The 72,089-nt window shown below is 38.8% G+C and overlaps 1 protein-coding gene and 1 long non-coding RNA gene across 2 annotated transcripts in view; one reads left to right on the forward strand and one right to left on the reverse strand.

Annotated features, from left to right (window-relative positions):
• Positions 1-12,201: 12,201 nt before the first annotated feature.
• LOC122999362 (uncharacterized protein C14orf132-like) lies at positions 12,202-55,570 on the reverse strand. Its single transcript, XM_044376220.1, has 2 exons — positions 55,319-55,570; positions 12,202-12,936 (listed from the first exon to the last, which is right to left on the reverse strand). Exons 1-2 carry the CDS (start codon positions 55,343-55,345, stop codon positions 12,706-12,708), a joined length of 258 nt encoding a protein of 85 aa, XP_044232155.1. The 5' UTR covers positions 55,346-55,570; the 3' UTR covers positions 12,202-12,705.
• A 14,121-nt stretch (positions 55,571-69,691) lies between these two features.
• Positions 69,692-72,089, forward strand: part of LOC123000063 — a 4,124-nt gene continuing 1,726 nt past the window's right edge. Inside the window, exons 1-2 of the long non-coding RNA XR_006407887.1 lie at positions 69,692-70,840; positions 71,019-72,089. The exon at positions 71,019-72,089 is cut by the window's right edge and continues 310 nt beyond it. This is a non-coding gene — a long non-coding RNA (uncharacterized LOC123000063). The remainder of the gene's footprint in view (positions 70,841-71,018) is intronic.

Genomic DNA, 72,089 nt, shown 5'->3' on the forward strand with positions numbered 1-72,089 from the left:
ACCCCACTAGAACACTGCACTCCCAGAATGCAGGCTTACTGGTGGTTCCTACAGTCTTTAAAAGTAGAATGGGAGGCAGAGCCTTCAGCTATCAGGCTCCTCTCCTGTAGAACCATCTTCCAGATTTGGTCTGGGGGGCAGACACCCTCTCTACATTTAGACCAGTCGAGGCAGATGGCCGCCCACCCAGAGCCCAGTTCTACTTGAGGTTTCTTCCTGTTAAAGGGGAGTTTTTCCTTACTGCTGTCGCCAAGTGCTGCTCATGGGGGAATGTTGGGTATAATAAAGAGTTTGGTCTAGACCTATTCTATGTGAAAAGTGCCCCACAATACTTCTGTACTGATTTGGCACTATATGAATAAAAATTGAATTGAATTGAAAAATTGAATTAAAAGTTTTTCTGTCTTTTTGATAAAGCGTATAGATAGGTCAGGCCAGGCTTGCCTTGGACCAGTGCAATGAGCTTTCTTTCTCCTCCTCCTCCTCCTCTCCATCAGTATGCATTCATATACCATTAATGCATGTTTCTAACTTGGCTTCTTCCCCACAATTTTTGTGCTTTCTCGTCTCACAGGTTCCTTTAGATAAGGGTAATGGACTCCCTTGTTACGGGGAACCCGTGCTGACATGGTCCTGCTTGTCACCCACGCCTGCTATTATTATTATTAGTCATATTTCTATTATTACTATTGTTGTTATTGTTCTTCAACTGAATATGAAGTGACAGACTAAACAGTTGTATTCAGTCTGTCATATGTTCAGCTGAACTGAAACATTTACCATTCAGCTTGGAACTGACTATTCTCCCTCCAAAATCACTCAATTGTATCTGTGTTTTGTGTTTTTTAGTCTGAGACGTTTAGTCATTTTAAAACTATTTTGCGCATTGTCAATGTCAAATATTTTGCCATGTTTTGTTGTTCAACAGCTCAACATCTCATTAACAGAGTATGGTTTTGAATCACTGGCTTCTGGGTTATGGGCCCAGCACACTTCCCCTGCACCACTCTGCTCTCAGTCACCAGTATTAGGTCTGGCATCTGCACTCCGTGATTTCAAACCAATATGTTATCTCACCTTGGGAGTAAATGTTAAATCAAGTTGAATGTCAAAAAGGAGGAACCCCTTGGCAAGTGCTCTTCCTGCACTTCCTGCCTGTACATGACTTGTAGCTACAGCAGTTTGTTTACTTTGTCTCTCATCCTGTACGATGTAACACCAGTACTCTGGCAGCCCGCCAGCTGCTGTCAATCAGACACTAACATGTACGTCCAGCCGGCTCAGGCAAAAAGGAACATTTCTGATATTTTCCCAAAGACCCTTTTTCTTCATTTTAATTATGCAAAACTTTTACAAATATGTTTTGCTTTTAATACGATATCCATTGAACTGTAAATACAGTGCATGCAAGGAAAGAGAAAAGGTGGAATAACTGAAGCAATTTCATTAAAATAAAAGTGTAATGAAGGCCTGCTGTAGCACTAGTTGCATCACCTGTTTACAGTGTCCACTACAGCAGCAAGGAAAAGCCATCTGATGTGGCAATCAGTGCCAATTTGTCTGAAAACCAGACAATGTAGGTATTGTTAGATAAGGTGGAGACAGCACGTACCCATTGATTTCTGAGTTATGGGCCCAGCACACTCCTGCTGCGCCACTCTGCTCTCAGTGACCAGTACTAGTGCTTGCACCTGCTTTCTATAATTTCAACAGAACATCTTATCTGGATGACATCGACTAACTACTGTTTTGTTCAAGAGACTTGAACAAAACAGTGCTAGATTTTTTGCTAAATAACCAGGAATGGGTTTTCAAATATAATGACCTCAGGTGTCACTTTGGAGGCAGACACATACAGCTGATTATATGTTGTTTATATAGATATTTATACTCTGTTTTTATAAGCAGTATGTTCCATCAAGTGCAGGTTAGACTGTTCTTATTTCAGACCCTGCCATTCCTCATCTGACCAGCAGTGGTCCTCAGTCATTCCCACCATTGCCCAGGCACCTGACCCTCAGCTGCTTGTCATTACTTCATCAGACAGTTTTTAAGTAACTGTTTATCCCTCCCTCACAGAATGTCTATTATGCTTCAGCCTTTGTGTTCACCTTTGCTTCTCTGCCTGCCTGACTGTTATGACCCCTGCCTTTCCTCTGTTTGCTCTTAGCTGCCTGCTCCACTTTTGTGTTACAAGACACCTGCTTTTACCTCCAGTTGCATCAGGTGCCACCAAATCAACCAGGACTGAATTTTTTCAGTTCACTTCAGTTGGATGTTTGAGCTTCACTGTGCAGAATGATGTATGTGCAGTTTGACTAGAAAGCTGTTTTCACATTCATCTGCTGAGCCCACCTTATTACTCAATTTAAGGTGTGTACCTACAAGCATGATTGATGACATCATAACTAGTTTGGAGCCAATCCTATGTCCTGCAGGAAAACTTTAGAAATGAACAATATTTGTATATTCATAGATTCTGGATTTTTCAAAGAGGAAGAAGGAGGAAATCTTGTTTTAAAGATTATTAAGGAGATATTTGAACTTTTTGATAGACTAAACAGAGTATTTTTTAAATGTATTAAAACATGTCTTATGGGGAATATTTAAGGATTATAACTTGAAAACAGTGGGGGAAAAAAACTCAGCATGTAACATTTAGTTACAACAGTTTAATAATAACTACAGTTAATACAAAATACATAATTACAGTGCTAGTGAAGTACAGTAGGTGTCCAGCTCTCTATAATACAACAGTTGTCAGTTTGACAGTTGTTGCAGTGTTACAACTTTCAAACTGACGGCTCAGGATATGCACAGCCTGTCACTGCAGTTGAGTAAAAAACACTGATTTGCAAAATGAAATTTTTTTTCAGGAATGAAGAAAAGCTATTTTCTCACTGACATCTATAAGTTTTTGGAAAAATACACTAATAACATTTTATAAATAATGTACAATAACAGATCTCAAGAGCGCAAGAGTTTTGAGCTTCACTCAAAGTATGTATATGACAATGTAAACTTTCAAGTCCAGTGAAGGAGAAACAGCAAAATTGCAACAGTGCTACAATACATACAAACTGTCAGAGGCCTGTAACAACAGAGTCCTGCAACCTTGTCTACTACAAGTTATGCTCATTTTCAAGGTGGCAACAAAAGTATGGTTAAAGGGGCACTCCACATACTTTATACGTTAAGATCAGTCACTAGTCAAGAGGACAACTACTCAGCCTGTGAAAACAGTTGTATAATGTCTTTTGCTGCTCTGGAGGAGCTTTATCAAGTCTGAAAAAATAACCCTGATGTCACAGGGATGTCATCAGTTAGCTCTGCTTTGGCTTGGGGACTGCAGGTACCGCATATTACAGAAAGCCTATGTTATATATGACAGCATATCTCTGCCATAATCCATGAGCGTAAACTCAAACAGCTGTGCATGCATATTATTTTTGCAAGCACTTTCACAGCATTTGCGTGCAGAATATCTTGCGCAAGCAATATTGTAGCCTGCGAGGAGAAAATCAGGTGCTGAATGCACGTGGAATCCAAAGGAGCACGTGAATGTTTCACCTGATTGCACGCGACTGGTTTTTCTTTTTGGCAGTAATTGGGCAGACCTGGTCACCATTGTATCCCTAAATATAATTGGTTGAGTGGGTGCGCCATCTTGGACAGGTAGGTACAGCAACACCACTTGGACAAACCACATAGAACAATTCTATATGAAAAGTGCCCTGAGATAACTTCAGTTGTGATTTGGTGCTATATAAATAAATTGACTTGACTTGACTGTATGCAAAATCTTACATAGAGCAATGTACTTGAATGTGTTTGTCTGAGCTGTCTTTTGTTTGTCTGTTTTTTTTTCTTTTTACTTAGATCCTGTAGTTATTTTTATATTAGTGGTGTGGATAACCATAACAATTATGCATTTTGTGATAAGCATATAATTTAGTACACCTATAGCCAAAGGCATTCCAAAAAGTTTTGGATATTGTCGCCCATGGCAGTCATTTTTCAGAATGGCCTCCAGTGACTGTTTTCAGATCAATTTTCTTATCAGCGATGGATATAATATGATATTGAGGACATAATAAGTTGAATTTATTAACCATACATAGTTCTTTGGAACTGCCATTTGGATAAAACACACAAGTCATTGCTGCTATTTTTCAAGAATGCAGCCATGACTGATATGAAAATTGTAATTGCAATAAAGTTGCATAGAATAGTCTGATATGGATGATCTTGGCATCAAATCATACATTTTTTGATGTAGAATTCAAATGAGGAACTTTAGAATTGCCCAGAAGCTTCCTTCTTACAATTCATGGTTCAAAATAAGTGACATCTGTTCAAAACCTAGGGTCTATTGTGGGAAAGTCTTTTCAGAACTCCCCTTCCCATTCCCCACAGTAACAGAGGGCTGTGGAGCTGTTTTGCACTCGCATTGCTTAACACATCCCTTCTAACATTTGCAGGAGACAAGCTGGACTGGCCTGTATCTGATAGGAATGTCCAGAAGGGTTCATAGTACCCCTCATATGTGTTTGACCAGCTCGATTTACACCGTGAAGGGAGTTCTGGTGTGGACACCAGCATCTGACCCCACACATGGCCTCCTTGGTACACTGCTCTCTTAACATGTTCCTCTAGGCCAGATTTTCTGATGGCCATTTCTTGCTGTATGGGCCACGTGTAATAGCATGTGACTATTGTCTTCCTCATGGAGCAATTGAAGATAGATCTGGAAGTGATGGCTTGCTGAGGACTTCCACATCATCAGTGACAACAAGCTGTTTATCCTCCTGCACAAACCATCTGAGCAGAGCATCTGAGAGGAAGGTGGAACAACTCAGTCTTATTGCTGTCAACTCTGAGAAAGTTATGCCTGTTCCTGGGAATGGCTGCAGCACCTACCACATGTCTCTGCACCCCCTTCACACACTTTGCTCTTGTAGCAGCTTTCAAAAACTCAGACAAGTAGTGGTCCCACACCAGATCAAGTCTGGACACACTTTCAAGTTTTCTGGTCAGATATGGAAAGAAGATCTCATGGGCATACTCATTGAAGGTCTTTACAGAAGTTGGTTTCAGCATCTGGATGATGGCTGCCCCATCTAGAATAGTGAAGGTAACCTTGGGATTGTCAGAGTTGTCACTATGAACATCTTCCAGGCATAAAAGAAGATCAGCCCACTCTTCAGCCCCAGGTGGCACTGGGGGACATGACTGGTTCTCGTGTCGAAAGAACTCATGAAGGTTTCCATCTCTGGTCCAGCAGGCAATGTACAACTTTGAAAAGAGCTCCATGTCTTGTTTGAGAGAGACCAATTGCTGTTTTTTGATATTCTCCTCACAGTTGATATACCGAACACTGCCAGCTTATCTCTTGGTATGGTATCATCCAGTTTTGTTCTTTCAACAAGCCATTCTCTAGTGAAAGCTTCAAACTTGTGCTCTCCTATCTGCTTTGCCTTTCTGACTGCCTCAACAGCTGAGGGCCAAGCAATTTCTTTTGAGTGGAGTACAATCAGATCCTTGCTTTCCTCTTCAAAGGGGTTTCCAAGGTGTTCCATTGCATTGACCAGAGAGCAGACATCCTTAATGAACGAGACCTGAGAATGTTAAGGTGTGTCCTTGGGAGTTCAGCCATGTCTTTCAGATGAAGGGTGATCCATCTGACATAATGAGTATGGTCCATTGCATGAAACCATTTGGCTAGTTCTGTTAGGAAATCAAGGTACATGGAGAAAGATGCCTCTCACAATGACCGTATAAAGACCAGCATGAGCAGCTCTAGCTCAAGTTCAATAGACCAGCACTGAAACTGCGGGATGTTTGCTCTCTGGCTGCACCAAGCTTCAAACTCTAGCGGAACTTCATCTGTTTGTGTTTGACAATAGTTGTCATAAGTCCAGTGCTGCAGAACATTCAGAGCTGCTGCTATGATTTGATGGACTCTTCTCGTGGTGCGAGATACATGTGCTGCTTCTGGGCAATTCTGAAGTTCCAAATTTGAATTCTGCACTATAAAAATGTATGATTTGACATAGAGATAATTTATATTAGACTAGTCTATGCAACTTTATTGCAGTTACAATTTTCACACCAGTCATGGCTGCCATCTTGAAAAATTATGGCCTTCTTGAATTTTCAATGACTTACATGTATAAGTACAATTCCCAAGAACTATGTATGGTTAATAAATTCAACTAATTATGTCCTCAATATCATATTATATCCATCACTGATAAGAAAATTGATCTAAAAACAGTTGTTGGCTGGCGGCCATTTTGAAAAATGGCTGCCATGGGCGACATATTGAAAATTCATGACGGCCCAATATCCGGATTTTTTTTAATGCCTTTGGCTATAAGTGTACCAAATGACATGTTTTTATCACAAAATGTTGCAAAAGTTGCACAATGGGAAATGGAGGATTCAGCATTTTTGGAGCTTGATCCATAGTAGGGATTAAAAGTAAGGATATCTCCGCCTCTGCAGGATGGAATTGGACTTTTTTTTTTTTTTTAAAGTATCTCTCTTATGAGTCCCCTCACCTACATGGAAGTGCAATACTAAATCCCTGGAGCACACCATAATGGTTTAGTTATGTTTAGGAAACTTAAACTGTTCAGTTGATCAGTAAAGTTCATTCTTGACCACGTGAGTGCTAGTCTGACAGAATTATCTTAACTCAACATCTCTTTATTTTAATTTGAAGTTTAACCAGCACTTACAACATCAGAGATCAGATCAGATTATCCTACACAGAACATAACATGGAGGATAGAGAGAGGGAGGTCTGGGTCCAAGGGTGCCTCAGGGCCAACAGGTACAAGCAGTGGATGCTGAGACTCCCACCCTGACATATGACCAGGACAACTCTGCTAAATCAACAGACACCACCAGAGGCATCCCAGCTTGGCTGTCAGAACATTTAGCCAGAGTCTTCCGCCAGACTCTCATGGGTCCAAAGGCTGCAGGTTCACTGTGTGGCAATCAATTTGTGGGAATATACTGTACACACCACTAAAGCCCATGGTAAACTGAAATGATAAGGGCCTTAAGGCAACTCCTGCATTATTACCTAATTATAAAGAGGCCCTTAAGGGCACTGAAACTAGTTTTAAGGCCTTTATTATTTCATTGTATACTATGCCTACATGGTGCATTTTACTAAACAACTCTTTACTAGATTCACTTACTACATACTATTTACGAATACATAAACAATGCACTGAAAGTGCAATGTTAAACTAAGCTACCTTCATATTGTTGCATTTTAATACACTGTGAGTTGTATTGTAAGAGGAGATCCTCTAATCAGCATATCATTAGCCCCATTTCTATGAGTCATCCATCTCCCAGTTGAACAGCAATTCATCAAAGTCCCTGCTGAACCATCTGATAACACAAAGGATGATAAGGTGCAGTTAGGGTGAACTGCATCACGTGTTCCTCTGAAAGGACACTGCAATGTGTGACTTCATTTTGTGGTTGTGACAGCACACTACTGGCTGCTCAGGAAACACTCAGTGTATTAATGCACTGTCTGTGACCCCCAGGCTCCTGCTGGGCCATGTCACACAGATGCATCAGGGCTCTAGTGACATTTCATTAGCCTCTCTAACCCAACATTACACCTAATGGGCAGGCTAGCTGTCTGCTGCTGTTTGGTAAATGGTAAATGGTAAATGGCTGCTTATATAGCGCTTTTATACAAAGCGCTTTACAATGTTTCTGCTGCTCACCCACCCATTCACACAAACACTCACACACCAATGACAGAAAGCTACCATACATCGGGATTCAGTATTGATCAGGGTTTGGTGTCTTGCCCAAGGACACTTCAACACTGGAAGTGTCGGGGATCAAACCACCAACCTTCTGATTAGTGGATGACCCACTCTACCTCCCGGGCCTAAGCTGACCTGCAGTGCTGTTTAAGGAGTGACTTTGAGTGTTCTGTCTGCAGGGTGGGAGGGGAGGAGGACACTGTCTGGGCTGTGTGCTGTGGGTCGGCAGCCTCTAAAGTATTCATCAAAATCTACCTGACTGTCTGGAGGATCCTCGGTGTTCAGATAAATCATGAGGCTCCAAAATTTGATATCGACCACAGGAGAAGGGCAGCTATTTTTACAAAAAGATATGTGGAAACAGATTAGAAGGTCACTTATAGAGAAAACATATTGTGTGTTGTACTGCCACATAGCACAACATGAACCATTATATATGAGGGTTGAATTCAATTTTCTGCTCATTACTGGTCACTTACAGAGGTCAGTGACAGTCTTAACATCCTCAAACCCTTTTAAGTTCTTTATTAAAGACATAGTTCAACATTTTGTGAAATGTACTTATTTGCTTTCTTTCTGAGACTGAGATGTTCTGATCGATATCAATCTCATGAAAACGGGGAAACAGCTAGCTTGGCTCTTTCCAAGGTTCAAAAATATACCCCTTAAGCAACAATTCTAAAGCTCACCAATTAACATGTTTTATCCCATTTGTTGAATTCATACAGAAACATACATTTATGATTTTAGGGGGAGTCTGGACTATTTCTTGGCAAACAACAAAAAACAAAGCAACAACAACAAAACAGTATTTGCACTGCATTAGGTTACACAGTGGTATCTGTGCAATTAACTGTTAACTGCCAGCTGGCCAATATTGCTTTAATAACATTCAATGTAGTAATAATATAAAAAGACTATAGAGGGGACAAAGATATTGAATGTGATAACTTAATTATATTAATATGAAATAATGAATCAAACAAGCTCTCCTGGAGTGGATACAACTGAAATAGACACTTCAGTTCTTACTGCAGCACAAACATGACAGTAATTTGAGAGTACTCAAAGAATTCAGTTCAAGAATTTGTACTCTCAAAAAACCAAAACAACATACACACACGTGCACATACATACTCCTGGCCCCTGCATGATCTCTGATGATCAATGAAAGTTAAAGAATGACATAACAATAACTGGATAATACATAATAAATGCTAATATATTGATATTAATATAATTTAAATGTTTTTCAGTGTTTTCTTAAAAAACAGTACACTTCAGGAAAAGCATTTGAAGGCAGCTAGCTAAGTAACTCATTACATCTAAAAATCAGTTATGCTAGAAATTCAATTAAAACTTGGCTACACATGAACATCAACTTTAAAAGTCAAAAAGACAAAGGAAATGTCAAAAGAAAACATCAGAGAGTTACATGTAGAAACTATTACTATAACAACAGCCGGGAGCAGTGACTATACAATATCCTGAATTCTTGTCATCACAGTGAGGCTGCCAGGTTTGCCTGACACCAAAGCTAGCTGTTTATCCCAGTTTTTCCAGTCTTTATGCTAAGCTAGGCTAACCACATCCTGACTCAAGCTCTGTATTTAACTCACAGACATGAGATTGATATCCACCTCTCATCTTATTCTCAGAGAGAAAGACAATAACGTATTTCCAAAAAAAACTTTTAAAGCTCATTTAAGTCTTCAGTATATCCTCTGTTAGGCCATGCATTGTTTCTGTAACTTCAATATTTTTGCACACTGAATTGTCTGAAAATAGCCTGTTGATTGTTGCCTGTGAGGGGCAGCTGTGTGTGTGTGTGTGTGTGTTGTGGTGTTATTAGCTGTGTGTGTAGTATGTGTTCCAGTAGCCAGGTGGGCTGGAAGACATAAAGCAGGTGTGCCGCTGTGGGAGCATGAGGATCAGAGTGGGGAGATGCATCACTATGGCAACAGGCAACTTTCACCCCAGAGCTCATTACAGCTTATTCAGCTTGGAAAGCAATTCGGCTGCTGCCAGTGAGCAGAGCAAGGACAGGTATTATGGAAAAGCCAGGCTGAGGACACAATCCAGATTGTTTTCATTATCGTAGTTATGGTTATACTCAAGTGTAGTTTTGGGGATGGGGAGGTAGGCAAATGTGCCAGTCAGAGGCCACCACAGTGTAAACAAACAAGCACAAACAAACCAGAATTTGGACATAACTATGTTTTCGACTTTACAATTCATATAGAAGCACAAAAAACTACAGCCCAAAAAATTAATCAAGACCATATTCACTTTGTTGATATCAAGCTTAAAGATCAGGTCTGATGGGCAGATAAGGATATTTAAGGAGGTTTATTCAGTAATTTGAAGCTTAGAAAAGATTGTCTGTTTGACAGAGAAAAGGCTCATTAGTGCAATTATCAGATACAGGAAGCCTGTGTTTGTCATCTGACTAATCCCTCACCACAGGTATGGGTCCAATATTGTGGCAAAATTATTGTAACCATGACTGGCAAGTTGTGAAACTGTATCTCAATACATATGTGTTTACTCAGATTCTTTAATCTGTACAAGGATCTGTACAATGTAGAAGATTTGTAAAACAATCAAAAAAAATGTGAAAACTATCTTTCTGTAGCTTAGGGTTTTCTTTGCCCTGAACTAGGACTCACAGGCTCTTAATACTGGAAATTCTCAAAGGACCGTGTGGGCTGTGTGTGGGAGCTACAAATATAATGTAATCATATATAGATATTAGCTGTGTATTTTACAAAGTCATTCCAGGAGTTTCCATTAAAAATGTTAAAATGGGTACATCTTACAGTGAAATGATTACTGAAAAGGACAAGTTATCTTCTTTTTGTTGTCTTCTTTTTTAACTTAAATGTTAAGGCTTCATTCATGGAATGATAGAAGCATCATGTGCATATGATATTTTGGAGGGAGGTTGGTTTGCTATATGCATTAGCCCTAATTTGTTTTTCTCTGATCGTTATTTTTATATTTTAAATGTGTGCATTGCAGTGTTGTAGTCAAGTCACTAAATCTTGAGTCTCAGACGAGTCTTGAGTCTCCAGTGTACGAGTCTGAGTCCAGGTCTGAGTCACCAAAGAAGAGTCCGAGTCATGTCCGAGTCAAGATTGAGTCTGAGTCCAAGTCCAAGAGGCTCCAGTGCTCCACTCTGGCACGGTCAAAGAGCTGACATACAAATAAAAAAGGTCTACATTAAACAAAAATGATACAGCTGTCACCATTTCATATTAATATTAATGATGCACCGATTGCTATTTTTTCTTGGCCAATTCTGATTGCCAATTTTTTAAATTTCTGACCTACTGATTCCAATTTTTGCTGATTCAGATTTTCTTTCTTTATAAGAATTAAATAAGATTTTTGGGGATTTTTGGACTTAAAGGTTTTAAAAATTGAAAGCTTTGTGTCTTCTTCACTCATGCTAAAGAACTTCCACACCAACAACATGTGTGTCTGTGGCTGTCTTTGCACTGTGTGCGCAACATGCATGCATTTGTGTGTGTGTGTGTGTGTCAATACTTGAGCCCAAGTCCGAGTCCAAGTCAGCAGTGCTCAAGTCCGAGTTGAGTCACAAGTCCTGAAAATCAGGACTCGAGTTGGACTTGAGTCCGAGTCCTGGACTCAAGTACTACAACACCAGTGCATTGATTATTACATTTGTATTATGGCAATAAGGTTCTCCTTTGTCAAAACCAAAACAGTAAATAAGTGTCACAGATTTCTAACTCTCAAGGAAATGTGTTGTATATTGATCCACCAGTACCTTACAGTAAAAGCATTACAATAGGCATCAGTAAGTTACTGAGAAGAAGCCTATTGATTATGATATTATTTATGTTTAAAGATTCTTGTACATATTGCAAATCTGACTACACACATACAGATTAAGACACAGGCTTACATCTTCCCTTTCCTTAGAAAAGTGTCTCCCATTGTCCCCTTTTTATGTAAGATATGTAGGCCATGCATTTGGTTTACAATGACTGTGAAAGTATTTTACCACTCAAGAAAGGCATTTTCTAAATTTTCTGTAAGAACAGAAGGATGCCGACATAGAGAGGATAAAGTCATCTGGCTCATACTACAGTAAGAAAGCATGGCTGAGAGTGATTTATGAAGACTGTCAATACAGTTATGAACTCTCTTTGACCGTTCATTTATCAGTGTATTGTTGTGTTTGGGGTTAATAGTGAAAACTTTAAATAATTTATTTAAAGATCCCATGAGGTGTCTGACAAGTTAAAATGTCAAATGTCTGTCCTTGAATCGGTTGTTTCAGAATCAAGGATTTTCCAATGAAATGAAAGGAGCCTTCTGCTGGACACTGTGCCAAACACACACACACACACACACACACACACACACACACACACACACACACACACACACACACACACACACACACACACACATACACACACACATACAAACACACTGACTGCAGTCTTGCCCCTGCAAGAAACAATACGCTGTAAGCTAACATTTTTCATATATACATATATATAGGCCATTACGGGAAACAAAACATACTTTGAAGCACATAAACACACTGAAGAAAAGAGACATTTCTACATTATGTCCGCTATTACCACCTCTATTTCCACAGAGAGGACATTTTTTGTGCAATTTATACTTCTTTTCACTCTTCCACCCTTTGCTGGCAGATGTTCATTATGACTAAAGTGCTTTGCAACTGATGACTGCTGGGTAATTTTGCTGATGTATCCCTCAGTGACTAGACAAAATTCCATTTGATGAGTCATCCGCTCCACCGAGAGGATTAAATTGTGCACTCATAGGCCGTTACTGTTCACAGCCAGTCATAAACTATATCCCAGGTTCTTTCAAACATCCTGGCTCAGAGCAGTTACTTTCAGAATGTGAACGCATACACAACGCCCACAACCACTATGTTCCCAATGGTGGCAGTGATGGCGATCCAGAGCCAAATGGCATCCCGGGACATGGACTGAGGCTCCTCAGGTGGGCCTTGAGCTGCCATGGATGCAGCGTGGACGCTGGCAGACGAGTTGAACAGAGAGTGGTCAGTGCTGTAGTCATCGTTGGGCGATGAGTCCATGAAGGCGCCTGTCATCACCGGAATCTGTGGACACAAAGGATAACGCAGTTAAAACCACTGCTGTTCCTATTAACATACTGTAAATGATTAACTTTTCATGGATGACGGAACATATCACCCAGTGCAGCGGTGTGGCTCATTGATGTGTTTAATAGTTTTTGGACAACAACGGCACAGAGGAATAAGATATATCAGGCTTTGAAAACACACACAATACTTGTTAGTAGATGAGATTTGTTGACAATAACAAAAATATAGAAAATCCTTTGAACTACTCTCAATGAAACTAAACACTTCCTGCAAATGTTTCACCCTATTACCCTTCCAGGGAAAGATTGAATTGTGCCAAATGATTTGATTATAAAGTAATTACAATTCTTTTCATCACTATAATTATGTGTCTTTTTCATGCATTGGCACTTTTTGGAGTGCATTCTAAATTTAGAATGCCTACTTAAACATGCATAGAAATATAATGTGATAAGGTTTTACACTAAACTACACAATAAGTGAGTAACCTGGATTATTATCATAATGCAAAACCAGAAGAGGTTTTTCCTATTTGTTCTGGGCCTCTTGCCCCTCATCATTATCAGGGGCAGGAAGTGCTGTTGCTGAGTGACAGGGCCAGCATTTCCTAGTCCTGCTACTACTCCTGCTGTTGAAATAGAAAATGCAACTGAAGTACAACTTCTACTAAAACTGCTACTACTTACACTATTGTTACTGCCATCTCTCCGCTGCTACTTATGGCACTCCTGCTACAACAGTTTGGTTGTAGTACATAACTTTGTGAGGAACATAACTTTGTGATGTTACAATGTTCAATTAAAGAAACTATTTTACTAGAAAACTCAGGTTGGTCCTGCCAGCTCAATTACAAAGTAACTTACTACAGTTTACACAGAAAATTTCATTATATTCACTATACTGGACTTAGAAGAAACAAAGTAACAAAATGAACCTATTGTAGCATACGCAGAAAAAGGGAAACAGAAAGTCAATATGACAGGATTATGTAGAGTATACACCCCATGTGTATGAATGTGATTGCTTTTTAAGGTCACACATCAAAATAAGCTCTATTCGTGAAGAAGTGTGTTTATTCCAGACAATAGTTGAGACAGACTAGTAAAAAAGAAGGTGCTGTCATGTAACTATACTTAATGCTTAATAACATCCCAAATACCTTTCTAAAGACAAAGCTTTGTCTTTCTTCTGACTGCCTCTTATTAAATACATTGATATGTTTTATAAAATGCTCACCAGTTGTTCATATTCATCCATTGTAAAGCTATTATCTATAAAGCAGGTCTAGTTTAAAATCAGGAGTGTCAGGAGAGAGCTCATCTGAATCTAATCTACAATGAACCACTGGATGAACAACAGTGAACACGCACAATTAGGTAGGAAATAGGAGAAGTCAGAACAGGAGGAGAGAATCTGGAGGTTTTGGTGTGTGGTTCAAGTCAATTTGTGTTTTACAACTGAAAGCAATGAAATAAGCTGTGGATGTCTTGTTTAAGTTGACAACATAACGTGAGGGTGGTGCTACAGGAATGTAAGTCCAGTTCATCCTCTGTGGAACATGAGCAAGGAACATGTGCTCAGTAGATTTTACATCAATCTACCCATTTGATTTTTAATTTTTTGTGAGCAGGTGGAAATTTTGTTCCAATGTTGGCACTTAAAAAAGGTCACCAAAACCATTAGGAATCATCTTCTCAGGATCATCAGTATCTGCTTCAGTATCTAGTTTCAGCATTAAAATGCATTTTGATAACACAAAGATTTTTTCAGGTTTCTAATGTTTTTTATGGTGGTTGCTATGGACACTATCTCTGAAACCACAATGTTGCATATTGTTTGAATTATTGTCTTTGTGTTGTGCAGTTATATGTGTATTTTATGTAACTCTTTGATGATGTTCTTTCAATAAATAACATACATTTTAGTGTGCCCCAGGGATGAACTGAATCTGAAATCCAGAATTTGAAGCTTTTTGATTGGCTGACAGAGGACCCACCCAGAAGTATTTTCCTCACTGTCAACATGTTAAGGTTTTCTTTTAATGATGTCTTTAACATTTCTCAACACAAAAACACAAAAGTGTCCTCAACAATATGATAGGTTAATGTTGAGACCATCAGCTTTAATTATTTCTCTTTGATACTGAGAAACAGTTTTTTGTGTGTGTGTTTGTGTGTGTGTGTGTGTGTGTGTGTGTGTGTGTGTGTGTGTGTGTGTGTGTGTGTGCGTCAAATCTTGTACCATGGCCATATAAACAGGATGAAGATGGGGTTATCAGACTGAACTTTACATTTCACATCCCTCATTATATCCCTGCACTTGCACTTTCATATATTTCATGAAAATGGACTTTACATTCTGCATTGCCTTCAACCTCCACTGTTACATATTTAATTTATGCACATGACACATTTAATTGTTGCTCTTGTCACCTTCATATATTTCATACACTTCATTTCTTTGTCCATAGTACAGTCCATATTTCCTTTGTACAGTCAATACATTGCAAGTTTTATATCCCATTTCAAAACTATTACTATTCCATTCTGTAAATAGATTTTCAAATTTAATTTTAATGTTGCTTTGTTTTCATTATTTAATTATTACCATTATTACCCTACTTTTACCTATTTTTATTCTTCTGTGTTTTGGCAGCAAACACCAAGACATATTCTTTGTATACTTATATTGGCTAATAAAACAGGTTCTGACTGAATGTGCTACTGTATGTCAAACTGACATAAAATCCCAAAACAAAGAATCATGAAGACACAAAAAATTTCCAGGGCTGTGTAAATAGTAGCCTACGCATGAATGACAACGGGTTGGTCTTTTCAGCCCTAACCTTAACACCATGTCCTAACTGAATGGGACACCAGCGAGCGTCAGTGACAAAATCAGTTTCACTGCTTTATTTTCTATTGGAATGTCCTAACTGTCTGTGAATGTCCTGGGCAGCATGATTCAGCACACTATTTTGAGTTGAACTTTTGTTGGACATCCTGTTTCTATTTACTACCTGTCACTCGCACTGAAAGTGAGTCATGGAAAAAAAAGCAAAAAAAAAAGAAAGTGAGTCATGGACGAGGAGTTATCTCTATGATACCTCATTACAAAAACCTGAATTAGGGAGCAGCTGGCTGGAGGAAGATCACCAGGGAGCTTGAAGTTTCTGTTTAAGTTGCTGTTGGTTATATCGTTTGTCATTTCCAGTTAAGAAACATCTAAATGTCACAATATAAAATGTGTGTTTTCTGTATAAAAAGTACAAATGTAGGATAGCAAGTATTCACCCATCTTTTACTTGGGTGGTTACAACTCCAGTCTGATCTTGAGCACACAGCTGATAGGTATGTGGTTTGTTTACAAGACATAACAGAAGTGCATATTTAAAGGATTCAGTGTGGACAGAGATTGGAGAGTTGGACACTTGCTTGCTGTTAACCCAAACACTTCTTTCCTCCTAGCCTGTAGTAAAGCCCTAGATTGTCAGCAGTATTGTAATCTCTGAAGGTGACGTATTTTGGTCACTATTTCCACTAAAAAAGAAAAAACAAAGAAACAAACCAAAAGCTTTGTTTTATATATTAGGCCTTCAAAGTGCTCTCTGAAACTAGGCCTGGGATGTCTTGTTTCCATGAAATGAGAAAATTAAAACTTTGTCGTAGAGTTTAACCAAATACATCGTTGGAAAGACCTCAACCTGGAGAGTAACACATGTCAGTATGAAGATTCTACATGGCTCCTGCTTTGAAATACTGACCTTTGAACCTTGACCTTGGTGTATGTTTGAAGGCTTATAATTAGTAACAAAAGGGGCTGCAGACTAGAAAACTATCATAACTAAACTACAAAATATTTTTTAAAAACTATAGTTCCCTAGCTTGATGCAAATCAGCATCACAGTTGTAGTTCTTCCAGTTTACAAAGTAGGGTTGTAAATAAGGTCATGAAATGATGTATCTATTGAATGTATCAAATATCTAGTAAAGCCAAACTAATAATTACACTGCATCTAGATGATCTATGTTAAGAAAAAGTAAAGATGTTGGTTTATTTCAGATATTTTTGCTAGTATTCTAGAAATGGGGATTTGGGTTGGTGTTCAGTGTTGGCGGGAGTTATTTAGCACTTCAAACTGTGTTTAAGGAGCTTGTTTGTTATGGATTCAAAATATTTGTTCAGCCACTGCCTCCTGAATGCTCACCAATGTGTTAACAATTGCAGTAGATTAACAACTAATTTTCCTGCACTTAGAGCTAATCTCAGAGCAGTTTCTATGGTAACACACTTTGAAAGGTCTAAGTTAACCACAGAGGAAACTGATCTGGTGCCAGGAGCAACACTATTTCTGACCATAACATTAACCTATCATATTTCAGAGGTATCAAGAACACTTTTGTGTTTTTGCGTTGAGAAATGTTTAAGATATCAGTAAATGAAAACCTTAACACAGTGATAGAGAGGAAAATACTTCTGGATGTGTCCTCAGGCCAACCAGTCACAAAGCTTCAAATTCTGGAGTTCAAATTCAATTCATCCCTGTGATGATCTACATTTTTTTTTATTGAAAGAACATCATCAAACAGTTACATAAAATAACACAAATAACATAACAGCTCAGATAACCACACAACACAAAGACAATGATTCAAACAACATGCAACTTCGTGGTTTCAGCAACAGCAGCATCCATAGCAACCACCATAGCAACAATTGAAAGCCTGCCAGAATCTTCTCAATAACTGACAAACATCAAACATTCACTGAACGAAGACAATGAAAATAAAATGCACATTTCTTGCTAGAACTGTTATCAAAACACATTTTAATGCACAAATTATTATTATTATTATTATTATTATTATTATTATTATTATTATTATTATTATTATTATCATGTGCAGTTAACCTTCTTTGCAGTTAAGATGCATAATATGCAACTGCAACATCCCTGGTTCAATTCCAGCCGGGGACAATATTGGCATATCAAACCCCTTCTCACTCTTCCCATCTTACCAGTCACTAAGGTAAAAACACCAACCAAAAAATAATAACAGAAAATAATGATTTTAAAAAGTCTGATGATTTGTGGACACATTAAACACCACCTGACCTTCTCCACACAAGGTTTTGACACTCTGTAACAATGCTACTTTCTCCCTTGCTTCAGTCAGACGAGTCAAAATGCATGCAGCTGCCAGTTAAACATAGACTTTCAGTCTTCTTTGTGTGGTATATATATGTGGTATAAGTGATATATTTGTGATATATAGATGAAATGATGATGAAATAAAGATAATATAGACTGTGATACCAAAGGATAACACACTGTCTGAGTGAGCAGTGGGCTGCATGATGCTCATTCACTTGCATCACAGAACACACATGTTGCTCCAACTGGCTGTTTAAACACCATGTTGGGTAATAGACATGTCTGTCACAGACATAAAGGCTTTGTGAAATGGCTTTCTGGGCACAACACATGAATCCATATATTGGCTCCCTGGTGGGCAGCTTTCTAACTCACAACTCAGTCAATAATTAAGGAAACTATATGCACAGATATAATGGTCTGATTTATCTAACCAGACAAACTATTTTCAAAAACTGTAAGAAACAAAAGCACTGTTAGGTTAGGAACACTTGCTGAAGGTCAACTAAGGTAAAACATTAGCTTATAAAGCAACTATTAGATTAACAGACTTCCAAACTGACTTCAAACAGGTGTATATGTTTGTCATTGCCAATTGCATTTCCATCCTGCATCAGTGAAAGGCATTTTCCATCTAAAAAATGTTAAATGTTAAGTACTGATTTCTCCAGGCTATCACTAGATTTTATTGTTTACAATAAAATGCATACATGTTTACATCCACTTCACATGCAACAGGAGGTATATGTATCGTTATTGTAAAGCCTGAAGACAACTGAGACAGGACTGGTTGATCAGAATTTAATGTTTTGAACATTATTTCCTATACCTGTTTTTGTTCTTTTGCAGCATCCATGCGTCAGGCTTAATGTGCTGTACATTCTCTGTAAGATTGAACAATTGTTCTTCCCCTGCATGTTTTATTACATCTAGAAATAGATAATAATTTGTATCTGATAAAAAAAAGTAGAAATATCTGCTGAAAAATCCTTAATCCTCCTTCACAGTCGTATAAAAATACAGAATCTCTGAATATGTAAATATTGTTCATTTCAGAAGTTGAACTGCTGGACACAAGATGTCTCCTACTTCACTGTAAAGTCCATTCTTAGTGTTTGCGTAAGGTGCATACTGGACAATTAGCTCCAAGCTAGTTGTGATGTCACAAATCATGCTGGTAGGTACATGTGTTAACCTGAGATTGCAGAGAAACTTTCCTCCTTCTACAGATGAACGTGAGAACAAACTCTGCATATACATCATTCTGCACAGTGAAGAAAACAACATCCAAGTGAAGGGACGAAAAGCAAAACATATGTTTTCCTAAAAAGAAAGCTAGACTGTCAAACATAAAACATAAGTTGTATCAGGAATTTGAACAAACAAACATTCATGTTTTTCTAGTCGGTAAATTAAAATACGTTCTGCACAGTTAGTCTCCTCTCTCAGCGCTTTATAGTTATGTATAAACCTACAGTATGTCTCCAGCATTTACACTTTATGTATCAAATAAAATGAAGAATGACTTTATCACCTGAATTCCCCTGTGCAGAGTTTCTATCCTCGGTTTGCATATCACTGTCTATCTTGCATATCACTGGTGGTGTGATGCTTATGGACCAAGAGAGCACTTTGCAAAGCAGCTGTTGCACAGGCTGAACATCTTGGAGTTGCTATGGGCAACAAATAAGCCTTCTGTTGGATGACAGTCATGGGGGGTTTAAATGCTCTCTGTGGTTTAAATGCTCCTTTCTATTGCCTGCAGGGCCAGCACACGAGGAAATGATGCACTGTCTACTACAACAGAGTCAGAGAGCCTGTAGCATCTGTTTGCTCACTGGGAGCAGCCTGAGCACTCACTTTAGGTTTTTGTTATTCTGAAAACAGAATGTACAGTGCAGTGTAAGTATCTGGATAGTATTAGATGTTTTGTTATGTTGGTTCTGTACTTCAACACAATGGACTTGCAATAGGTGTCATTCACAGATATTTTCTCATTTTTCTTCTTAAATTTGCTTGTAAAAATCGATCAGAGAATGGATTGTGCAGTCATTAAGATGAGGAAATACCACAACAATCATATGGCAGCAATCCTTAGTGTCGTGTGCTGGAGGAGGATGCTGGGGGAAAAGGTTGTACACTGGTACAAAGGTGCTGCACTGCTGGTACAACTACTAAAACCTGACCACAACAAGCAAAAAGCTACTGTCTGTATCTGTTTTTGTCACATACATATACACACACACACAAAAGATGTAAGGTTTTAATATAGGATCATGAGGTAAAGAATCATGGAAAGTCCTGCTGCTTTGTCTGCTGGTACTTCCTGTACAGAAAACGAGTACCTGGATTACTTTGATACAGAGGAAAAAGACTGTATCCGATGATTAGAAGTTTTTTTTTTCTTTCCTATACCCAGCTGATGTCAGTCACAGCAGCTGACTTTCTGCAAAATGAGTTTACTTTTAATACTTTAAGTATATTTAGCTGATAATACTTCTGTACATTTACTTAAGTAGGATCTTAAATGCAGAGATTTTACTTGTAATTGAGTAATTTTAAATTGTGCTATTGCTCCTTTTACTTAAGTTAAGGATCTGAGTACAAAGTCAAAAATATGAGTTAATTTTTGCTAAACCAAATCTCAGTCATTACCTAATAATTTTGACTTACTATCTCATAAGTTGGAAGTCAAAATTTTAGCCACACTAGTGGTCGACAATGTTAGTCGGTCCACTGCCGTACTTCAACAGCTATAAGATGAATTGCCGCAAAACTTTGTACAGACATCTATGGTCACCACATGATGACTTGAAATCATTTTGTTGACCTCTTAATTTTCAATGCAGCGCCATTACCCGGTTAAAATTGTCCAAAGAGCCTACTTTGGACAATTAAATATGTCCAAAACCAATGACATTCCCACCAGCTTCAGCTCTACTTTGTTGTAGTTCTGTTTAGTGCTAATTAGCAAATGTTAGCATATGAACACACTCAAATTAGATGGTGGACATGGTAAATGGTAAATGGACTGTACTTGTATAGCGTCTTTCTGGTCTTCTGACCACACTTTTACACTATGTGTCACATTCACCCATTCACACACTGAAAGGGTACAGGGGCTACCATGTAAAGTCCCAACCTGTCCATCAGAGGAACTAACCATTCACACACTGATGGCACAGCCATTAGGAGCAATTGGGGTTCAGTATCTTGCCCAAGGACACTTCGACATGCAGACTGGAAGAGCTGGTGGGAATCGAACCCCCAATCTTCCAATTAGTGGATGACCCGCTCTACCTCCTGAGGCACAGCTGCAGGTAGATGTTATACCTGCTGACCATCTATAGAGCCAGGACAGTGACAGTTACATTTTGGAATCAAAAATAAAATTTGGCATTGAAAACAAAACCTTAACTGAAAAAGAAAACATTGCCATTGAAACACTTGTAAAAGTTGTATTGGAAATGAAAAAAAGTTCCACAGAAAAATAAAACACAGACACTAAAAAATTACAATCTTCAAATCTTATCTTATTTTATTTAGATTTTTTTGCATTACAGTTTGTTTTCCTTTTTCAGTTCAGGTTTTGTTTTCAATGCCAAATTTTATTTCTGATGACAAAATGTAACTGTCGCTGTTCTGGCTCTATAAACATAAGCATCTTAGTGTTGTCATTGTGAGCATGCTGATGTTAGCATTTAGCTCAAAGCACCACTTTGCAATACTACAGCCTCAAAGAGCCACTAGCATGACTGTAAACTCTCAGTCTTACTTATACCTCATTATTTTTGGCTTACCAGGAGCATTTCTTTTGTTGTTCCTTATTTTTCATTGGTGCTTGTTTCTTTTCCTGGCAGAAATGAGCTTCTATAGCCAAACCTGTAGCCAGCTTCATGTCTTGCTTGTTTTGTGGGCGTTTTTCTTTACCCCCAAACACCAGTGATGAGTCCTTGTGCTTTAGCGTCCAGATACTGTTGATTTTAGTTTATCATTAAAAAACAAAAAATGCATAATGACAGTATAATGACCAGCTGTTTTGTGTTTTCTCCACCTTTTCTCTGAGTGGAAGCTAATAAACGACTTTCTAATTTATAGGAAGATAAAACCAATGTGGCAGTTGCATAGATACAGTATGTAACCTGATCTGTACTCCATGGCTTCCTTAAAATGATAAAAAAAACCTTGAATAACTGCATTATCTCAGTCCCTCAGTCCCCCTATTTTTGCTTATCAATACTCTAACACGTAGCATGTCAGACATTTAATCATCTCTTGCTTCCAAGAGCTCATTTTGGAGACGGCGCTGCAATTATTGGATTTCTACCCTGACAATCTATAGTGATGGCCTTTTCACAGGTTCTAATATGAGCGCCTGGCACTTAATGAGCAGAAGCCATTTGTCCTCTGCATACTGAGAAGGTGAAGGAAGATACATCATATTGATATTCTGCAATATTTGATCATTTGGTAATTTGTCATACCAGTTTTTTAGTTAATATGATAGCTCTGCTAAATATAGGCACATCAATGTCAATTATTTTCCTCTGAAGGAATCAAGATTTCTCTGTGCTCATGTGTTTTACATGTATTTCTGTGACATGTCTGTGAATGAAATGAGTTGATATTAATGTTAAGCTCCACCTGACTACTAAATAAAATTGTCCTTCAAATCATAACTCATCAGTCAGTCATTCATGCGAGCAAAGACAGAAATATTAAAGAAACAGTGTGACATTTAGTGTGTTTGTCTGCTCCATTTAAAGTGAGAGGGTGACAATTTCAATAACTCCAAAGCTGTTGTATTTACATTTTATTTACATTACAAATTTACATCTTTTTTTTTTTATCAGCAATGCTGGAAACGTGAGTCTAGAGATGGCAGTTGCAATCAATCAGTCCAGACTAAAATATTGTGACACATATTGAATGGATTGCCATGAAAACTGGTGTACACATTCATGTTCCCCACAGGATGAATTGTAAAAACTCTGGTGATCACCTGATTTTTTCATATAGTGGCATCATCAAGTCAAAATTTTAGGGTCAAGAGCTCTCCAGAATGTTGATTCTCAGGTTAAAAGGTTAAGAAACAAATGACAGGATAGGAGTGATCCCAGCAGCACTAAGAGAGGAGAAGTGGGAAATAAATGGTTACCAAACCAACAGAAATCAGAATATCTTCCTTGCCATCCCTCAAATACCTTATGTTTTCAGATGAATGTAGCAAAGCCAAAACACACTGTATGTGGCAGGGAGGCTGGTGTCTGCTTACATCTGTCACATGTAGGGTTCATATCTGGTTTAATCTTTGCTAGTCTGACTTAGTCCAGTGTATGTCATGTATAAATTTGATCTGAGTGAGACTATGACAGGTACAGATGGAAGAAAAATTAATTCTACTTAAAACTTGTTCCCACTCCTCATCTGTAAACCTGTGGTCTAAGTCAACCTCCAAATCCTGTCAGCAGCAACATCATCAATATGATGATACAGGTTATTAAGTTTATTAATTATTATCTATTATTTGTATTCCTCACAAACAACCACTAAACCAGATGATTTTCACTTCTTTCGTCAGGAATCTGCCTTAAATCAAAACATATTTTCACCCAACTACATAATATAACATTGTCCTGATTATATAATGTGGAGTAAATAGCTGGTAATAATTTACCAATTTATCATAATTGGTAGTAATAGTACTATACCATTAGATGCTGCTATCAAGAGCAACAGTGCATGCAGACACAGTGTAGCTCTTATGGCAACATATTAACCAGCAGCAGTGCATTTTGGGAAGCCGACATAGACAGCTCCTGACACCTCGTTCACCCTCCATTTGTCCTTCCACTATGGACAGATAATGGACTGGAGATGAATGAGAGCTGGCATCACAGAGCTGTGCAGCCACATATAATACATCTGGAACAGATAACATCATTGAGTGATGTCCTTGCACCTCCCTGCTGACTGATGTGACGCTGCAAAAGGCTGATAGCAGTTAGTGAGACTATAAACCTCATGTGAACTCTTTGGTTTAAAATAATAAACAGGAGGTTCAGAATCTAAATATCTTATCTTCTTCATGTAAGAGTCATCTTCTTTGTCTGACCCTGTTCAAGACTCACAGAGGAAGTGAAGGAAGAGACAACAACTTTAAGTGTTTGATCAAAAAACTAACTTAATGCTTAATGCAAATATCCAATCAAAATAATTTCACTGGCTATATGCAAATAATTCCTCCCTCTAAGTATACAGACAACTGAGAGCATTCTCACTGGTTAATGTACAGACAGCAAGCACTGCTGTGAAACCAAAAACTATAAAATATACATTTCCTCCTTTTGGATACTGATTTTTTCTCTAAGGAGAGCACAAGATGTGATTTACAGAGCAGATATTTATGCTATAAAACAATAAAACATGCTATTCAAATTCAGTTGTACTTAAGCAAATCATTTTGAGAAATACTTTTATATGTTTTCTTTCTGAGAATGAGATGAGAAGATCAATATCAATCTCATGTCTGTGGGTCACATTCCTTCAAATCCATCTTTAAAAAAAAAAAAAAAAAAAAAAAGTTAACGCCCGTAAGTAAATTAAAAGAGTTTGCGGGCACTGTAGTTGTTCCTCCTGTCCATACTGACCTTGAGGAAATCTCTTTTTCAAGCGATTTCAATGTAAGTGATGGGGGATATAATCCACAGTCCTTATTCTGTGTAAAAATGCATTTTACAGTTCGGATGAAGTATGAGTTTTCAGCAGTCTGAGTTAGATAAATCAAATGGGCATCTTCTAAAGTTGCAGTCTTTTTAGTACAGATGAGAGCAAATGTTCTTCAACTGTGGTTTGGCAAGTAAACACTGTCCATGGAAGCACAGAGAGGGAAGTCTGTACTATAAAGACAACTTGGGAAGATAGCAACTTAATTTATCTGCGACTGAGACTGAAGCCTCATATTATTTTCAACTGGACTCTGAAATGCATTTTTTCACAGAATGAGCACTGGGGATTTTGTCCCCCATCACTTCAGTTGTAATCGCTTTATAAAGATATCTCTTTGCGGCCAGTATGGACAGGAGGGACGAGGTACATGTGATCTTGTGAAGTTATCCTTTGAGTACGGAGCTAACCTGGTTCTGTTCAAAGTTAAAAAATACATCCACTGACACCTCCAAAACACTGACTGACACTTTGCATCTCATTTGTTTGACTTGTACATGCATGTAAAAACATGTTGCTTTGGTGAACAGCAGCCAGATGCAGAGACTATGTGCAGCATCAAAGTGAAGTTGTCAGGTTTGTTACCATTCTGTACACCAAAACCTGCAGATGCAGAAGTTCTTGGCAAATGGATAAACTGTTGTTTGTCAAGAAGTATTTCCAGTACAGACCTCCCCATAAAACCACAAACTGTCATCTTTACATTTCTGTTCAGGCATGTGTTCAACAAACTAGATTCAACATATTGTTATGTGACGTTCAGCCAGGTTAGCTGTTTCCAGTCTTTCTGCTAAGCTAGGCTCAATACCAAACGCAAATGTTAAACTATTTCTTTATGCTCATTTTCATCATCACGTGACCGTAAAGCTACCATAATGCCAGTCCTGTGAGAGGTTTAACATAAATCCAGCATTGCACCTACTGATGCAGATAGTATTTCATGAACTAAATGACTATGGGGAAAAGAAAATCTCCCAGGCTTTAATGTTTTCCTGAGCTACACCAGGCCCGTGGCCATAATTACTGCCTCCGTGGCAAAAACACGTTACACGATCCTTCAGAAACTCCTTCAGGACTAACTCCAGACTTTAAGACACTCGCTAGCCTAGCAGCATTAAGGCTACAAACAACCCATAATGCAACACTCTGTGTAAGAGTTTTATGCCGGCACTTTATCCATTTAAAAAGAATATCTGATGTTGTGAACATGTAATTGTCTAGCCATTAGCGGAGTGTGTATGCAAATTAACCTACAGACCGACATGTGTAACCGACATGGGAACTATTCCAGCAAAGTCATACCATAGGCTCTATTTCCATGCTGGCACGAAGCAGTGTCACACCAGCAAACTAGTATTTCCTCGACTGCACCAGTTTGGTATCTTGGTGACTGGCTGTGCGCCACAGTGGAAAGAGAGAAACCGTAGAGTGTGTGGCGATGCCAATCAAACAGTGCACTGAAATCTTGGTGCCAAGAATGATTGCGTCTTGCGCCGTCTGACTGCCCGGAGCAGGTCGAAAGCTTGGCATACTTGTGTTCCATAATATTTGTTATTTTATTTGGTGAAAGTGCACCTAAACCTCTGTAATCACACAAACCGCTTGATTCATGTTCTGAGTGACTTTCCATCCTAACAGTTTTCTTTTCCTGGTGGCATATATATATAATGTTACAATGACGGATGTTCATGTTAAAAGTGACCAATGTGTCAAATAATGAGGTAGACATTTTTGGAAGTAATTCCTGTGAGCAAAAAGCACCGGCTTCAGACTGCTCTGAACAGTCTGTTTCCAACATTTTTTTCTACTTTCAGCTCGAGCCGAAGTCGGCTTGTGACGGATTTCTTTATATGATCATCTGCTCCACGAACAGCCTGCCAGTTCACTGCTCTGCTTTGCTAACATTATGGCAGTTTTCCATTGTTTTGGAGATAGTCACGCCAAGCCATGACTCCATTACACAGCACAGCAAAGTAAAATAAGTAGTTTACCTGTTGGGAGGTGTGCTGGTTATCGGCAGCTCTTCATCAAAGATCAACATCACTGTGGCTGTCTCTGCTCTACTCTTCCTCCCTGCATTATTTCTAACTGATCCACTGAACAAAGAGCTCCAAATATCTCCATATGTTGTTATGTCAACCAGTTTTTTGCACTTCTAACAAAGCTCTGCTGATTCGGTGAGGAACACGTTTCATTTCCTGTAAATTCTTCACAATAAAAGCCTCCCCTTATTTAGTAATTTAAAAGCTTTTAATCTGAAACAGTAAAGTTGTTCTGTCAGCAGTCTCTAACGGGAATGATGAACACTATCAAAGCAAAATTGTGCTAAACTAATCTGACTAAACTGTGAGAAACCAGCACCAGACTGTAGAAACCTTTGAGCTTACAGGCACATAAAACTTTTTTTTTTTGCAAATAAACAGTCAAATCAAACTTCACAAATAATAAACAAAAAAATATGACATACAGAATAATCGACCACATTTTGATTTCTACTTTCATTATATGAAAGTATAATATATAATAAAGTATAATGTAAATACACACCAATGTAAATATACGCAACTGAGCAGGCTCCATTCTCTAATGAAAACCGTGACATGTGACTAAAAGCTCAGTAAAAATCAAGTAAGTGGGCCACCACCAGCAATTGTATTTGACAGTGCAGGTGATACTAAAGAATGTTGTGTCTCTCTGGGGAGGTGGCAGCTGACTGCAGCAGAGCTCCGAGGGCTTTGCTATGAGAGCAGCCAGTGACACTGGGCTGACAAAGGACACACATATGCCCCCAGACAAAGTGTGTGACCCCTGCTGCTCACTGACTGTAAGATGCTTTGTGTGAGGGCCACTTAGAGGCCTGAGATGTAAGAGCTGAGTGAAAAGCAAAGATGCTTCTGGGCTCTGGCAAAACTCTAATGGACAGATACAGTTAAAGCTACGAGACTCTTTGTGTTGTGTCCATTGAATGGTGAGGAATCTGAGTCAGCCTATAGAATTCAAGCTCCCAAAGTCCAACAACTATTCTGCTTGACACATAATATTCAGCAGGCAGCTAAACATTTAGGTGTAATATGTGATTACTGAGTAAAAAATTTTCAGTCATCTTTTTTTCAACTCAAGAACATCTCTAAAATTAGGTTTTTGTCCAAACTTTGTAACTTCTGTCCAGTAAAAATATGAAACCTCACTTTACATTCAGACAAACTAATGTGGCAGCTACAATTATTAGATTTCATCTGTGAGACCAACATTTATCTTCCAAAAGGAATTATATCATATATCAAAATGCTGCGGAGACATTAGAGCCAGCGATAAATAATCAAAAAGCTGCACGGATCATGTTCTTCATTTTCTCCCTATGGATGACTGATGTTGACCGGTTGATCATCTCAGGAGTTGGGCTGCTAGCAGCTGAGATGACCGGCCGGTCGGAGGCTCCTCACATGTCTGCAAATGTCCGAGCAGATTTACATTTCCCTGCTGCATTTGGAGGAGCCTTCGAAATGTGACAGCCTATGTTGCGCTGCTGTGACGCATTCGGTCTACAAATGCTGCTTTTGAAGGATGCGGACCTAATGTGATTTTACATGAAGTTTTCTTATGGAACAGAATGCGGAAGTTCAGATTTTCATTTTGGTTCTCTATATTGCTGGCCGTTTTAAATGGCTTACATACTGTACATTTTAGTCAGCTGAGCTTTTATTGAGCGCTACTTATAATACCAGTCCATAATAATTGGTAGAACTGACTACCAACCTGTACATAAACTCTCATGCATCAGACTTATGCTTGCAAGAGGTTTTGTGCTCTCTATGAAAGCTAGGAAGGGAGGTTTCTGAATAATTCCTCTCTTGAGGCAACATTGCTTTGGTAGTTTGGCACAGGAGGCAACAAAATGTGCCTCTACTTCTGCTACATCTGTGTTTTACCCCTTTTGACTGAAGCACTGACAGTCTTCGTAGGACAACTTCACAGTGATGATGACGACTCACTACATCATGCTACTACAGGTGTTGTAATGCGATATAATCAGGGTGCCAAAGAGACCTCGAAGTCCATTCCATTGGGTCAGAAAAACCTAGACTGTGGCAAAGAATCTGCCTGTGGTTAAAGTAGCATACATTGTAGGGCTTTCACATGTTCTTCATTGAAAATTACAGCTCATTGTGACAAGGACTCATACAACCACTAGGACACACTGCTTTAGATATGGTTTTCAGTGCAACAGTACTTAAGAAATGAAACTGCAGGCAGTCACTTTATCCGTCTAACACTGTGGTCTAAAACAAAATATCTCACAAATTACTAGCCACAGTATTATGAAATTTAGTGTAGCATGGTCTACAAAAGGGTTGGTGTCATTGTGAGCTCTGGAGGATGAACCCTCTTTTTGGTGACCCAACTGACTTTTCTACCTTGCCTGATTCCAGACTTCTGGATCATTGCCCACATCACACAGTGTTTTCAGTGTTTGCAGCGGGTCTGGTTTTGTGCTTTTTGGTGCTGTTTCTCCAGTTGGAGAGCAAGTTAGCAAAACAAAGCTTTATAGGTAGGATTAGAAATGTGGATGTCATCTTCCTGTGACAGAACCAGAACTAGAACAATAGCTACAATACATCCATGAAAAGTTACAACACAAAAATTGAAAAAAAAAAATGGTGTCAGACTTGGAGGAGTGGGGTTGCCTGTGCAGGTTGTTTCCAAGTCACCTTAAAGAAGCAATTCTTAAATCTGCATACTTCTTCAGTTGTCTTCAAAAAATGAGCTGTTCCTCTCAATACTACTACAACTTTAACAGTCACTACTGGTAACACCCCCCCCCCCCCCCAAAAAAAAAAATCACCTAACATGAATATGATCTCAGACTGAATGAATGAAGTAAGAAGAAATGGCAGTCTGATTATCAAGCCACTATGAGTGAATTTTCAAAATCTTACAAAGGAATCATAAAAATCAGCAGTGCATATTGTCATGACATTTACTGATCATATTTATGCCTACCAAAAGAATGAACCCTTTCCATTTGCAACACAACTTTTAGGATTTTCATGAAATAAAAGTAAACTAAGGGACTAGTCATGGTGTCACCTATCACCATTATTGTAGCTAACTTGTTCTTGGGATATTTTGAACAGATTGTTTTGACAAGACTGCACTGCTCCAGTATCAATGGTTTTATCCAACACCAACCCACACATCTGTCCCTGTGTTCATGCGTAGGCTGATGGGAACATAAAGACCACAGTGTACAACAAACCCACTCACACAGACCAATGTATGATCTTAATTGGAACTCTAACCACCACTTACAACATCAAAGATCAGTAGTCAGCCCCGACTTAAGACCAGAATGGACACCGATGACTGAACAGGGACCATCTGAAGCATCCTGGTGGGAGTCTCTCATAAGGCTGCATTGTCAGAACATCTACCCAGAGGCTTCAAGTCACAAGGAGTCAGCACTTACCACAAACCCATACAACACCTTCAGATCTCTGCTGCTACACCCTAAAGACTGGACCACACTCTGAGAGGAAGACTGGTGATGTTCTGTATGACATCATTATGACATCACAGGTAACAGCTCTGGAGAACAATACATAAGTGAAACTGTGAGCACACTGGACAAGAGAGTGAATGAACACCATAAACAGACATCATCAGCTGTCTGTGAACACCAGACCAAAACCATTCACAACATCCACTAAGAAGAAGTCAAAGGTCATCAACCAGGAGTCAGTGGACAACCAGAGAAGCATCAAGGAGGACATTCACATCTGACACGAGAGACTGTTGATGAAGACTGTGAGATGCTATTGAAAGCTCTGGAAAATGCTAGTAAAGGGGCCTTGTATGTACACTTTTTGTCAAGGTTTGATAACATTTACATGAAGGCTGAGTTGTGTTAACCAGTGGATTTTTGCAGTACTGAAATGCATCTCTTAACAGCAATTGAACCAGCAACCACTTGGAGGCCTCCATAAATAGATAGTTTTCACCTCAGCAGTTCAAGATGATGATCAGTCATCTTAGAGCAGTGTTTTACAATGCCAACTTTCTTCTGCTGATTAATGTTCAAGAAAGAATCATCTTCAGTATGTCATGCAGCTCCACTTAAAATACACAACTCATTATTAGGTTAGTAACCACCCCATTAGAACTTCTTCTCTGCTTTATTAGGTCTACATTCATATGCTTTGATAAACGATATCATGATGTTTTGAAAACACATGTAGATGAAGATGAATGAGCACCAACTCTGTCATTCACTAATATACATAAATGCATATAAGGAAAATCAATAGTGAAGAATACAGGGCAGTGCTCCCTTTAAATCTTCTTTTGACATCTATCAAAGCATTAAGATAATGAACTCTGTTCATCATTCAATTTCTCATCATTACTGTGAATTGCAATGAACAGTATTCAATCTACATAATGAGATTGATCCATTTTCATATGCCATACTGCTTTCATGCATTCTAGCGTAGTACCTCATATTGCTACTGTACAGAATTTTGTAATGATCCTATACCAGTGAGATACTTAATGAGGACTGATAAAAATAAATAAAATAGTGTGTGTGATGTTCCATTTGATTAAGTGTTAAAATGAGTCAAGTCTCCCTAATAAACCCTGTGTAGCCTGGTTGATGCTGTATGTCAAACAGTAAATTAATTTCATGTATTCTTTAGTGATGCTGTGCACAAATCACGAGTTCTTCAATGTAGAAATGGTAGTAAAAACTAATAAAAATGTACACATATCTTTCTATCTTAAAGTTTCATACTGGCAGATGTGCATTGAAAATTTTAGCCAGTGAGGGTAACTAAAGGGGCTTCAAGGCCTCAGTATGTTTGAAAGGAACTATGTGTCAGGGTGCCCCCTTTAGATTATAGACTAGAATCAGTAGGTTAGTAATCACTGAAGCATACTGTATCTCTACTTTGAGACAACTTCAAGAGAAAATCTTACTCATTACCCCCTTCAACAAAAGACATATCTTAAGACGCTCAGTTGTTTTTTTTCTATTGTTTTGTTTTATAACATTGAATGCTGGTATTACTGTAAAATTGTGACCGTTTTTTTTTTTTTTTTCCAAGTTTTATGAATGGCACACGAAACAATTTTGTCCATGAAAAAACTGGCAGACAGTGTCTAAACTGTTGCTCTCAAAAGAATGTCACACTCCAACCCTGAGTGAGGGTAGTTTATCTAAAAATTAACTGGAAAAAGTTCAAAAAGGGTTCCTTAAAGCATGGCAAACAGAGACGATTAGTGGAATGCTGTATTTATTGTGCTCCAAAAGACAAGGTGATTTGTTCACTTGTTCAAAGGTTATTTACAAGACATCACATTTACACACACATTTATGCCAAGTGTTATATTTAAAGAAAACAGATCAGGAAAACTACCTGTGGAACAGGAATGAAAGTGCCGACAGCAACTGATCATATTTATTCATAAAATAAAAAGTACTGAATCATGAATCAATCATAAAAAACTCTTGTAATTTTATTATTTTTCTTCATAAGCAAAAAGGCTTCTCCTTTCTTCTTTTCTGTTTCAGGTACATCTCAGCTCCTTCAGGAAAATATGACGTCACACAGTTGCGTGTCTCCTATATAATCATCCTGAGCCTGAAAAGTACATCAGACTTCACAAACTAAATAAGCAACATTTTATTCAAACATATTCTGCAGGCTACAACTGCTTTTATTGTGCCTTTATGTCAGTTCTGTTCTTTCAGTAGGGTCAGTAAAGTCAGGTTTAAATTTGTGTCTTATGCTGTGACAGCTAGATGCTTCTATAGATCTATAATCAAATGATAAAAACTGGAGCAGTTATTGGGTGTTTTCCTTCCAGCTATCACTATGTAGAAAGTATTAACAGTTTAAAGTGTTATTTAATTGTACATGAATTTTAAGTTTACACTTTAGAGTTTAAACTGTTAAGGATTTCTACATATTGATGGCCGACTTTTACATATTTGACAGTTAAGGTGCTGTGCATCATGAATAGTTGTCGTCTCCTCAAAATGACGCTGGAGTGAGCGGTGAGGACGTCTTATTTGGTGAATTAAATTCCTCTGTCCTCGCATCTCTCTCTCACATCTTCACTGGGAGGAGCTAAGACGCAAGGAAGGGATGCAAGTGACATATATATATTGAACTAATGTTAAATTACTGAAAGCAATTAAGGAAAATTAAATGTTTGTGACTCTTATTTGGTGATGTGAACAAGAAAAGAAGATAATATATAGCTCAGGATATTGTTTGATGTAAAATATTAGACCGGTCAAGTGTGTGCACCCACTAGACTAGCCTTAGCATACTTCCTGGCTACTCTCACTGATTCTAGTCACTGCTAGTGACAGAAGAGTCTGTCACACAGAGTAATGAAAAATGTACAGAACGTTGGTAGCAACTAGGCTTGTTCTGATTGGCGATCGGATCATATATCAATGATTGAAGGGATGATCAACGATTGGTTTTTCCTATGCTGATATTAAGGCAACATTAATTAATTTACTGTAGTGTTCTAGACGTAGCGTAGCTCCTTTAAGGGATAGCTCAGTGTGTAAGTTGTGTGTGTAGTGAGTGAGTGGTCGAGAGAGAAAGAGAGAGAGTATGTGTGTGACTGCGAGGCTGCGGGAACCAGAGCAGTACAGCTGTGAATGTGTTAGTGCAATGTATGTACAGTTTAGGCTCTTTGTAAATGCTACAACTCCTCAAGCAAAGTTCCCTGCTGATTAAAACTTCAAAACATCTTGGTCCACCTGATGAGACTGCATTACATATTAAGTCACTGTCTCATTTGATCACCTGACCATGTGTGGATAGAAGTCTAAAATGCCTTTGATGTTTTCAGGCTCTTGTGCAGTGTATCCATTAAGTAGGCTGACAGGCTGCCCCGACTTGTCTCTTTGAGATGCTCTCAGAGTGAGAACCCTGCTGGCTCACTGGATGACTCATTCACTTTGTGACATTCCTGCCTGCGATGCACTGCCACTTTCATTTTCTCTCTTATCCATTCTTTTTAAGTGAGGCCTGTAAGCATCTTTACTGTGCTGTCTTTTTTTCACCGAGGTAGAACAAAATACAGCTTTCAGGTTCTGCTGTATAACATCACCTCATACAGTTTCTTGTGTCTCACTGGGTCAACAGTACTCATCTGATCTGATATTTGCTGTCACATTGGTTTGCAAAGTGGTTCCTTAGGGGAAAAAACAAGACTAAGAATCTACAGCCACACTAGCTGCACAGTGAAGCTGTAGATACCAATGTTTGTTTTTTGCTTATTAGCAGTTTTGATGAAATAATTGTAACAATGGTGGTAGTTAGTATGCTAACAAGCTCACAATGACAATGGTATTATGCTGATGTTTATCATTTTTAATATGATAAAAAAGTTTGCTGAATCATGATATCATCTATATTGTGACATGTTGACATCATGGCTACTCTCTGCAGGAACAAGCTGAAATTCAGTGACATTGCTGCTGGATCGGCTATAGAGAAGGACTTCAGTAAAGTGGAAAAGTTTCAATAATATGAGTCTTCAGAGAGAAAGAGCAGAGGTGCTCAATCACATAGCAAAAGCCACATATGCTGTCATGAAGTAACTAAGGCTACATTCACATTACATGCCAAATCCAATTTTTTTTGACTCCAAGTGACTCAGATCAAATTTTTTTCTCAGAAGTGTGACCAAACCAAATCTGACTTTTTCATTTCAGGTTGGGGCCACTTGCATATGTCATCCTAGATCTGATTCATATCTGATCTCTGGCTGTGCAATGCAACCACTGTCAGAATGCTCAGATCAGAATTCATGTGGTTTTTTTTCTGTCTTTTATGTCTTTTTTTAACTTCTCTGCACATATTACCTGTCATCATCATTCAGTGTCGGCACCTCATACTCAGTATATATAAACATGAAGGAGAGCAACAACAGTGACAGGGATCAATGGAGAGACGAGGAAGTTTCAAATTTGTTAGACATTTATGGAGAAGCTTCTATTCAAGCCAAACTGAAAGGAACTTATAACTCATAACCAAATGCTAGCACAGCCATGCCATCAATGTTTATGATTTGATGTTGTTGTCATTCTTGTACACATGCGGCTCACATTTCAGTTAAATCTGCTAATGTGTGGAAGGACCTTAGCGGTGTTCACACTGGAGCCGGATACATGTCCTTTACAAACATGAATGTGAACCATCAACACAAGAAAATCAGATCTGGCTAAGACCCACTTTACACCTTGCATTAAAATGCATTTTGGGTGAGCAGATTGCAATCAGATAGTGCTTGATCACATGAAAGTACAGGTGTAAGCGCACCCAAGACGCATTAAGAACAGATTGTGATCTGATCGGCCAAACCACCTCCGGAGGTGGTCAGGGACACATTGTGACCACATTGAACAAAAGTGTAAATGCAATTGCGTTGTCAATCCATGTACAACAACTACATGGGTGGAAACACGTAATCACGCACGACTGTTCCAAACCAGCAAGGTAGCAGCCATTAGCCAGTTAGCAAGATAAGCTACTAGCAAGAAAGCAGCAAAAAAGATAGACACTCGTGATGGAGTCAGGATAAGACCAAGTGTCGGCTTTTCCTCCGCTTTGAAAAGGAAGCAAAAGTTCATACAATAGTGTTGCTTCATGGATGGCAACCATCTTTTTTTTTTGGACCTGCGCAAACTAGAAGAATATGTGACGTTTGGTTGTTTGAGCTCGACAGAACCATCGGATCTCAATGTGGACACTGGGGACACATATTAACACCAGGTGTAAATGTAATCAGGTTAAATTCATATCTAGATACAATTTGGATATGAGACGCATTTTAGGGGACTATAAAAGGTTGGAGTTGAGTATTAAGGGCTCTAATGTGAACATAGCCTAAACTAATCATAAGATCATTAATGTGAATTCTGTTGTTGCAAAAACACCCTGCATTATCATGAGATTACTTGAAGGAAATATTGTCCACCCGTGGCCCAAAGTTTTGAACAAAGTGAAATTTTGGTGTATGACGAAAAGTCAGGAATAAAGTTATATGTCTGAACAAAATTTCAACCTGGATCAAAGTGGTACTATATGACCGACCCACTGTGAAAATCACCGTGGAACAGCTGGAGCAGTGGATCAGCTCAAAGGAAAACAGGTCCAGGAGAGTGTGTGTGTTGGCTGCCTGCACCAGGACAGATATCAACAGTAATCCTACAAAGCTTAAAGCAGTGCCTTTCTACTAACAAACAGTTGTTTGTGATTGTGTTGGTGTTAGTTTTGCTTGCAAAGTAGGTGTCAGTTTTACTTGCAATAATAGTCATGTCAGAGTATGTCAGCTCTGCACTTAAAAAGGATTGCATCAAGTTTGTTTCTCATTAAAACAAAAAAATGTCAATAACTTTGAGTTGCACTCCACTTCTGCTCCACTATGCTTACCTTGTAGCTGAGTTCATGCTGACAGAACATGAGACCATAAATAAGCGGTTCAAACAACTTGATGGCAGGTGAAATTCACATTTTCACATGTGAATTATGTGTCCAACACTGAAATAACAGTGCTGTATGGGCTGTACTTCTCTTTCCTTTGTGGAAGAGACTTCTGCAGCTTTTTGGCAAGTTGCTTGAGTTGTCGTGAAGAGGTGAAGTTAGGTAATCTTTCAACTTGTGATTTTCTCTAAAGAATGTGGTCATTTACACCTGCATTAACATGCATTGTCCTGAATCAGATCACAGGTTAATACTATGTGGAAATGGGCTAGGATCAGGTCTGGTGTGAGAGGAAGTAACACTCAGCATTTTCATTATCATCATGTAGCCAGATAGCCCTCATGATGCCAAAAAGCAGGACAATATGTAAACGTGTGATATAAATGTGATGAACCGGCCCCTACAAACAGATGAGAGGATGATGCAGTCAGTTTGTCTGCAGCTTGAAAAGCAGAACTTGATGATACTCAGGAAACTGAATTATTCTCTCTTGTCAAAGCAACAATGCTGACGTGTTGTTGAGCAAGGCACTTCATTAGAAGTTGCTCTAGTGAAGGCTCTCAGCAGTAGAAGACTGTGATTGTACCTGTATTTTGAAAAGCCATTCACACTTTGGAGAAAGGTAACACGTGATGTCTGCTCTCTTCTTCTCTCTAAGTACATCTCTTCAGTTTAAATGATCAAAGAACTCAGTTTAATGCTCTTATTATTCATCCCTACCCTGCACCCTTACAGCCCCATCTGAAGAGTGGATTTACTGTCATCATGTTCCACAAGTTCATTTCCACTGCTGTGAGTGTGTGTCAAAAAGAAGGGCTACATATATGAGAATGCTGAAAGGGTTTTTTGGGTGATGCATTTCTGTGTCTCTTATCTTCTGACACTTAGTATCAAATCGTATCATATAACACCACACCTTGCCTTGAGATCTTGCCATGACTTGTTGCCTCTATTCCACAAGTCTGCACATATGACACTGCTCTGCACGGGACACAGCTGTCTGCCTGTCTGGGTGAAAGAAGAACTACAACTGTGGTGCCCATTTGTATCAAGCTGCATAGTACAGTTTTGTTTTTTTTAATATTAGTGTTTTCCTAGAATTGGAAGTTGTAAATACTGAATTGAGAGTACACTGAGGAGTTTAAGGGGTTGGTCAACACATTTGTGTAATCAGATTTTAAATATCAAATTGTTAAATGAATGAAAATTAATTTTAACCATATTTTACCACCAGCCCAGTTGTTGACTATACTTGCATTTGAGGAGGGGTGAGGGGGGAAGGAGGGCGTAGGTCAAGTGGGTATGGGGCAGGAGGCTTATTATAGTCTACAGCCATTGTTGCTTCAGTACCGATAAGCTCACAAAAAAACAAATCTGAACATTTTACAGAAAACTGCATCCACACACTCTATTCTATCAAGAAAAGTATACCACTGTGATGATTGACATTCCATTCTTGGCTGTGCAGGGAAATACATACAAATTTGGTTGTGAATGTGGTTCATAAATGGCAGATAAATTGGTGGGTGAACCCAGAGCCCTGAGAACCTGATTTCAATTGGATGTGCAGGGGTGCTGACTATTAAACACCCCCCTCCCAAAAAACCTGTTTGATTTTATTAAATACCTGCAGCGTCAGACCGCACCAGAAACGTCCCATTGAGAGAGATGCTGTGTGCATTTACGCACAAGACACAGCAGCATAACTTCATTAGCAAATTATCTGGATCTAATGTTAATTAATGTTTTGTGTTCTTCTACAAATCCAAAAGATCACACATACAGTCCAGGTTCATGCAGTAAAATTGTTTGGAGTAAAGCAGCTGTTCTCTTGATGAATACTGAGATCCATCAGAGCTGTCTAAAAATATTTCAGAAGCTGACAGTTTAATTCTGTTTCCTCTGGAGAGTTTCCTCTGTCCTGTCAAGTTGATAATTACAGTATAGTAGTTGGGCTGCCTGAGACATTTCTAAACAGTATGTGTCAACCGAGTCTGAGCCCGGCTCACCCATAACAGAATAAAAATTAATTATTTCAACAACACAAATGGGCTTATAGCCTGCCAGCTACCTGGAGGCTGCAGTTCCCCCAGCACCATATTTCTCCCCCTCTCTGTGACGCTCCACATTAAGTTCTGCTCTGTTACATTAAAATACCAGTTTTGAGGAGCAGAAATATATTGAGGTCTAAACTGTGTTGACGGTTGGTTTACCTATCATGATACAAATGTGCTTTATAAAATTAAGACTGTGTAACGTGTAAGTATACTGTACAGGCCCAGCAGAAACATCTGTATGTGAAATGGATAACAACGATTTGGTATCACATGGGACCCTCTGCTTGTCACTTTAGACAGCACAGTTTGGAAAGGATGACACAGGCTATTTCCACATATGCAATTATAAGGCTATTAATTCATGCTACAAACTAAATAATATATCACACACTTTTTGGAAAAAATAATAATTTATTTATATGTAGGCCTATTTATTTATTTATTTAGATCTTGTGCTTGCATAATGTTGAATGTTACATTTTTACAGAATGACCATTCTATCCTCTTGGCTTTTATTTTTTTTACACTTCACCTCCACTTCCTGTCTATCCACAATGCTACTGTCAGTCCCAAATGAAAAATGAAAAAAGGAATGTGCAAAAACCACAATTGCACCATCTTCTGAATATGGTTTTCTCATTTTTCATTTGGAAACAAAAAACTAATAGACCACGTGGTCTGTGTATCCTTCATCCAAAGCTTTGTTCAATTTGTTTGGTAACAGGATAAACAAATAAACAATTCATTATTTTAGAAATTAGATCAAAACCAGAAAACAACTTGTTTTTCACTTTTATTATTATCTGCAGCTGCTAACTGCAGGCGTCTGATTGGCTAAGGGGGGCCACTTGTCTTGCCTATCGTCACGCCTTCATTCAAGAATCACATCCAGTCATGGCCGCACACAAATCCTGCTGTTGTAGGTGAGTCTCATTAGTTTTTCCCTCTAAATGCACATTTGGCAGAGGCACCAACTCATGAGGAAGATTCTGTGTTTATGTAAATATACAGCATATAGCTGAAGAGCCACATAGTCATTTTACTGTATTGTCCCAGAGAAAAAAAGCTAAATATGCTAGCCTATATAGCAAAAGTTAGCCTTGTTATGCAGTGTATCCATTCTTCATAAACATTTGCAGATGCATGAATGCACATGTCATTTTTAGGCATTTTCAGAGATGACTGACGCTGTTGTTGTCGCTGGGAGAGCTGTCACTTTTTTTAGTCCCTGACTCAAAAAACAACTGGATGGATACAAATGGAATGAGATGTCCTAATCAGATCATAAGGATCCAGCCATATTCAGTCAAAATCTTCCAGTTAAACTGTCATTCATATCATATTAATAATTTAAGCTTATCAACTTTTTGAACCAGGACCTCCAGTATTTGGAGTATCCCATTAAAAACTATTTCTGCTATGTATATGATTTTTCTCTCTGTAGTAATTTATCTATATCTATCAATATACATTTTTACTATGTATACTGAGCATCTTTAGCACAGAAATCTCTATCTCTCTATCTCACTGGTCCGTCTTTAGACTTTTAACCTTGTACATCTTGTTAATAAATAGTGGCAAAATGCACAGTCTGAATTAATCAGATCCTAGAGAGGTAATGTATTTGTAATGTATCTTTGTATTCTAAGGGGTCAACAGACCTTGTGTCGATTATTTAAACATGTCAGTAAGAGGGCCACACACATTTCTAATTTAGCTCATGTCTGCATGATTGACACTGTCTGACAGATTGATATCCCACATCATCTTTTGTCTGTCCAAACACATCAAACTCATGATTATATGAAACAGCACAGAGAAGGTGGTGACTGCTGAGTAGCCATTCAAATTAAAAAATAATGGTAAAAATCCAGCAGAGGCTGAGATATCCTGACTTTTAGTCCTTTGGGTGAAACTCCAACAAACTTGATCCTTCTCTAATGCAAATTATAGTCAAAAGCTGTGTGCTTCAAAACTGCTTGCACATTGTCTCATCACTGACACACCTGTATAATCACTAAACCAAACTAGAAATACTGCCTTATGGTTGTATGCCTCTGACAATCAATCAATTTGCAGTTTATATCCATGTCTGTCCAGACTCATATAATATAATATGATATATATATATGATATATATGATATATATCTAATCAGTTCATCCTATATATATATATATATATATATATATATATATATATATATATATATATATATATATTTGTATTATTATATAATATTGATGTAATATTTGTAAGACTGTGAAGGAGTTTAATAAAAGGTATTAAGTATATTTTTCTTGTGTGTGTTCACATGCTGGGCCAATAAAGCTGATTCTGATGACAGCAGACAAAGCTTCAGATATTGATGTTGATGCAAAGAAGCTACAGATTCTAAAATGTGGATGCTTCACACACATCTTCAACCCAGCAACACAAAAGATCTATGCAATCGCCACAGTTTCAAGGTGGGCATCCAAGATTAGTGTCACCAATTCAGTATATCACAAAATATGAAAAATGGTCACAATCTCCTCTTCTGTTCCTGAGTTATGGGATTGAGTAATGGCCTGAAAAGTGTTTTTGCAGAACATTATGATGTCACAGTAAAGCTGACCTTTGACCTTTTGGATATAAAATATCATCACTTCATCATTTTATCCTATTAGACGTTTGTGTAAAACTTGGTCATAATTAGCGTATGGATCCTTAAGTTATGGCCAAAAGCGTGTTTTGTGAGGTCACAGTGACCTTGACCTTTGACAACCAAATTCTAATCAGTTCATCCTTGAGTCCAAGTGGACGTTTGTGCCAGATGTAATGAAATTCCATCCAGGCATTCCTGAGATATCACGTTCACAAAAATGGGATGGACATGAGGTCACAGTGACCTTGACCTTTGACCTTGACCACCAAAATCTAATCAGTTCATCCTTGACTTCAAAAGGACATTTGTGCCAAATATGAAGAAATTCCCTCAAGGCGTTCCTGAGATATTATATTCATGAGAATGGGGTGGCCAGCCGGATGGTTGGACAAAAACTTAATGCCTCCAGCAATGGCTGTCGCAGGTGCAAAGGCATAAAAACACTTTTTTTTCCAGGCATTTACATATGCGCAGTAGAATCTAACCAATACATTATCACCACATGACAAACAAGTCTCTTTGCATCGGAAATGACCTGAACAACCCTTCCCAACACCCACAAGCTTTTTGGTGCTGAATCGTCCATGATCATGACATTATCTTGAGTAGCCAAGATCATTTGATGTGAGTCCACTTTTGACATTCTCGGAGCAGAGGTAAGTACTCAAACACCCATCGCTTTCAAAACAGGTCAGCAAGATATTGCACCTGCTTCCATATTCTATATATATACGAGTCCTCCTTCTGGAACAATCCCAGTGGCACAACGAGATGTTTCTTAATCAGAAGCAAATGATTAGGTGTCACTGCTTCAAGACCTGAAGGATCATCTGTTGATGTGGTAAGTGGTGTGTCATTTAACTGATTGATTCAGCTTCACATAGCAATGTCTGCAAACATTTGTCGTTGTCTGTTTGCTCCTTCAGTATAAACTTCAGAATCTTCCATACGGATCTTATCTGTCGTTCCCATACTCCTCCAAAGTGGGATCCTACAGGTGACCCACTGTATTCCCTTTTGCTTGAGTGCATCTTGAATCTTTAACTGCCACTTGAGATCTGTTTATGAATGTGCTTCCTTTTTCCTGCTGCGCTGAAGAAGCAGGTCCTTCAGCCTGAGAATCCACACCACAGCTCTTTTCCATTCATCTGATTACTTGTCAGTCTCTGGTAAGAGGCTGCTCCATATCCACTTTCACTGGCATCAGCAAAGTGGTTGAGCTGTGCTGTTGCTATAAGTCCAAAGTCCACTGGTCTTACCGATTCGTTCACACTTATGTCTGACAGTTGGTGTAGCTCTTGTAGCCACTTTTGGCCTAGCTGTTCTGGAATCTCGTCGTCCCATGTAGGCCTTTCTTTTTGCCATTGTTGGACAAAGTTATCTCAATGAAGATGGATTCAACACCCTCTGGATTTAAAGGCAAATCCTCCCTCTGTATGTATTCATAGTCCCTACATACATAAATTGATACCCCACCTCCCGCTTTTCTTTCTCTGGTAGAATGAACTGAATTATATTAAGAGAACTCATAAAGGTTTTTTTTATATCTTCTGAATGCCATGCTTCTGTTAATGCAATTATAAAGTCATGTTTCAAGGATGTTAAAAATTGAGCAAGGTGATCATAATTTTTTGCAAGGCTACAAGTATTAAGGTGGAAAGCAAAAAAAAGTTGATTCTGATGTGATTCTGGTGGAAGTGTTCTAGTGAAGTCCTCAAATTGTATTTCACTGTCATACCTCCAGGGCTCACTCATTACAGAAACACAATTTATATCAGGATCATTACTATCAAGGCTATTATGGTCCACCTCCTTACTGAGCGCAAGTGGGTTGAAAACCATATTTTCACGAAAAGTACTTCTAGAATTACCATTCTCAGATAACAAGGAATCATAATCATCATCATTAAGAATATAGAGTGGGAAGAGGTGTATCACAGGATCATGATCTCCCTTGCTCTTATGCAGCTCTCATCTCTGGTATAAGGTCTTTCCTCTTTTGATGAATAGCCTCAGAGTAGTCCTTTTTTATGAAGATATTGGTCCCTTTCAGGGATTTTGCTTTCACCAGTACACCAAGCAGCTTTACTTGTCAGGTTGTTAAAAATTTCTTTCAAAGAAGAGAAATCTCTCACAACAAAAGACTGGAAATGTTTAAAGTGTCCCGAAGTACATACATACTCTTTTTTCAAGTCATCGAGCTCTTTCTGGGTATAATGTAGGCTGGTTTTTAAATTCTGGATGTCCCTTGTTATGTCATCCATCCGTTTGTTTGATGAGTCAAGGATTATCTGTACGAAGCCTTTGAAGCTCACTTCCTGTTGCTTATCAAGACTTAATAAAAGTCCCTCTGCTTATCCAAAAGACCGCTGACCTCCAAATCAATGAGGATGTAGCTCCTAACTCTCTTCTTTGAATTGATGGTGCTCATCATAAACTCAGTCTTTCAGCCTTGAACATTCAGCTGCTTTGCTAGTGCCTCAGTGAAAAATGTTGCAGAGCTGCTGGGGTCCATAAATGCATAGGCCTCCACAGCTTTGTTGCTCTTCTTGGATTTCACTCTGACAGTCACAATAGCAAACACACAATCGCTCCAGTGCAGGCACTTGTCTCTTGATGGAGTGTTGCCGGGGCACTGGCAGTGTTTGTTTCATTGATGGCTCCACCTGCTCCATTCCCAGTCTTCTCTTTTGCACTTTTTTCTTGCTTTGAAGTGTAGCATGCTGAGTTGATGCTGGGAACAGAGCTCAAGTGTCATTCTTTTCTTACATTCTTTGATTTGATGACCTTTCACTAGGCAGCCAAAGCAAAATCCATTTTTCTTCAGAACACCACTCTTTCCTTGTGCGGTTTCTCTCCTACCGCATTCTCCCAGTGTGTGATTCTTTTCACAAAATACACATGGCTTCCTAAATACACAGAATGATACAGCATCAGTCTCAGGCTTTGATGACTCACCTTGTTTATCTTCAGTAAGATCGATGTTAGTAGCAAAGCTACTTCCTGTCTTTGCCTTGTTCCCTTGTTGAAACTTCTTTGTGTCTGTCTTTTCAGCTGTTGCTGTGTTGAGATCTCCAAAGAGTGGATCAGACATGATCTTTGCTTGGCAATTGACAAAGTCCACCAGCTCTGTGAACTTGACTTGTCTTCATCGCTACACGTGGAGGTCATAAGCATGGGCTCTCCATTGTTCTCTCATCTTGACTGTAAACTCTGAAATGATAGCCCTCATGTTTGTGGAATTGTCTATCTTTTCTATGTAATCAATATCTTCCATGACGTTGCGACAGCCCACCAAGAACAATGATAAAGCACTTAAAACCTTTCCATCTTCAGCCTTAATCTGCAGCCACTTGAATGCCTTTTCCATCAAAGCTGTTGCAATCTTCAGTTCATTTCTGTACTTGTCTTGAAGCAGCCTCATGGCCTCTACATATGCACGATCTGCAGGCATATGCTGACAGCTCTTCACAAGGTCCTGGTATACTGCTTGAGAAAGTACAACTTGTCAGCACTACTGTCAGTTCTGTCATCAATAGCTCCAGTGGGTCTCCGTGAAACACTGGAATGTCTCTTTGAGGTAAATGAAAAAGCTGCTGGTTCTTTGCAAGCAACTCTGTAATGTCTGTCATTGTATCAGTTGATACATCTCTCTTGCATTGTCATCATGTTGTGATCAGTCTCTTGGTTGTCAAGACATCAGCTGCAGAGCATTTTTCATCTTGGGACTGGCATTACAAGTCACAGCTTGGTCAGTTACCACTGGCAATGCAGACTTCTCAGTATGTTTCAGCTTGGATGATGGGAAGCTATACATGCCATAACCATCTTCAGATGGTCTTGCTGCCGCAAGTTTGTTCATGCCCAATTGCTTCTGGTGTTCTTCTTTAATGTGTGCTGTGGATGCAGATGACACTTGACACATTAGATACACTGTCCATTGGTATAACCTCTTTGTCACATTGTGCATCTTGAATCCATGCTTTAACTTTACTTAAATTGCTGACATCGATCCACTTTAGGTTGAAACTAGTAATCTTGATCAGTCTTTTTCTTCCGTTAGATAGAACATCACTTAAGAACTGAGCTCAACAAACTCTTCTTCAAGTCTCTTGTAAACTTTAATACTTTAATTTCCTTTTGCACAATGTCATTAACATTAAGCAAACTATCACTGTCCAAGATGCTCAACTTCGTTTGATTTTGCAGTCATTCGTCCCAATCTGCCTCTCTTTGCATCTATGAGGTGATGCAGTTTCTCCTCCGGTCCCTTACCTGTGAGCTCCCTCTTGCAGCCAGTCAAGGAAGTTGCATCCCCAGCATCAACTTTCTCATTTGCCATTATGCATGTAAGAGTTCCAAATGTTTAAATCTACTCAAAACGCTTACGTTGTAAAGTCTTTTCTTTGTAGCTGGCACAGCACAAATCTTAAAAACTCCATCCAAATAAACTCCAGCTTCAGCTGATGGGAAGCATAGCACATCTCATCCCAGCAACTTCAACCAGCCCTTCTGGCACAGCAAAGTCACAGTGTCCTCAATGATTTAGATGCAGATGCTTCATCATACAACTTAGCTGGTTCTGCTGACAACTTAGCTGGCTCACAAAGAGCAGCTCTTTGAATTTCTTCACTTGTCGCACTGGCAATCTTGAGCAAGCTTTTGACTAATTATAGTGGCAAAATTTCAGTTCTTTGTTCTCATTTTCTTAAGCCACTCCTTTCAATTTGGGCAGTAGAAAGGTTCTGAATCCTATCCAAACAAACCAACAATCCACAGATGTGCTATGGTGGATATAACTCACTCTGACTTCTGAAAAATGATGTTTTATATCAACTTTCATAAATCCAACAGATTCTGTCAGGCAGGACAAGTTCTTTTTCTTCAAATACGGCCAAAAACTGTGTGCTTCCAAACTGCTTGCACATTGTCTCTTCACTGACACATCTGTCTAATCACTAAACCAAAAAACACATTTGTTTCCAGGTACCTGCACATGCATAATAGAATCTATATTATACAATACACTATCATCACATGCAAACTAAACGTTAATCCTTAATTCTTACATATCAAAATACTTTGACTGCAAATAATACTAAATAATATTATTCAAAATATTCAAAAACATTTTCACTAGTTTTGGCTCTTGCACAAGTAAGTAGAGACAGAGCATGGTGCGTCATACTCTGAAAAACACGCCCGCTGGAGGTGAAAACAATTGGCGCCGTAATATGCAACCAAGGGCTGATATGCCAAGAAAATGCCTGTAGCTAACTAAAAACATTAGATTTTAGCATGTCAAAGGATTATTTTAGCACCCTATGTCTACCATAGAGGAAAAGGTAGTTTGTAGCATATGCTGAAACTCGTTACATTGTATATGCTGAGATGCAATACATGAATGCAAGGGCTGACAGCATCTACAGTAGAGATAGCACAACTGTATAGCAAACTCCACCACATAACAGGTTGGCATGACACTTTTCACAGCTGATATGGCAACTACAGTTTGTAAACAGAGTCGAGGAAATTTCATGCACAGACATGCAATCGTTTCCCATTGAGGGTCTTTTTACAGTTAGCATTTTAGCTGAATGCAGCTTAGCTATTCTGTGATTTAAAAGTCTATTACAAACACTGCTTTCCTTTCAATTAAACAGCTGTTCTGTTTTTACTATCACGTGTGTTCTCTGTGACTGGCAGTGTGTCCAAGTATATATGTCATTTTTACAGAGGTTTTTGAGCTGCAAGCTGTCTGTGCGACCCAGGTCGGGTGCGTCTCTCCCACCGCACAGCAAGCAGCTCTGTAACATTATCCACTTTTGTCTTCTTAAAGGCTCAGTTTTTCGGTTCGTCAACTTACACTGTTGGTAGTGCATCCCACCACACAGCAGCTTTTAGGCATTTTTCTGTTGTTGCTAGTAGACAGAAGTGACAAGGAGGTAACTTCACTGAATACAAAGTCAATGGCAAGTAATGAATAGAGGTGGATGTGACTCCCCTCGTTGAGACCTGCTAATAGACGTAACAGCAGAGCAGAGGAGAGAGACTGAGATAGCAACCTAGCCGACCTGTGTGCTGGTATTTTTTTTCTTCCCGAAAACAAATTTTTTAAATATTGGTATGAAACAAATATTTGTTAAAAAAACCCCACTATTTGTGTTTGGGCATACCCCTACTGCCCAGTAATGATGGAGCCAGGCTGAAAGCTGTTGAAATTTTCACTGTAGGACTGTTAATATGTCCCTTTATTGAGTTTTAATATTTTTTCAGGCAAGAAAGTAACCATGTAGACTCTCAATATGTGGTCAGTTTATCCAAATAATGCTTATTTGGAAAGTTGCACCAACATTGTCAGAATAGCTGGCGGCTGCTGCTGCTGGGGAGACATCAGCTGGTCATATCAGCTGATCCAACAAACATTATGCTGCCCCCTATTTGTTTGGATCAGGTGGCCTTCTTCTTACACATCACACATTTAAGAATAAAGGCCAGATTTGTCTTACATGAAAAAAACAGTAAATAGCATATTTTGGGGTTTTACTGTTAATCAGACAAAACAAGACACCTGAGGATGTTAATATGTTATGTATGATATGTTATGCATTTCTTTCCTTATGAAACATCTGCAAAGCCATTTTTTGAAGATGTGAATGCATCATTTACATACATGTTTGCTCGCAGGCAGTCTTATTTTTCCCTGCCATTACTATGTTTATTGGGATGTTACAGCCACAAGCTGATCAGCTGATCTGAAAAGATGTGAAACTGTCACCCATGTGATCGAGTGCATACCTGAGATACATACAAAATCAGTAACCTCTTGTAAATAAAAACATCACTCCACAGCATTACTAGTCATCAAAAACTCACCAGGGGGCTTTTAGACTCTCATTCATATCATATCAGTTATTTAAACTGATCACTTAATAGTTCTGTATCAGGACCTGCTGTATTTGGAGTAGCTCAACAAAGTAAGTCAGTAGGATACAGCTGTTATTTCATGTTATACATATTTAATCAACATCTGATATCTTCTACTGCACAGATATTTTTAAGTTGCAGTTACAGGTTGTGAAAACATTTGGGCCATAACTAAGAACTCTTCCTGGCTTGTCATTCTCATTCTTTTTAACTTTTGTTATAAATGCTGAATGCTGAATCCAAATGGATTCAAAACTGGATTCAGATTCAATAAAATGCTATTGAACCCGAACCCTGACATCAGTTATTTTCCTCAGACTTGACGAAGTTCCTCTCGAACTGTTTTCACAGGCGTAGTACAAATCATGACTACTATATTGACATTAATATGTAAAATCAGAGCTCCTTTAATGCCTCAAATACCAAAAAATATGAATATTTCAGTGTTGTACAGAGCGCAAATGTCAAGTCTTATCTGAAACAAATCTCAGTGTTATTGGAGAAATTCTTTTATTTACCTTAACACTCTATATTCATCACTGTATTTCTAGAAACAGCTGTCACTATCTTGAACTAAGACAAAATGGGGTAAATTATATCTATCTATACATTTCTATATCTATCTATACATCTATCTATACTTGATACAAGAAATGAAATTAACTTGACAAAGTGATTTGCGGTAGAAACCACAGAAATTATTTTGGCCCACTTATTAAATGACTAAGGACAAGGGGACAGCAATTCAAATTATGTAATGTATCTGAGGAGTGAAAGTTACACTATTACAGGACCAAAAGTTTCATATTTTTCTCATACCACACAAATATATGTAAGTGATTAAAGAGCAACAAAGAAAAAAGCAAAGCAAATGTAATTATAAACTGAGGAAGCCTCCCAATCCCAGATATGAGATAAACGGAAAACATGCACTGCAGTAAGCGAAATCTTGATTACAATCATGACCATTATGACCAAAAAAACTTTGAGCATCCTTCATATTCTGTCAGAACTAATCAGGCCAGACATTCATTTCAATGCAAGCACTGAAAGCATATAATTAAAAAAGAGTAATTTGGCTGAAGATTAGAGCTCATTATATCTTGGCTGGAAAAGGAAAAAAGGACAAACAGAGGAAAATCCTTCCAGAAAAGGACATTAAATATCTGGCCCATATGCGCCAGTGAGGGACAGTCAAGTCTAGCAGAGCTGACAGCTTATTATTATCCCTGCCTCACATCTCGCCCCTGTTCTCTTCTAACACTCGGCTTAAGAAAGGACGGATTCTATTCTTAACATACATTTTTTTCCGTGTTGTTGCTGGTCAGGTATAATGGGGGCTGGTGGAGGGAGACGTCTTCTGAAAACCATTAATATTGACGAGGCTACGTCCAGCCTGTCAGAGGTGGAGTTAGTGGGCAGAATGTGGTGAGAGCTGGAGTAGAAGGCTGCTAGACTGGTATGAAAGCAGAATGCAAAGCACCTGACCGACTGTTCAGACATCACCTCGCTGTGTAGTGCACAGGGGCCGTGCTGTAACCGTACCAACTTGTGCTTCTCAACAGAGCAGGGGTCAGTATCAGGGAGGATGATTCCCCTTTACATCAGGAGCAGCTTGAAGGCCAGTATGCTTGGAATAAACTAGTTTGTACAAAGAGTCATCTGCTATTGCCACAGTCATTCAACCATGTCTAAAGGCAATTGCTGTGTGAAGTGGCCGTGCTTGTCGAACTGTTGGTTTCAGAAGTTGTGGGGGTGGGAGGTTTTAGATGCTGTTCAACAAACCAACAAGCACTTTGCGTGAAGCATAATGATGCTCCTTTATGTTAAGCATGCTTGGAAGGTGTTAAGAAATATTGGGTCATCTGAACATCTCTGTCTTTCTCATATCTGTATGGTCTTTTCCAGCTGAGCAAAGTCTGTTCACAACTCTTTTAACATGTTAATCAACACTTTGAAATACGGCAGTACGTTGAACTGTAGCATCACTGGTCATAAGAATTTCCCAGAATTCCAAGACGTTCAACTTGACTGGTCTGTCAAGTTTTACATCAGAAGATAATGTGAAGAAGAGAGGCTTGCTTACAGTTTGCATTTCACTCTTTGATTAGTCTCTTCCTGTGGGCAGAGACATGACTGTACCTGATGCCAGAATTTCATTTTGGCAAACAGCATGAATCTTAAGTTAGGAGGTTGGAGCATTCTTTTTGGAAACTGTCCACAACAGTAAAACTACAGCATGGACACTGAAAAAGGAACCTTTAATGGCTTTGTGAATAATGACTGTTGTCTCTAAGAAGCAAAGGGGGAAGTAGCATGACACTGATGTATTTATGCATATGTACATCCTTTTTCAGCCACTTATCTATGTCCTGGTCATGGAGACAGGAGGCCAGGTAGCCCACACTGCTTCTCTTCAGCTTCTCCTGGAGGTATTTAGACCAGATGGGATATGTAATCCAATCCTCCAGTTTATTCTGGGTCTGCTCTAGGTTCACCTCCTGGGGCTTCAAGGAAGGTGTCCAGGGGAATCTTGATCAGAGGCCTAAACTACCTCAACTGGCTCCTTTCGACATGAAGGAGCAGCAGTTCTACTCCCAGCTCCTCATAGATTTCAGAGCTCTGCACCCTCTGCATCTGTTAGGGTGCAGAGATCTCATTCATTCCGTCACTACCCTAGGCTCATGACTGTAGTTGTGGGTTGGATGTACACAGATCAACCGGTAAATCCAGGGCTTTGCCTTCAGTCTCAGCTTCATCTAGCTTGGACATCAGAGACTGAGGTCCTTGAACATAGAGGTGACAGATCAGAGGGCACTCATATGAATCATTTTTGTAACGGTCCAATAGATTGTTTTGGATGGCAATGACAAATTGCCACTTTTTTGTCTATTTGTATTGCATTACCCACTTTGTGTTTTTCCTTACAATTTCCATTTAGATCATTTTTCTTGCTGTGTACATGTCAAATTGTGCCGCATGGATAGGTCAAACACAGGAAGAGGGCACAAAAAATAAAGTCAAACTGTACTGAGGAGGAGAAACTTGTGTTGCTAAATGCAAACACACTTTCTCATTCGAGGGAATGTGAAGGTGTCGAAACTTTTGACTGGTGCTATATATCAAAAGATATTGCAAAGTCACTATGATCCAGTCTGCAGCAACATTTGTACAAGAAATAATAGAGGATAAAGTACCCAGAGGGTTTTCCCTTCCTCTAAATACTCCTTTGTTGGGACATTTTCATTGTTTTTATCCATGGAAAACATTGTTTAGTCCATATACAGACAGGTGACAAATTAGAGGAAAAACCTGTACAGGTCTGAATGTTTGACCCATACAGTGAGTGGATCTGGTGGCTCTGTTATGCTATGGGGGGCATTTTGCTGGCATGGTTTGGGTCCACTTGTCCCCTTCGAGGGAAGCGTCACTGCAAATCAATACAAAGTTGTTCTGAGTGATCACCTTAATCCTATGATGAAACATTTCTATCCTGATGGGAGTGGTCTCTTCCAGGATGACAATGGCCCAATTCACAGGACACGAGGGGTCACCGAATGGTTTGATGAGTATGAAAATTATGTGAATCATATGCTGGGAGATTTTGGACTGACGTGTTAGACAGAGCTCTCCACCACCATCAGCAAAACACCAAATGAGAGAATATCTTATTGAAGAATGGTGGGCCCATAGGCCCAGCAGCCTATGGGTTAAGGCACTGGCCATGATCTGTAATGCACCCGGTCCAGGTCTGCCTGATCTTTGTGGCCTATCATTCCCTTTTTCTCTCTCCCCTCACTTCCTGTCATCTCTTTACTGTCAAATATACAATATATATATATATTTATATATATATATATATATATATTACAATTGTTCTCCACCACAGTCACCTAGACAGCACGACACTTCAACATCTACAGTGCTTGATGATGGGTGACAAAGTCTCAGAGCAAAACATGCACAAGTAAGATCTGGGTTGAAAATGAAAGTCAAGGTAAAGACTGTTCCTTTGTGCGAATCTCTCTGCCTGATGACAGGTAATTGATGGTAGATAATTACAAGAGCTAAATGTTTTCTAACACTCCTTCAGTTATGGGACACTAAAACTCTGCAGCTCTTAAAGATTGACCGAACACACCTGTTTTTTTAGAGGAGCACATATAAAAAACAGCTACATGTCTTGCTGCCAGTCTACAAACAGTCCTCCCTCTCTCCTAGCAGGACTGGAAGTCTTTCCCAGTCACTTAGATAGAGGAACTCTGGGAATATTTTTTTATTATTTTTGCAAAATATTGGTCTCTAATACTTTGGTATTGGTTGCAGTGAATTGAGAAGTGCAGCCCTGTCTCTACTGTTCCCTGGTCACAGTAAGAACACAACCTCTCCTCTCTGGGCAGCCAGGTTTGTCTGTGTCGGCCTTCTTCTACTGCCAGGTTGTGTTCACTCAGTCTGTACTTAGTCAGTGTTTTTCTCAGTTTTCTGTCAGACACTGCGGTCAGGTAGGTTGCCATAGTGTACCGTCTGTTTAGGGTTACGTATGTTTCCATTTTGTTCTGGGATTTTGTTAGTTCTATCCAGTAATCTCTGTATTTTTCTTTTTCTTTCATCATAATTTGGTTTGGCCTAATTTTCTGAATACATGTGTCCTAAAGCTGAGGTGGTCCTGGTGTAAAGACCTGAGTGGTTGATGGTTTGCTCAGCTTCAGGACAAGTAGGCAGAGTAGGCTCATTTTTGAATGTTTAACAGTAGAGGATATTGGCCTAATTCAGCTCTGCAGGCAGAGTTGGGAGCTTTTCTCTACAACTGGAGGATACTTTTGCAGAACTCTGTATGTAGGATTTCAATTAGATGTTTGTCTCATTTTGTCCAGTCTTGTTAAGTTTGTTTGTTTTGTCTGTCTCTAACAGGCAGTCTTAGCTTCTGTCTCTCTAAGGTCCCCCTCCCGATGAGCCAACTCTGTTCTGATTGGCCAGCTTTCTGGAAGCCTGCTGAGGGGCAGCTGTATCACATGGATGTATAAAGAGAACTGGATACAGTGTCAGAGGCAGGGCCCCGTTCATTCCTATAAAAGTTGCTCAGTGGCGCATGAAGCCAAAAAAGTTCTTCCACATTGCTTCTGCATCTGTGCAGCCCATAGAGCAAATGCACTATGGGCTGCACTATGACTTTTGCCGGCCAAGTCGGCTACTTCCAGTTTAGCCCTCCTGCTAACTCCTCTAGGCTTTTGAAATATGATCAGACCAAATGGATCAAATTCAGATAGTGAGACAGTCCGTTGATTTACAGACATCTTCTTTACAATGTAAGTCTATGGAAAAAAGTCTTTCTGGGCCAGTGTGCATCACGTGACGTTATAATTACACTGTTTGGCCGCTAGGTCAAATTTGCTTAAAAGCCCTTCCTGTACCCAGTTCTCTTTATACATCCATGCTGTATCAGAGTCATGTTACCGCTGATGCAAATCCAACATTACCTGCTTTACTGCTACATATTAAAAGCTTTTAAATTACTAAATAACAGGAGACCTTTATTTTGGAGAATTTACAAGAAATTAAACATGTTCCTCACCAAATCAGTGGAGCTTTGTTAGTGGCGCTAAAAACCGGTCAACACAACAACATATGGAGATATTTGGAGCTGTTGTCGAATGGATCAGTTAGAAATAATGCAAGGAGGAATAGTACAAGCAGAAAAAGCCACAGTGATGATGATGTTTGATGAAGAGCTGCAGATCACCAGCACACCTCCAACAGGTAAACTAATTATTTAACTTCATTGTGCTGTGTAATTGAAAAACACTCAGGGTACCAGCTCAACTCAATTCATGGTGCGGTGTGACTACCCCCAAAACAATGGAAAATGCCATAATGTTAGCAGAGCGGAGCAGTGAACTGGCGGGTTGTGCGTGGAGCAGATGATCATATAAAGAAATTCATCAAGCCAATGCCGGGTCAGGTGTCTACATACGTTTACCTCATTATTTGACACTTTGGCCACATTTAATATGAACATCCGACATTGTAACATTGTATATGTGACTGAAAATAAGGAAAGGCATAATAAGTAATGGGAAATACAATTTGCTAAGAAAATAAAAGTTTACCAATGGTTGGTGGCCACTGTTTATTCCTAATTAACCAACATATACTAATTACATAGAGCTAAAATCATCAAGTGATACAGTTTTAACAGTCCCATCAGTCCCAACACTGATGGATGTGAGTTGTGACAGTTCCATGGGAATATTATAGTGTTTGTGGTAATTTAATGAAATGTAATGTTGCTTTTGAATACAAGATAATGTCATACTAAACATAATATCAACTGACATGTTAAGAGCACTAAGGTGAGTCCTGCTTTATTACAATACCTAATCTTAAAGCCCTGTCTTCCCTATGTCAAAATCTAGCTTTGAGATCTTCATTGTTTAGGCTGATATTGTGCTAACATGGTGCATATTCATAAATTAATTTGTGTTTAATCATATTACCACACAGCAAACGTGGAGCCATGTAATATATGAGTATTACAATATAAATATTAAAATATGTATTCACTCTTTTAGGTCATCGGCTTGGTTCAAGCAGCAAAGTATAAAGTACAATATTTCCCTCTGAAATCTAGTGGAGTAGAAGTTTAATGTAACAGAAAATGGAAATACTAAAGTAAAGTACAAATTGTAGGCCTACTTAAGTTCAGTGAATGAGTAAATGTACATTCCACTACTGATGAATATCCATACCATTAAAATAAAATTGATTAAACAATATGAATAAAATAACACGTGTCAAAATTAAGTTAAATGTAAATTGCTAATTGTGAAAAGCCTAAAACAATTACCAAGAAGAGGAGAAATATGAATAGAGCTTATAAAAGAAAAAGGAGGATAGAAATGGAGAGGAGAGAATGTCTCGATTAAAAGCAGACTTGTGGGATGTGAAGGCTTTACCTTACAACCATGTTATATAGTTTATTGTCACTAATAACAACATTTTTCCGGCCATGTTTTTATCTAGTCGACCCTGTTGATTATTTAGTCAGTGCTGTTTATAAGAAACACTGTTCATATTTCAAATGTCAACATATAAACGACGTTTGGATCAGCGCAGTATGAAGTTCAAGTGCAAACTTGTCACGCATTGGAGCGACATGAAGCTGGTCGGTCTGGTCAGTGTCTCGAATATTAAAATAAAACATTTGTCTGGTTTGAAGCCGTTTTGAAAGCGCAATTCGGACAGAAAGAAGTTCGCAAGAAATAGTATTTTTTTTTTTTTCTGCTTTAAAATTATTTTATTTTCAACTCATTTCATTGAGGCTGATGTAAAGCAGAAATAAGATGTGAGGGATTTACCTGCGCTGCCATGAAGGACAGATCCATGTTGGCGGTGTTTTTGAGGACAACTAGCCGGCGTCTGATTCTCCTGAAACGGCGTCAAGAGTCGTCCTACTCCCGCTGGGAAGAAGAAGAGGATCCCCGGCTGGAGGTGAGCCGCTGCATCGTCCTCAACATGCGAGACATCAACGCGTCCTCATGAACACAGTCTGTGCACAGTCACACACACACAGTCTTAACTGAGCTGGCACGGAGGAGGGCGACTGGAGAGAGGGGGTGTGACAGCCTGTAGAGAGAGACAGAGAGAGAGAGAGAGAGAGAGAGAGAGACAGAGAGAGAGAGACAGAGAGAGAGAGAGAGAGATCACATCTTTTTATGACAAGTTTGTATCGTGGCCTAAGAATCGAACTGAAATTGAGAATTTTCTTTGCCAAATGTTGAGATGCTTTACAGTTGCATATAATTATTCACATGAACTGGGTAATAAAATGAATGAAAGGGGGAAAAAAAAAATACATTAACACCGATGACCAGAAGTGTGTCACACTTCACACAAGAAATAATAAAAGGGAAGAAGTTTTTTTTTGTTTTGTTTTGTTTTGTTTTTTGTGGTTCATACAGCATTTATTCTTCCAGGTGACCAACAAAAAGAATAAGGAAGGCAAAACTGGGTGCCATTTTAGTGCCCATTGAAGTGCCAGAGGTCTGGAGGTATGGTATGTCGTTAAAAAAGAAGTAGTTTCTCTTAAGAATAAAGGAGGCCAAATTAATTAAGGAAGTGGTAGAGGCTGTTCTCACTGCTCTGGTGTTAAGGAAATGTTCCAGCGTGTCTTGGCCTTGCTGGTGATCAGTATTTGTGTAAAAGGACTCATTGTCTAAAGTACACATGACTAGGCTACATCTGGATCTGTTGGTGGGCGCTGTTGGAAAATTAAGAACTGAGAGCTGTCTTTAAGTGGATACAAAGTCTTTAATGTGATAGTATACAAAACTTGATATTCTCTCTGTTAGACTTCCAATTCCAGAAACTATTGCTCTACCAGTTGGTTGTTGTAAGTTTTAGTGAATTTTGGGTAAAACATATAAAAAGGCTTTTAAAGGAAACTCATTCAGCAAAAATGTTGACTCCTTTAGAGACATATCACCATGAAGAAAACTCTCTTCGAGTAATATGCACAGCTCCTTAAGGTATTCCTTCAGCTTTTTGTTAAAGGATGTATTTTCAAGTTGTGTGAAAACTTCATTATCATAATTGCAGTTGTCCATAATGACAGTGGTGCTTTGTCAGCAGCTTTAATGACAATGGACCTGTTACTCTCAGGTTCAGACAATGTTTTCTGTTGATTTTTTGTCAAATTGTGTGGAGTGAAACTTTTCTTTTTCAAATTCCATTTCTACAAGTCTACAATATGCATGAATGATTTCTATTCTTGGGTGGATAAATATAGCTTTTAATTTTAAAAGTATTTAAGTGTTATTTAGAATAAAATTATGAGAAGGATCATTTTGCATGAAAAAATATTTTTGTCTTACATCTCTGAGAAATCTCTGTGGGTCTAAAAGTTCAAATGGATTTACAGATGGGGTTGGAACAAAAGAAAGACCAAGTTCAAGCACAGAGAGCTGAGTGGAGGTCAGTGCAGTGCTGCTCAGGTTGACAACAACTGATTTCTTCCCTGGCCTCGGGATCTGGGCCATGGATGGTTGAGTTGATCTCTTCCTCTTGCCCCACTGTGTGCGTTTGACCATTAACATTAAGGACTTTATGACCTGTAAAACAAAAAATGTTGTCTATATGATACAGTGTCCATGTGGTAAAATATAAATAGGTGGGACATCTCGTTCCCTTAAAGAGCGTATCACTGATCATAGGAGCTCCATTAAGGGGGTGATATAACCAGTCCCCTATCTATATTTTTTACAAGCAGAGAAATGATTAAGTCCAGCCAAAGAGGTGGTCATATCAATTTTCTCAGGAAAAAGGGAGAAGCATTTTGGATTCTCTATTTCAAAAGTTTATTTCCAGGAGGCATGAATGAGGAGTTCTCAATGAATGAGTTTCTATAGTGGTTCTTAAATAGCTCTCATTTATTTGGTTTTGCAGTGGTTTTTATAATGTATTTTAGGATGTATTTTGTTGCTCTTCCTACTCTTTGTATATGTAGCACTTCATAAAAAGTTTTTTAAATTAAAGTGTTTTTGTAGTATCCCACATCAAATAGGCACATTTGGATTAAGGCTTCTACTGTACAAACTCAAGTACCACCCCTTGGTTGCACTTCTCCAAGTTGCCCCATATGGACCAAGTATGGTGTCAATCATGTCCCTTATTGGACAGTCCCCTTGCCTCTCTGCCAGTCTGGGACAAAGATTGGCCTGAAACCACAAGACCATATACCCAACACATCTTTGTAGGTGCCCCACTGGCTGATATGTGTGTGTGGATGTATATGATTGGTTGTCTTTTATATTTTTTTACCCTTTTGATTTTTTTTTCTTCTTCATACCTACCCTATTTAAATGTTGTTTGTAATGTGTCATGATGACCCTGTATTTTAATGAAGGTGTGTATTTGACACACAGTAGTAATCCATCACACCCTCTGAGCAGAGCAGCTTTCAGCCCGCTGCTGTTAAATGCATGGAAGTCTGTGTGATTAATGACTGTTTGATGAATTGCTAAATCTTTAATGTAACACAACCTATTTTCAGAGTCACACTCCTTACTCTGCACACTCTAAACTCTACACACACACACACACGCACGTACGCACGCACTCAGCCTCTCACTGTATAACAAAGTTTTTTACATCCACCACAAGTAAGAAACTTTTATTAACTCTTTAGTTAGTTACAATCACTGCATTAAATATCCAAATGAGAATGAGCATTTGTTGCCCGTTGACTTGGAACAGTAGTGCATTTGCATTTCACACTAATCCCTGATAGGGAAAGAGTAGTAAAGTAATTTTCCATATTAATATGTATCATGAATTTTCAAATAAAAGCTTGTATCCAAAAGCAACTACAGTGCTGTGTGGTAACTGGATTAAATATATTAATTTAGGAATATTCTATTCTACATTTTAAAATAATGGCAGTGTTAAAACAATATTTTAACAAAGGGACCTTCTTCAAGACAGTGCAGTTTGGTTTTTTTTGTTGTTGTTGTTGTTTTTTTTACTGATAAATCAAACAGAAAATAATATTTTAATAAGTGAGCTTTATGTCACAATTTCAAAATAAAATTCTTCATTAGTGAGCTTTAAAGGACCAGTGAGTGGGATTTGGTGGCATCTAGCAGTGAGGTTGCAGATTGCCACCAACTGAATACCCCTCATCCCCCTTCCAAACGTGTAGGAGAACCTACGAAACTCACAAAAAAATATGATAGGCCCTCTCTAGAGCCAGTGTTTGGTTTATCAGTTCTGGGCTACTGTAGAAACATGGCGGTGCAACATAGTGGACTCTGTGAAAGAGGACCCTATGTAGATATAAAGGACTCATTCTAAGGTAACGAAAACACAATAATTCTTATTTTCAGGTGATTATACACTAATGAAAACATACTTATTACAATCTTACACACTGGTCCTTTAAGTGTTGGATTTTGTTACCTTTGGATAGAGACGAGCTGTTTCTCCTTGATTCCAGTCTTTGTGCTAAGTTAAGCTAAAAGGCTGCTGGCTCCAGCTTTATATTCATCATATAAATATAAAAGTGGTATCAATCTTCTCATCTAACTTTTGGCAAGACATAAAATATGTGTATTTCCCGAACTGTCAAACTATTCCTTTAGCATACATTTTATAATAGATTTCCAATATATTGTGGGGAATACAGATAATTAATTACAGGTTAAAGAGTATTTAAGGTGATTTATTAGTTGAAAGCAGTTGCAGATGCTCTTGTATCACTGTCCATTTTTTTACCTTTTCTTCCAGGTAGTATGTGATATGGGACTGGAATGCAGCATAGCTCTTGAACTTCATTGATTTGCTTTGCCTCACTTTTGTTCTGAGGATTCAAGTTAAATGCTGAAGAAAGAGTAAGTAAATATGAAGAAAAAAACAATTTGGTCATAAAATTCATGAGGTTCTTTTCAATGTCCAGCCAGTTTGAAAGAAAGGGTGAGATTGACAGCTCATTCAGGAAATATTGATTGTTTATATCATTCTTCATATGAACTGATTTCTTACTGCATGACCTCATTCATTCTTTGCAGATAAAGCTTTGTGTCAGACAGCTTGGGATAGCAGGAAGAGGCAGAGTTAGGTGTTCATTAGAATATAGCCACACAGTACTGATGTCATCTACACCTGGCTGAGGTGGACCACTTCCACATATGGTCTGGTCAATTTGAATGGAATGCATTCCACATTTATACCTGCAGCAGCCTGCAACCTTCATTCTTATATAGAAAAGTTGTCCAGCTGTAAATGTAGAGAGGGCAGATGCTGAGCGATGGTACGGAAAGCTGAATGTTCACAGTGGTGTAAAAGCACTTTCATCTGGGATCTCAGAGTAGGAGATTCTATGAACATCTGAACTGCATCCAGAAAGGCATAGTTCTAGCAACAGACAATCTGCAAAAACATCAACTCTAAGGGCTCAAATCACACTTTCCTTCAGGTGCTCTGGTGTCCTCCAACACTAAAATACATTAGAGACTCAATTAATACCTGAACCTGGCCCCTACCGGTGTCATGAAGACCTAAAAAAACTGAATTTGGTCTAGAATTTGAAAATTTCTAGACCAGAACGCAATTTAAGACCCAATGTTATTATTATTTTATTTCCTCCTAAGACAATGCAGTGACTACTTTTTGTTTCCCTCTTCCTAGTGGGCAATGGGTTTTTACATACAATACATGGATGTAGATGATTGACATAGAGACAAAAAGAGAAGAATTTCTTAATGATTACATTTGAAAGCAATAATACCTGAAGCCAAAATCTTAACACAACAAATAGCTCAAACCCAATGGGTCCCTGCCCCTCAGACACATTCCAAACTGTATTTGACAGACAAAGTGTCTCTACATCCATCTGCTGTCTGACCTCCTGAGTTTTCTTGTGACCATTTCAGAGACATTTCAGTCTATTGTTGCTCAGCTACATTAAGCTACAATAACTGAGTAATTTATTTGCCTGAGCTCCAAACCTCCTGTCATCACCCGTGGTCAGGACCAAGCTGTTCTTTCATAGGAAGAAACTGTGATAAGCTTATCAGAGCTCAGCTAAATCCTGCAGATACTACAGTCAACTCTGATGGATGTTTCCTCTCTGGTGTGTCTTTAAGCAATGTAATATCCCAGATAACTATGTTGTCCCTGACTCTGAAAAAATAATTTCTTTACTTTGCTCTTGTAGTTCCTTTAGTACTGTTAGCTATCACATAGTGGGCCTGTGTGCAGGGCTGTCACTACCTTGTGAATCTCTTTATTGATAAGTTAGTTAATTAATTAGTCCTCAGGTTATTGATCACAGATCAGCAGACTCCAGGAAATTTCAACAGAGATGAAGTATGAGTTTTTTGGATAGCAATAAGGCATGCAGTCAGAAGACATGTAGCTTAACACTGATGCAAAACACAATTCAGCCCATAAATCAGTCTCAAAAGGAACAAAACTGACATTAGATGATTCCTCAGAACATTCTCCAAAATTCTGACTTTTCATCTAGCGCCAATCATCAGGCCAACATTTTAACAATGATAAGAACGGACAGCTTTATGCTGCCTTACCCACATGGAATAATAAATTATAGTTCCCTGAAAGCATCCTAATGGTACTTAAATGCAGCTAAACTGGTAGAAAAATCCCTCCCAACAGTAGGTGTGACATTGTGTTCTTATTATAGAAGGTGTGCTCTGCACTTTGGGATTACTTTAAAAGTTTTCAGTGAGGGTTATTAAATTAGCGTACCTCCAAGTTAGTCAGTTAACAAGCATACTGTTACACTGAGTTTCAAGTACTTTGCTGGGATTGTCTCAAATTTCTGGCACCCTGTCTATTCACCTGCAGTATGTGTCAAACAGTCAGGCTAAAAGCAAACACTAAGAATTATTTGCAAGCACTTTGCAAACTGGATTTTGTCTCCATCAGCAGACAGACCTTGTCACAGATTCATTTACAGAATCTCATCATCTCTCAGGATGAAGCTAGCTTCATCTAAATACCCCCTCTCCCCTCAGAGACCTGCTTCTGATAGTATCCATTATCTCCTATTGTTTTGGAACCGCACACCCTGTCGAGATAAGCAGCCTAATTGTTACATTTGCATAAGGCAGAATAAATGGAGGACCCGAGCAGAAAGCCTCTCTGTGCATTTGCATCCAAATTAGATCAGGCCCACGCAGACTAAAGCAATTGTTTGTCCACATTTTCATCCCCTCCTTCTTATTGTCATCAAAGTCCCTCAGCTGTTTATTGTTGTGTAGAAGTTTGCCATTAAAAGCAATATGTGATAGCACACTGGGTGATGTCATAAATCATATGCAGATGATTTGGATGCTGGCAGCAGTTGCAGGGATACAGACATAGAGAGGCATGTATTCCAGCCAGCTATGGATGATGATATCATGTTGGGGCCTCTGCTGTATTCATCACTGTTAATTAGTAAATCACTTCAGTGGACAGTGATGCTTTATTTACTGGGAGTGGTGCTTCATTTAAGACAAACCTTCAAATAACTCCATCACACACTAAAAACCTCTCATCCTAAGGCGGGATGACAGTTTCTTGGCTCCTCCCCTGAGTGGTTTAATTAATAAAAGATCATAAATCTATGAGGAGTACTTTCATCCACTATAAAAATCACATCACAATACAAACAATTAGTATTTGATCATAGTATGTATGCTGGGACTGAATTGATTGGACCTCTGGGTTGCTGTGTGCAGTCACAAGGAAAACTGTTGATAGCTCCAGTGTTCAGGCTGACTGTTCATTCAACCATTACTTTTATTTCCTATTTTCTATTCTCACACATTTTAACACACTTGATACATGCAACGAGTGGTTGTGGCAGCTTTGGAGTTGGAGGACGCTCTTTTTCAATACTTTTACCCCCTTAGTCCATACTGAAGATGTTAACCTTCAAAAAGAGTGTTTAGTTTCATTTTTGAAAGGTTCAGTAATTTCATAAAACACACAATTATGTTCAGCTGTGGATTAATCCATATTTTTTTGGGCAATAGTGAGTATTTCCAGCAAGCAATGTCAGTCGTTTGTTTGGTCAATCAGTCCACCACCTTGCTCCAGGCAGAAAAATCTCAACAGCTGTTGGATACCACTGCTACCAACACACTGTTTGCCCATGACATAAGATACAGTGTAAGTTAGTTTTAGTTTAGGTTAGTTAGTTTGTTTCTTGTTGCCTGCCAAGGAGCATTTTTGATATTTCCTCAAAGACCTTTCTTCTTCCTTTTAATAAAAAAAATATATTCATATAAAATAACACTAACATTGTTTTGGACTGCATAAAGGGATGACTAAATGGGATTTCAGTTGGACTTCAATAATTTTTTGCAGTTTACCCTTAATAGCTAAGAGACTGTGGACCGATCAAGATCCAGCTGGCCTCAGTCTGAGATAAAGTTGCAGTATTGAGAAGGAAGCAGCAACTAAAGGATGATGACCGATACAGCGAGGTGTATATTTGCTCAGCAAAATCACATACGGAGAGACTATTAGATTTAAACTTTTCGAAAGGAGACTTTGTTGTAACAGGGAATGGGCACATTGTGAAAAGTAGTATCGTCAGCACCGTGCTTCAGATTACAGAAGATTAACTGTTTCTCCGGCCCATCATGTTCAGAGGTCTGTTACTTTAGCACACTGGAATGTTAACAGATGGAGAGTAGGAAACTGCAAGTTAAGATCTGTTATTCTGCATACACTTAACCCAGACATAATTTCACTGAATGAGACACATTTGTTTGACGGTAATGGAATCGACCTGGAAGATTATATATGGTTTGGTTGTAATAGAGTAAAACATGTTAATGCTCCTAAAGTTTTGGTGGGGAGGGGGGTTATGTATGTATTTATGTATCTGTCAAGGGTAAAATTGACTAAATACTTGTACCATATGACTGCTAACAAACTTGTGACTCTTTTGAAGTATTAGCTCCAAATCAATTAATTAAATGTGCAAACTGTATGGATCTAATCGGAGAAAGATGTAGTAATCGATTAAGACGACAGTACACATATTTTTGTGCTGTCAATTTAATTGGGAACTGTGCAATACTTTGCTAAGATTTTTTTAAAAAAAGGAAAAAAGATAATGACTTTGTAAACATGGATGATGTACAAACACTGAGTTGGCTGTTCACATATGAAACAAATTAGCCAGTTACTTGGAGAAAGACTGGGAGAAGAGAAAAAAAAGCCCTTTATCAAGATAATTTGTGGATATGTTAAATTTCTTTTCTTTCTCTTCGTATTCAGGATATTTGTTTTGTATTGTTTCATTTTTTTTGTTTGTATTTCTTTTCTTTTTCCACATACTTCTGTATATGCTCTGTATATGTGTTACCGGAAGATGCATGTTTTGTAAGATAGCGGTGTCTTGTAATCCCATGTGGGATGGGCCAAATGCTTGGCATCACACAGAAATTTAAAAAAAACCCCTAAAACTAATAGAGGTAGTATTCATGATTATTATCCCCATATTTATTACATGGTTATTGCATTGGATTGCATTACATTTATAAGAACATATGTCTAGCCTTCATGTCCTTAAATCAATACTGTCATGTTCAGATCGAAGCTGATGCTATTGCTATAGAACTATGAGTACCATGACCTGGATTAAAATCCACTTCTTGTCTGTATTTACAGTTGCTTTACAGTATGGGTTTGCATGTCAGTAGAGTTGTGTGCAGCTGCATGGCCCACTTCCTTTAGATTTCCTTGTTTATCAGATTAATAAGCCTCAGCAGCCTGGAGAACAGAACTGTAATACCCTGCACGCTCAGGTCACCTCACAGAAATAACTCTAATGAAGGACAGTAGATGAATGTTACCTTCACAATACGCTCTTATTGCACTACAAAGCCCTGATATTGCGTGGGAGAAGGTCATTGATTATCTGGTGGCATGACATTCACGCAGAGATGCTGATGTAAAGTCGATTTAATTGAACAGACCACCTCTCAAGTTTATTTGTACCAAACTATGGATCTGTGGAGGTAGAGAATGCTACTGCAGGTTTACACTGATGCAGCTTTACATGAAAGATTTCCTCTTCAGCACAGGATGAAACTGAACACTAATGATATCAAATGGAGAATCATGATGATCACAGAGACAAGAAAAACCCTAATCAGATGGTTATAAGGCAACAGTTTATAGTCTTTCTAATAGATCTGAGGGGAAGGAACAGACAGAGGACTGGTTTTCAGACAGAACTGTTGTTTGTTATTTTTTTGTTTTTGTTTTTATTTTTCCTTATTGAAGGGCAAAGAAAATGTAACCAGAGATACTGAGACATAATATCGCAAATGAGAAACATGAGTAATTCAAAAGCCTTCCCAGTGGGGCGCTGGAGAGTTGAAGTTGAGGCAAACATACCATGGTGAGGTGAAGAAGAGTTAAAAATCACACCCCGTGAAACACATATTTATATCATTCATATTTTTCCAACCTTTTTGGCTTTTGACGTCTTACAAAAAGCAGTGTGTAGTCGGGGTCACATTTCACATGTCTATGAGTTGTTAACAGCTCCACCAAATAGTGATTTTTCCCTCTAAACTTCTCACATGCTTTCATTCCAATAAATGTTCAAATTGATCCAATATTTCACCAAAAATCAAAGATTAGAGAAAAAGTCCAAAAACTGAAAACAGATTTGTGTATCAGAACTTTGTTTTTTCTTCTTTCCTCTCCCATTAATCATCTCACGACCCCACAGATTTATCTGCTGACCCTTTGGAGGGGCCCGACCCCTAGGTTGGGAACCACTGGACTAAACTAGCTAACTGTATATAAAGTAGTGTAAACTAGCTCCACCTCCAGCAGCTACAACAGTAACATGCTGCTCTAACACTGATGCTTCACTATTAATAATCTAATGATGTCATATATAATAATATATCAGTCAGAGGGACCAAACCACTACTTTTACTGCAATACTTTAACTGCATCAAGCTCATAATACTTATGTACTTTTACTGCAATACTTTAACTACATCAAGCTCATAATACTTATGTACTTTAACTGTAGGAAGATTTTTCATGCAGGACTTTTACTTGTAATGAAGTATTTTTACATTGTTGTATTGGTACGTTTACTCAAGTAAAGGATCTGTGTGTACTTCTCCCACCACTGTCATTTTTTCACCAAAACAAAGTAACTTATTTTTTTTAAAATTAGTATGTGTATGCAGTTGCACCTCCCAATTTCCCAGTGTTTCAGGCCATTGGCCATAGTGCATTTTCCTCTTGGGAGAACCACTTTTCAAGATGGTAAAGCATAAAATGAATTATAAAAGTGAGGCCATCCAAATGTTAAGAGAAATGATTGTGTTGTTGTTTTGACTTCAGGTTTTTTATCTCCACATTCAGGTGGAAGCAAATATCACATTAGTATTCATGTGCTGTCCCCTTCTCTAAACTTTAGAACTCAAAGGGTCCAGATATATTACTGGGACATGTTTGTTGTATTGAATTCAAAACATAATGCCATGCTGTGTGACTATGGATAGACAATCAATGACAAACACAAGTAGAATCGTAAGTAGTGAGTGTAGCTATACACCAGTTTTATGGGGGATTCAAACAATTAAGATTCTGGTCATGTTCTGGAAAGCAAGGAGGACAGCAACAGGTGGAGCACAAAATAAATGAGGTACACATTAAAAAGGACTTTGAACGAACAAAAACACATTTACAAAGGGGAGAAACACAACCAAATCATATTAAGTTAATTGCGAAATAGAGGTAATTGTCTACAAAGGAAGTCTGAGAAGGCACCACTTTGACGCCACCACTTTAACCTCACTGCAACATCAACACCCAGAGAGCAGCACAGAGTTACTGTGCCCAGCTGCTGTGTGCCAAGAAATAGTTCCAGTTCCGTTACTCTCAGTAAAACCACAAACTGTTATTTACATTTCTGTTTGTGTAGTGATTAAACAAATATAACATTTGTTTGCTACAGTGCCGCAACCCCTGCTTCCGGTCTTTATGCTAAGCTAGGCTAACTACATCCTGACTCCAGCTCTGTACTGAACTCACAGATATTAATTCTCAGTTCTTCTCCTGTCACTCTTGCAAAGAAAGTGACACATTTCCCAAAATGTTAAATCATTTCTTTAAGGTTCACTTCAAGTAACAATAAAAATCAGGTAAATTGTGGAAAAGTTTGGGTATCATCTGAGCTGGGACAAACCTCTACTCTGCACCTTTGGTCAAAGCAGAATCTTGGTCTCTCTCTCACCCTTTCTCTCTTGGCACCCTGCATTCATTACAAGATGAATGTCTGTCTGTGGTGTTAAGTTGGAGTTATTTGATATGCCAAAGCCGATTAATCTGCTGACTTTAAAGACGGGCTAAAAGCCAAACTTGGAAAAAGAGAGGGGACTGCCCAGCCAGTGTTTTTATTGTTCACCGCAGAAGATAGTCTGAGAGCCAACAGAGAGGGCAGCTTCCTGAAAATCAAGTAGGTAAAAACAAAGCATACTGACTTCTGGACTTAAAGCCTTGTGACACACCTTGAGTCACTATTTATGAAGTAAAATAAAATGTAAATTATCAACAACTCCATACACCCTCAGCACACAGAGAGCTCCAATGCAAATGAATACAGGCTTTACTGGACTGCCAATTAATGGCACATTACATCTCTCCCCATTTCCCAAGATTTTCAGGAGTCAGTTGCTTTTTGCAGATGTCATCATCTTCGCGGTCCTTCACAGTCCTGATGGCATCCTTCCCTGGCTGTTGCTGCTTGTGCTTGTTGTTGTTGTTGTGATTGTTTTTCTTCTGTCCCCCCTCCCCCTTTCCCTCTCTCTTTCTCTCTCTCAACCCAACCGGTCAAAGCAGATGGCCGCCCACCAAGAGCCGGGGTCTGCTTGAGGTTTCTACCCGTTAAAGGGGAGTTTTTCCTTCCCGCTGTCGCCAAGTGCTTGCTCATGGGGGAATTGTTGGGTCTCTGTAAATTAAAGAGTACAGTCTTGACCTGCTCTATATGAAAAGTGCCATGAGATGACTTCTGTTGTGATATAGCACTATATAAATAAAAATTGATTGATTGATTGATTGATTGATTGATTGATTGATTAGGCAACTTGGCCACAAGAAGGAAACAACAGATATCTGCTGAAGATGCATAATGTTTCAGCTTCTTTTTTTATTTTGTCATAAAACCATTGTTTATCTATCTGCAGACATTTACTAACTTACCGTGATTACTGCACTTTGTAAAACTCGTGTTATATACTGTCAAGCATCAATCAAAGTTAGCAACAGTCTCCCAGATGCACGTACGCAGGCACAGCATGCGATGTGGGTTTGTTTTGCGTCAATGAAAGCATGGCGGAAGGCAGTGACAGTGCTCCGGAGATTTTTCAGCCTTCTAAGAGAAAATACAATACAATCCAGCAACAGTTTTCTTACATTGCATGCCCAGTGTAGTCAAAGGGTAAAGGCTAATTCATGCTTTCCACGTCCATGGTTAGCTGTGGTCTTGCAGACACACACACACAGTTCCATTCATACTTTTTTTTGGAGGTCCGTGGACATAGACATGTTTCACATGTGCCCACTATTAACAGGGCTGCAGCGTGATAACTTTCCAGAGTTGTAAAAATCCACTCTGAGTATTACTAACCACTGTGCATTGTTTTTATGATTAGCCTTAAAATGCAATAATCTTTATATAATAATCAATAATAATAATCAAGTGCAGACAGAACTGTAGATTGTATAATGGTCTTTCAGCTAGCAGAAGAGAAACATAATTTGTTTCTATACCAAGCCTGCTAAGCAGGACAATTATGAGATCAGACGGTACTTATTTAAGTCACTTGTTCCTGCTGTTGTTGCTATTTGTTGCTGCTAGTCATGTATCTGTTGTTGTTGTTGTTGTTGTTGTTGTTGCTGCTGTTGTTCTGCTTCTCTATGTCCCCACCCCCCCATCCTCTTCTCTCTCTCTCAACCCAACCGGTCAAAGCAGATGGCCGCCCACCAAGAGCTGGGTTCTGCTTGAGGTTTCTTCATGTTAAAGGGGAGTTTTTACAGACAGTCTTACCGCTGTCGCCAAGTTCTTGCTCATGGGGTAATAGCTGGGTCTCTCTCTCTGTAAATTAAAGAGTATGGTCTAGACCTGCTCCATGTGAAAAGTGCCCTTGTGATTTGGAGCTATATAAATAAAATTGAATAAAATTGAATTGAACTAGGATCATCCCCTTGATGTAATGGGGTAAGCTGTGCAGACCTCCAGATTTTCAGAATTTTACCTGATGCAAATGAACTAGAGATGTTGCAATTAAAGTAGCACTCAGGGAAAGGGAAGGATCTAAATTATCTTCACCCTTAGATTTGTTAGGGTTTAAACCGACCAGTTTACTGTAAACTTCACCTTGGCTTACTGATATAAAAGAACATTTATTGCTAGAGTGGAAAATTTTTGGTGAAGAACCTGAAGGTGGAGAGCCAGCACTGACCACTAGAACCGCCAGGGGTTGCTATAGACCTAAAACCACCAACAGGTAAAATTTACCTGTGTACCTGGCTACCACATTTCTAGTATATACTAATACTAAAAATGTACTTTGTTAAGGCATTTTCTTCACAAAGGAATGTCTTAAGTCACAAATGAGTTTGTTTAATGTTTTGGTCCTATTGTTTTATAATCAAAATATCTTTAAGAACACAAATCGCTTTGCATGGCAGTCCATAACAGTCTAAAATGACACTGAAATGTGTATTAGAGGAAAATATTTGCACATTTTGGTGGTGTGATATTATTATAAAACCACATTCATCACATAATGAGATAACCCATATTATTTAAATGACTAAATATACCAAATGGACAATAATGAGCCATAATAATAAATAACCAACAAAATAAACAACCACCGCACTTATGGGTGATTTAATGTCACAACAAAATCAACATGACAAAGTCAAGTGCACAATTTCACCTAATCAATTATTAATTTTCACACATTTCAATAATGTGTGAATAAGAGAACTTAAGTTTTTTTTTTTATTCATAACATCATAAAGCAAAGATATATTTCTTTTTTGGTGTTCCATTCATGAAAACAGAGTAAGGCAAGGCAAATTAGGCTAAATAGCCTACAATAAACAATAAACAATAACAATAAACAGTACTTTTATAGGGAGCATATTTATTAAGTATGTTGTTCAAAATGGTGTAAAAATGATTAAAAGCTAGGTCGGAGTCAGACATGTTTACAGTGTTCTTTGAGCAAATTAAAAAGAAGAGTAAAGTCATGCTTCAGTAGCTCAGGTTGTTGGCAATTAATGTTGTTTGTGCCGACATGTATCACACACTTTGACATTGTGGGATGCTTATCCAGCAGGCGGGGGATTTTATCAGCTAGATCGCTGACTGTCGCTCCAGGAAAACAGTAGGTTTTGGCCAACTTTGTATGGAAATTCCTTATTATAGAATCCCCGATGATCAACATCGTCGGAGTTGGAGATGGAGAAACTAGAGTGGCAACATATGGGGGTGAGGTGGTTGGAGGAGCTACCTGCGTTTTTCTCTGAGGAGGAGTGGGACCAGGGACTCTGGTGCTGGATGTGTGTGGAAACTTGCGCTGCATGTGGGGAGTAGAGCAACCATCCAGGGGCAGCATGGACACACCGAACTGAACGCCTGCCAATCTGAGTTGGAAGATGCACAGGGTCTGGAGCCACAACAACACTACTGTCCTAATACATGGGAGAAGTCTCCTTCCCAATTCATCCAGGACTGCAAAACACACTGTGCAGTGTTTCAGGTGATGGCTTCTGTGAATGTGGAGAAGAGCACACACAAGCGAAGGCACCGGCTCTGAGGGTTGGCCATTATTCATCTGACAGAGCCAGTTGATCACAGGGGGGAACAGGGTGATCCCTGTTGGTTATGAAGCCAGACCACAGCAGCATTACATCAAAATCTTGGGTCAGGGAGTAAACAGGTTGCAGCGAGACAGATGTGGCATGAGCCACTTGGCATCGTAACACATTGTAGTAAGCTAAGTCGATACTGAAATATATCAATAAATTCTCTCTATTGGATTACTGTGTTGCAAAATGTCAGCAATTAACAGATGCTGTGTGGCAGAAAAACTGCTGTTTTATCATTAGTGAGTGTAATTCTGTGACATTTTATGATTTACACCTACCCTAAGGGCATGTGTTGTTTGTCCAACATTGCAGCTACATGTTTTTGCATGCAATAGGCTAATATCTACTCTATAACTGTCCAGATGCACTCAGGAAATATCTGCAGAAGCATCCAGCTGCTGGAGAAATTACATCTGATCTCTCATCTACACCACTCTCTGACGCAGGTCAGTTCAGCCAGTTATTTGTGGTCATATTATTATTATTATTATATACTATTATTATTATTATTGTTACTAATTAAATGTAGTCAAATTAAATGAAGTTTCTTTGTGCAGTGGTACTTTATATGCAGTAGAATGACACAAAGGATTTGTATGTACTGTTCTGTATGTTTGAATACAGCTGCAGGTCAAGCAACATCTAACACCATATCAAGCACTCCAGCTATCTGCAGTGAAATACAGCCTACAGCAGGTTCCGTTAATTGTATGTTAGAGCTGCTGTTATGTAACTAATGTCACTATGGCCAAATCCAGAAACATTTTTGCTATAATTCTATCAAATATTCACAATCACTTATGAACATATGTAACTCATCCTGTACAGCTGGAATGTTTTGTCAATTTGTCCACAAATGGATGCTAGGGAATCTATTTGTATTATGTCAGTACTTTGGCCAAACCTTTGACCATTTTCGAAACCGTGTACCGACAGAATGTGTTGCAGTCGGCACATGAGCATCCATAGTCTGGTCACTCAGGAGTCACAAAAACCTATGACCATATCCTCCAGCACCTTTTATTGCTGGGTCTGAGGGCTGATGTAGCAAAGTTCTGTAAAACCTGTAGTGTTTGCCAAATTACCGGTAAGCCTAACCAAGTGGTACCACCTGTTCCCCGCAAACCCACACCTGTGGTTGGTGAACCTTTAGAGCATGTTATTGTTGATTGTGTTGGGCCATTACCAAAATCAAAGTCCGGTAATCAGTTCCTGTTCACACTGATGTGTTCTGCTACTCGTTTTCCTGAGGCTATTCCTCTTTGCAAAATCACTTCTCCTGTTGTGACCAAAGCCTTGCTAAAATTCTTATTGACCATGTTGTCTCCAGTCCTTACCACCCTCAGTCCCAAGGTGCACTAGAGCGGTGGCATCAGACACTCAAAGCTAAAGATACTGCTTTGAAACAGAGAAAGACTAGGATGATGGTCTGTCTTTCTTTCTGTTTGTTGCCTGTGAAGCAAAGCAGGAGTCTCTGGGTTTCAGCCCAGCTGAACTGGTGCTTGGCCATAGTGTGCATGGACCATTGAAAGTGCTGAAAGAACAATTCTTGTCGGCTTATGCATCACCTCAGACCAATGTGCTTGATTTTGTTACACAGTGCCGGGAACATCTACACCATGCTTGTTCCTTGGCCAAAGAGATCCTCTCTCCTTCCCGGGGGAACGGCACTATGACAGGAAAGCAGTCAAACAT

This window comes from Thunnus albacares, chromosome 16 (genome assembly GCF_914725855.1).
Source record: "Thunnus albacares chromosome 16, fThuAlb1.1, whole genome shotgun sequence".
Classification (NCBI taxonomy): domain Eukaryota; kingdom Metazoa; phylum Chordata; class Actinopteri; order Scombriformes; family Scombridae; genus Thunnus; species Thunnus albacares.

Coding starts and splice junctions, on each gene's coding strand:
- LOC122999362 (XM_044376220.1), bottom strand. CDS start 55,345: ATGGATCTGTCCTTCATGGCAGCGCAG. Junction 12,937..55,318: donor TGTCCTTCATGGCAGCGCAG/GTAAATCCCTCA, acceptor TTGTGTCCACAG/ATTCCGGTGATGACAGGCGC.